The sequence below is a fragment of the Spinacia oleracea genome, chromosome 4, assembly GCF_020520425.1.
Source record: "Spinacia oleracea cultivar Varoflay chromosome 4, BTI_SOV_V1, whole genome shotgun sequence".
NCBI lineage: Eukaryota > Viridiplantae > Streptophyta > Magnoliopsida > Caryophyllales > Amaranthaceae > Spinacia > Spinacia oleracea.
Genome location: NC_079490.1, coordinates 45,147,616 through 45,219,704, shown reverse-complemented (window position 1 = coordinate 45,219,704; position 72,089 = coordinate 45,147,616). Strand labels below are relative to the sequence as shown.

General features: G+C 38.0%; 1 protein-coding gene across 3 annotated transcripts; it reads right to left on the bottom strand.

The window, feature by feature from the left end:
• Positions 1 to 43,346: 43,346 nt before the first annotated feature.
• On the bottom strand, positions 43,347 to 61,050 carry LOC110784042 (TOM1-like protein 5). Of its 3 annotated transcripts, none has more exons than XM_056843152.1 (11): positions 60,817 to 61,050; positions 58,400 to 58,466; positions 57,534 to 57,658; positions 53,631 to 53,709; positions 49,603 to 49,701; positions 49,388 to 49,501; positions 47,250 to 47,410; positions 46,884 to 46,959; positions 45,395 to 45,480; positions 44,112 to 44,423; positions 43,347 to 44,036 (listed from the first exon to the last, which is right to left on the bottom strand). In XM_056843152.1, the coding sequence occupies exons 3-11, from the start codon at positions 57,638 to 57,640 to the stop codon at positions 43,712 to 43,714; spliced, it is 1,359 nt and encodes a 452-aa protein (XP_056699130.1). In that variant the 5' UTR covers positions 57,641 to 57,658; positions 58,400 to 58,466; positions 60,817 to 61,050; the 3' UTR covers positions 43,347 to 43,711. The 3 variants fall into 3 exon arrangements, with proteins under 3 accessions (XP_056699130.1, XP_056699129.1, XP_056699131.1); XM_056843151.1 differs by having other exon boundaries at positions 58,400 to 58,461; positions 60,817 to 61,049; XM_056843153.1 differs by lacking the exon at positions 53,631 to 53,709 and having other exon boundaries at positions 60,817 to 61,049.
• Between the last annotated feature and the right edge of the window lie 11,039 nt (positions 61,051 to 72,089).

The window sequence follows — 72,089 nt, the reverse complement described above, 5'->3', positions numbered from 1 at the left end:
AAGATTGACCAACTAGAATCGCCCTTAAGGTACTCAGAAAATTCGGCACTTTTGGGGCAAGATGGGTGTTTGAATTTTCTCTCAAAAACTCACTTTTGAATACTTTGAAACTTGTGTATAAATTATGACCCCTAGGCCTTTATTTATAGAGTTATGGAAAAGGAATCGTAATCCTAGTAGGATGCGAATTAATTGGAATTAGAATTCTACATGAATTCTACTTAATCAATTTATCCAATAGGAATAGACATTTAATCATACACTGACTCTTGCAGATTCAGGAATCTCGCATGAGCTCAAACTCACACACACACGGCAGCCACAAGGGCTGCCCACGCATGCGAGCAGCAGCCCATGCAGCGCGGCCCACGCATGCGCGGCCTTGTGCGCGCTGGGCTGTGGCGTGCGTGCTTGCTGGGCGACGGCCTGGCTTCGTGCTGGGCCTTCGTCCGGCAGGCCTCGTCCGATGCTAATTCGTACGATACGCTTCCGATTAAATTTCCATTTTCGGAATCTATTTCCGATACGAACAATATTTAATATTTCCGATTCCGGAATTAATTTCCGTTTCGAACAAATATTTAATATTTCCGTTTCCGGAATTATTTTCCGATTCCGGTAATATTTCCGATTCTGACAATATTTCCGTTTCCGGCAATATTTCCGATTCTGGTAATATTTCCATTTCCAATAATATTTTCCGATACGTACCATGTTTCCGTTTCCGGCAACATCTACGACTTGGATAATATTCATATTTCCGATACGATCCATATTTCCGTTTCCGGCAATATCATCGTTTCCGGAGTATTCATTTCTTGCCTGTGACGATCTTAGCTCCCACTGAAACCAAGATCCGTCGGTTCCGAATATTCATAGATGGAGTATTTAATGCCTTTAAATACTTGATCCGTTTACGTACTATTTGTGTGACCCTACGGGTTCAGTCAAGAGTAAGCTGTGGATTAATATCATTAATTCCACTTGAACTGAAGCGGCCTCTAGCTAGGCATTCAGCTCACTTGATCTCACTGAATTATTAACTTGTTAATTAATACTGAACCGCATTTATTAGACTTAACATAGAATGCATACTTGGACCAAGGGCATTATTTCCTTCAAAACTGATGTTTGCAAAAATATTGATTGAGGTGCAAATTGATCAACAGTTCCCTACTGTGATCCACTTCATGAACGAAAAAGGTGCCAGAGTTGACCAGAAAGTCAACTATGAATGGATTCCTATCACCTGTAAGGGATGCAAGGGAATGGGACATGAAATGGCTAACTGCACCAGATTGGCTGCAGGGAAAACCAAGAAAATGTGGGTGGCAAAAACCCAACAATCCAACACTGTGAAACCTATGGTAGCTGCATCTGTTGGAACAACATCCACCTCAACTGGCTTCACTCAAGCCACTAAATTCAGTAGGGAGATGGGGCAACAATTGAGACCTGTGGTTACTAACAATTCATTCCAAGCTTTAACTGTATCTGATGATGGTGCTGAGGGTACAGAGGATAACTGTACTAGGATGAGTGGTAATGTCAGCAAGGTGGGGCATGGAGAGGCAGTATTAGGCAGGGGGGTGACATCCCCTATGCCTAATGGATAGAATCCTTTGCTGGAATGTGAGGGGACTAAATAAGCATGCAAAACAAGTAGAGGTGAGACAGATGATTCAATCTCACCACATTGGCTTATTTGGTCTCCTGGAGACTAGGGTGAAAGCTGCAAAGATGGGTACACTCTACCTCAATGTGTGTCCAACTTGGTGCTTCACCACTAATCTAGCTTGCCATAAGAATGGGAGGATTGTGATTGCTTGGAACCCTGCTGCTTTTACTTTGCACATTGTTCATATGAGCTCTCAAGTAATTCATTGCTTTGTTACCCCCAGGTTGTCAGGGGTTGGCTTTTATTGTACCTTTGTGTATGGCATGAACTCTCCAGCAGAGAGAGAGGAACTTTGGACAACTTTGACTGACATAGCCAATTGTAATAATTCAGCTTGGCTGATAATGGGGGACTTTAATGCAATAATGAATATGGAGGACAGGATTGGTTCCCCAATTAGGATGCATGATGTGTTGCCTATGAGACAATGCATGGCTAGCTGCAAGCTCACAGAGGTGAAAACTGTTGGCAGGCATTTTGCATGGAACAACAAACAGGAAGGATGTGATAGAGTGTTCACCAGAATTGATAGGGTTCTTTCCAATTCTCTATGGAGTGACAGATTTGAAACTGCAGAAGCTATGTATTTACCTGAAGGAACTTATGATCATAGTCCTATGATTCTTCATACCACCAGTCACCATTGTCAGAAGCAACCTTTTAGGTTCTACAACATGTGGACCAGTTCTTCAGATTTTCTACCCCTGGTTACCAGACAATGGCAAAAATATGTTTATGGCTGCCATATGTTTAGAGTCACTCAGAAGCTCAAGTGGATAAAGAGTGAGCTTAAAACCCTAAACAGCTAAGGCTATAGTGATGTGGAAACTGTGAAAATCACTAAGCAAAAACAGCTTGCTGAAATTCAGGATAAGCTTCACCAAGATCCCTATAATGCCACTCTTGCTGCTGAAGAAAAAGCCATTGCTGAAGCTTACAGGGAAGCCAAAGATAATCTCAACTCTTTCTTATACCAAACTGCCAAACTGAAATGGCTAGAAAAGGGGGATGAGAATTCAAAACTGTTCTTTCAGAGTATAAAGCAAAGAAGAAAACACAATGCCATTTACTCTATTCAAAACCTCAATGCGGAGTGGTTCACATCTCCAGATCAGATTCAGGAAGCTTTCTTGGAGTTCTATGGTAATTTATTTTGTTCTCATACTGAAAATAGGACTAGTGTGGATCCTGTGTTAATGGATCATGGACCTAGGCTAACTGATGACCACAGATCCAAGTTGGCTTGTGATTTCAGTATGACTGATCTGAAAAGGGTACTTGATGACATCCCTAACAACAAGGCACCTGGATTAGATGGATTCAATAGCCATTTTTTCAAAACCACCTGGGAGATAGTCAAGGGGGATATGTTTGCTGCTGTTTCTGAATTTTTTAGAACAGGAAAAATGCTAAAAGAGATCAATGTTACATCCATTACTTTGGTTCCCAAAGTAAGTGTTCCTGCCACAGTTGGAGATTTTAGACCCATAGCATGCTATTCTGTTCTATATAAGTGTATCTCTAAGTTGCTGTGTGAAAAGCTAAGCTGTGTGCTTCCAGACATCATCTCTCAAAATCAGGGGGCTTTTGTTGCTGGGAGGTCCATTCTCCATAATGTTCTTATTTGTCAAGACATTGTCAAAATGTATAGAAAAGGCCAGCCTCAACCCAATTGTCTTCTGAAACTTGATTTGCAGAAAGCATATGATAGAGTGGAGTGGGAGTTTATTAAGGAGGTGATGCAGGATTTGGGGTTCCCTCCCTTCTTCATTGGTTTGATCATGACTTGTTTATCCACTACTCAGTACTCAGTTATGATTAATGGTGTTCCATCTAGACTTATCCACCCAAGAAGGGGTTTGAGACAAGGGGATCCTCTCTCTCCCCTTCTCTTTACCCTATGCATGGAGTATTTCTCCAGAACCATGAAAGCTGTGGGAGAGTGCCCAGGTTTTAAATTCCATTCTAGATGCAGGTACTTGAGGTTAATCATTTATGCTTTGCAGATGATCTGCTGATGTTCTGTAAAGGGGAACAAAGGGTCATTAGCATGATGATGGAGGGATTTAAGGTCTTATCTAATACCACTGGCCTGAAGGTCAATGCTTCTAAATCTTCCCTTTATTGTTGTGGCATGAATGATCATCAGATTGAAGCCATCACAAATTTAACTGGGTTTGTTCAGGGGAGTTTACCTTTCAAATACTTGGGTGTGCCTGTGAGCCCTTGGAAATTGAAAACCTGTGATTGTGAGCAATTAGTGGATAAGATGACAGCAAGAGTTAGGCACTGGAGTTCTAGAAACTTGTCCTTTGCTGGTAGAGTTCAGTTGGTTAATTCAGTGTTGATGAGTATCTGTGTTTACTGGTGCCAGATGTTCTTACTTCCCAAGAATGTTCTAAAAAAGATTAACTCCATTTGTAGAGCCTTCCTCTAGTATGGAACTTATGATGATGCAAGATCTGGGCCTGTTGCTTGGGATCACCTTTGTCTCCCTAAACCACATGGTGGGCTGGGGTTTAGAAACCTTTTGCTATGGAATCAGGCTGCTGTTGGAAAGCAAGTTTGGGCCATTGCTCAAAAACAGGATAATTTATGGGTGAAATGGATTCATGCAGTTTACATCAAGGAGAAAAATTGGGAAAGTTTTACTGCTCCTACTGCTGCCAGTTGGGTGGTAAAGTTTGTGTGCAAAGTGAAGGATTATGTTACTCAACAGCTGCAGTCACCTCAGTGGTATTCCACTAGTAATTACTCCATTAAAGACACTTACAATCAAATTGCAACTGCTGGTGATAGAGTAACTTGGCAGAAATATGTCTGGAATAGGTTGACTATTCCAAAGCACAGATTTATCCTTTGGCTCACAATGCTTGACAGATTGAAAACTAAAGAGAGACTTCACAAGGTGGGGATTGTTCCTGATGACCTGTGTCCTGTCTGTTTCACTCATACAGAAAAGATTGACCACCTTTTCTTTACCTGTGAGTTCAGCAAGCAATGCAAGCAGCTGGTTCTGGATTGGCTTGGGATCAATCTAAAAAGATTCACTGTAATCAGCCTCCTCAAAGGGGTTCAAAGATACAATAGAGGAAAATGCAAAAAGGCACTTCTGTTTACTGCCATAGCCAGTTTAGTGTACAATGTATGGAAAGCCAGAAATGCAGCTGTTTGGGCTGCTAAAGTGCCTACTATCCACTCTACAGTTGCTAACATCAAGGCAGAAGTCAAAGGAAGGGTTTATAACCTGCTTAGTAAGAAGTCTAGGCCTAGTGATCTCAATTGGTTCAACAGTTTGTAAAGGAGAGCTTGTTGCTCATGCTGTGTGTTTTTTAGGCTAGGTGTTCTTAGCCTTTCTGTTCTTTGACCTTGTGGCTGGTTTGCCAAAGGTTAAGGGTGTAATACTGTTTTTGTGCTAATCAATATATCCTAATTTGCCTGCCAAAAAAAAAAAAAAAAGATTAAAAAAATAATAAAAATAGGATAAAACGACTCAAATAATTGCCTAATCACTACCCTATGAGCGACATAAATGTCACTCATCAGTATGATCAGTTCAAGCTGAACTACAACATGAATAGTTTGGACAAATCGCTTATTGAGCTTCACGGTATGCTGAAAACCACTGAAAAGACGCTCAAGAATGATAAGCAAGATGTGCTTATGGTGCGAGGGGGAAAAGTAAAGAAATCTGGTAAGAAGAGGAATGCTAAGAAGGGTGGCAAGAAGGCCAGCCCTCCTAAGAAAAATGGCGCCAGTTCTGCAAAGAAGAAAGTGAGGCAACCCACTTCTGAATCCGAATTCCTCTACTGTAAGTAGAAGGGGCATTGGAAGAGAGATTGCTTGAAACTAAAGGTAGATCAGAAGAATAGAACAGTCGTTCCACCTTCAGGTATTTTTGTTATAAACTGTAAACTTGCTAATTCAACTTCTTGGGTATTAGATACTGGATGTGGCTCACACTTATGTTCCAATCCACAGGGAGTAAGAAGAAGTAGAAAGCTTAGCAAGGGAGAATTCGACATACGAGTGGAAATGGAGCAAGGATTGCTGCATTAGCTGTAGGCACTTGTCATTTGTCGTTTCCCTCTGGGCTAGTTTTGGAACTGGAAGAGTGTTTCCATGTTCCAAGCATTACTAAAAACATTATTTCTGTTTCTTTCTTGGATGCTAAGGGCTTTAATTTTGAAATAAAAGACAATAGTTGCTCGTTTTATTTTAAAGAAATGTTTTATGGATCTGCAAAATTAGTCAATGGACTTTATGTGCTAGATCACGACAAATAATTTATAACATAAATACTAAAAGGGCCAAAACAAATGATTCAGATCTCACCTATCTGTGGCATTGTCCATTAGACCATATTAACATGAAACGCATGGAACAACTTCAGAAAGAAGGAATTCTAGAACCATTTGACTTAGAGGATTATGGCGAATGAGAATCATGCTTACTTGGCAAAATGACAAAGCAAACTTTCTCTACAGTTGGAGAAAGAGCAAGTGAACTATTGGGTTCAATCCATACCGATGTATGTGGACCAATGAGCTCAAATGCTAGAGGTGGTTTCAGCTACTTTATCATATTTACTGACGACTTCAGTAGGTATGGCTATATCTACCTAATGAAGCACAAGTCTGAATCCTTTGCCAAATTCAAGGAATTTCAGAGTGAAGTAGAGAATCAACTAGGCAAGAAGATTAAAGCATTGCGGTTTGACAAAGGCGATGAATATCTGAGCTATGAATTTGATGACCATCTGAAAGATTGTGGAATCTTGTCAGAATTGACTCCACCTGGAACACCACAATGGAATGGTGTGTCAGAACGGAGGAATAGAACCTTGCTAGACATGGTTCGTTCAATGATGGGTCAGGTCGAACTTCCAATAGAATTGGGACATGCAATAAATACAGCTGCACTCACACTAAATAGAGCTCCGTCACAAGCTGTCGAAAAGACTCCATATGAACTATGGACTAGAAAGCCTCCAAAAGTGTCTTTTCGTAAGATTTGGGGTTGTGAAGCATACGTTCAACGATTAATTTCATACAAACTTCAACCGAAATCTGACAAATGTATCCTTGTGGGCTATCCATAAGAAACAAAGGGGTATTACTTCTACAATACATATGAGAACAAGGTGTTTGTTGCTCGAGATGGTATCTTTTTGGAAAGAAATCACATTTCCAAAATGACAAGTGGGAGAAAAGTAGACCTCGAAGAACTTCGAGTCGGACAACAAACTCTAGAGAATAATCAAGATGATATTTAGGTTGAAACACAGAGATCTTTAGAAGCATCTGGTGAGGTTCAAGAACCAACTGGAATTGTTGCCCCGCGTAGATCGCAAAGGTACAGGTCTCAGCCAGAAAGATATGTAGGTATTTTAACGTATGAGAGCCATGAAATTCTATTGCTTGAAAGCGATGAACCTGCGACCTACAAAAAAGCTATGACGAGCCCTAGCTCCAAACAATGTCTAGAAGCCATGTAATCTGAATTAAACTCCATGTTTGAAAACCAAGTTTGGGATTTGGTCGATTTGCCAGATGGCTACCAAGCCATAGGAAGCAAATGGGTTTTCAAACTAAAAAAGGACAAGGATGGGAAACTAGACGTTTTCAAAGCTAGATTGGTTGCAAAAGGTTACAGGCAAGTCCACGGTGTGGATTACGATGAAACCTTTTCACCAGTTGCAATGCTAAAGTCTATTCGGATAATGTTAGCAATCGATGCATATTACGATTACGAAATACGGCAGATGGATGTCAAAACCGCTTTCTTAAATGGCGTTTTAACAAAAACTGTGTTTATGACACAGCCTGAGGGTTTTGAGGATCCAAAGAATGCTAAAAAGGTATGCAAGCTTAAGAAATCCATCTACGGATTGAAGCAAGCATCAAGGAGCTGGAATATACGTTTTGATGAAGCTGTGAGGGGGTCGAAAAAGCGCGAGGCTAATGCGTGACCTCGTCCCTCGTGGGTGTGACGATTCTTTTTATTCAATCAAGTGTAATTGGATTTCCTGTGAGTATACACCCAATTGACTAGTAATATAGGAGTCGCCATTCAATTTTTAACGACAATGAGAAAAACTGACAAAACCCGGTTATCGTGACATAAAGGGAGTGCAATTATGTTTGACCACGACGGCCGTAGGTTCCCTTGTGATCCCAGGTGTGGGGATCTCTCAATATACACCCGCAAGGTAGAGATTGGGGTTCGGGGGACTGTAACTACCGAGAGGAGTACTTCGCTCGTCGATAACTCCAGAGGCAGGATATCCTTACTAGCTCAGCATAAATAATTGAAGGGACATGCGTTAACTATTAAACTAATCTGAGTTGATTTTAGCAATATGCAACATATAATACTAATTCGATCGTGATTATCTGATTTAAATAGCATTAAGGGACCTAGCATGATAATCCGATTTCCCAAAAATATCATATTTGTTAGGCGTGATAGAACAATCAGATTTAGTTAGTTTAACGGTTCATAAAAAGGGCGAGGAAAGCAGTTAAATCATCGAAAAGGGACACATTACGACGCACCCTTGAGAAGTGCGTCACGGTTCTCAGAAAACTAACCACTTTGACTTTGCTATTTCTCCTTTTTATTTAACGAATCTCAATTATGGGACAGGATACGTTCTGTTCGATTTATGGATCGATTGCGACAGAACGCGTGAACAATTTCGCAGCGAGAGGCTTAGGCTAAGGGTTGGAGTCAATACTCAGAATATAATTGTGTGTTGTTGTGTGTTCTTCACGTCGGTCTTAGGGGTCTATTTATAGGAAAAAGTGGTGTAGAAAGATAGTTTTTCAGGAATTTGAATACGAAACGGATTAGGAAAAGAATCCGTCCCAGGTATTTTCGGCGCCCAGCTCTGGGCGCTGGAATTTTCGGTGCCCATGGCTGGGCGTTGAAAATAGGGTCTGGCAGAATTCTTTGTCAGATTGGACTCTAGAGTACGGAGTTCATTAAGAGACTTAATCCGAGTTATTTGGTGCGTATCAATTTACGACAGAATGCGTCTGGGCCCTTTACGAACTCTAGGTTCGTTATGAGTTTAATTAATACGTTAACTCTTTTATCGAACTGCGATAGGAATAGAATTCCTTTCACAATTTCTATCTCTTTTAGGATTTATGTTGGAGTGCAACACCTAATTCTGACAGGTTTCTATCTTTTTATTCTTACTACTTTTAGCAACTACCCTTTACGGCAGTTACTATTTTTAGCAGGTTTCCATAAATAGCAGGTTTCGGGTGAAATGAAAAGGGTGATTGAGATTCGTTATTTTATAGGAGATGCGTTGTCAAGTGGAGATTTATGTTTTCATCATCGAACCTTTCCCTTTCGGGAATGGGGACAAAAGTAGGTGTCTACAGTTAGCCCCCACTTTGACTGAGTCTTGGAATAAGACGATGGTCAAAGTATTAGACGGAGTGCGTCGCACAAGCCATGGTGACCTGTTTTGGCGAGGGTCTCACGAGCCCCCGAGTGATAACATTTGACTTAAGGATCATCACTTGAAGTGTCGACATATCCCTCACGTGTCATTGGGATTTGTCAACTGATAGTATAGAAACTTCCTCACTTTGTCATTGGAAGGATCTAAAGGTGCGTAGAAACTCCCTCACTTTGTCATTGGGAGTAGCTACAGATGTTTTCGAAATCAAAGCTATAAAGTGTAATTGGGCCTGGCCAAGCCTAATCACGAGGTAAAAAATGTTTTTAAAGATTCTCATTTTCAAGGCTAGTTAAACGAGAAAACCCCCTTGTTTTTATAGGACGTAAAACGAAGGAAAATCCAGCACCCTGGTTTTTATAGGACGTAAAACGAAGGAAAATCCAGCACCCTTGTTTTTATAGGACGTAAAACGAAGGAAAATCCAGCAAAAGTTATCGCTGCAGCAACTAAGTGTTAGGTTATGATACATATGACAATTCATAAATCATGCGGAAAAACCATTTAGCCAGGAATACATATTATTTACACATAATCATTTAGCATAAGTTAGATGCATACTCTTTGTTGCGTGCCCTCACTAGCTGCGCCCGAACCGAACAAGAACAAGTCTTTAGGACTCCAAGTGTCGTCCCTCTGTAGATAGTCCACAGCACGTCCGGATCCGCCTTAAGCTTGACCAACTAGAATCGCCCTTAAGGTACTTAGAATTTTCGGCACTTTATAGGCAATTGTATGACTGAATTTTGCTCTCAAAAACTCACTTTGAATACTTGAATGCTCGATTTAAATATGTGACCCTAGACACCTATTTATAGAGTTATGGAAAAGGATTTGGAATCCTATTAGGATACTAATTTATTTAATTATAATCCTACTAGGACTCTAATTAAATAAACTAAATCTTTTAGGATTAGATTTAATCATATGACAAATCCCGGTAGCTTTAGGATTCGAGTAGCACACAAACACACACGCACGCACAGCAGCCCACGAGGGGCGCCATGCGCGCGCGTGCAGCCCGCGAGCTCGCAGCCCACTGCCGCAAGCCCACACGCTGCCGTAACCTTGGCACGCGCTGGGCCTGCCTTGCGGTGGGCCTGGCGCAGCCTTGGCTGGTGCGTTTGTGGCGCACTGGCTTGCTGGGCGATGGCCCGGCTTCGTGCTGGGCCTTCGTCTGGCAGGCCTCGTCCGATGCTAATTCGTACGATACGCTTCCGATTAATTTTCCGATTCCGGAATTCATTTCCGATACGAACAATATTCAATATTTCCGATTCCGGAATCAATTTCCGTTTCGAACAAATATTTAATATTTCCGTTTCCGGAATGATTTTCCGACTCCGATAATATTTCCGATTCTGACAATATTTCCGTTTCCGGCAATATTTCCATTTCCGGCAATATTTCCATTTCCGATAATATTTTCCGATACGTACCATGTTTCCGTTTCCGGCAACATCTACGACTTGGATAATATTTATTTTTCCGATACGATCCATATTTCCGTTTCCGGCAATATCATCGTTTCCGAAGTATTCATTTCTTGCCTGTGACGATCTCAGCTCCCACTGAAACCAAGATCCGTCGATTCCGAATATCCATAGATGGAGTATTTAATGCCATTAAATACTTGATCCGTTTACGTACTATTTGTGTGACCCTACGGGTTCAGTCAAGAGTAAGCTGTGGATTAATATCATTAATTCCACTTGAACTGAAGCGGCCTCTAGCTAGGCATTCAGCTCACTTGATCTCACTGAATTATTAACTTGTTAATTAATACTGAACCGCATTTATTAGACTTAACATTGAATGCATACTTGGACCAAGGGCATTATTTCCTTCAGTCTCCCACTTGTCCTTAGGGACAAGTGTGCATTTCCTAATTCCTTTGTCGCTCGATGCTTGCTCTTGAACATAAGGTAAGAGTTGTCATCCTTATTATGTCCAGAGGTGTTTCTCGGTTTCAGAGTTCAACTGATCAAATAAACAGATAATCATAGCCTATGATTCATCCGAGCACGGCCATGCATTTCACAATTTCTAGCTCTCCGAGTGGCCTTGTACAACTTTTAAGCATCTCATCCCGATTTATGGGAGGACAATCCCAATCTTGCGATCTTGAGATTAGACTTCGTTTGATAGGTGATTACCTGAGCGTTGCCTTTATAGCCTCCTTTTACGGTGCGACGGTTGGTCAACGTCAAAGCAACCAGTTCTCAAACAAGTAATCTCAAATCACTCAGGTATTGAGGATTTAGTGTCTAATAATTTTAATGAAATTTACTTATGACAGATTTTCATCTCTTACAGTAAAGTTTCATAGGTCTTGTCCGATACTAGTCTTCCCAAAGTAAGTATCTATGCAAATGATTATGACATTGCCATGTCCACATAGTTCAAGAAACAGAACTACTAGTCATCTTGCATTCTAATCGTCTAAAGTTTTCTATGCGTCCAATTTTATAGAAAACTCCGACTAGGGACCATTTTCAACCTTTGACATTCAAGTTCACTTGATAGACATTTCTTAGTCACAGGACTGGTCCTGACAGTCTATCTTGAATATATCGTCAAATTGAAGGGACTCATCAGTTAATAAACCACAAATTAAATGGAAAAATGAATTCTTTTCATTTATTGTGAATGATTAACCAATAATGTTTTACAAAGATTTAAACTCTAAAACTTTAAAACATTAAACAGAGACATCAAAGCCATTCTCCAATATGCTTGATTCCCATAGCTGCAGTGTGCGAGTTGTGCTTCGCCTGCGGCAGAGGTTTAGTTAATGGATCTGATATGTTGTCATCAGTACCAATTTTGCTTATCTCGACTTCTTTTCTTTCAATGAACTCTCGTAGAAGGTGAAATCTACGAAGTACATGCTTGACTCTCTGGTGGTGTCCAGGCTCCTTTGCCTGTGCAATAGCTCCGTTATTGTCACAATACAGGGCTATTGGTCCTTTAATGGAGGGGACTACACCAAGTTCACCTATGAACTTCCTTAGCCATATAGCTTCCTTTGCTGCTTCATGTGCAGCAATGTACTCCGCTTCAGTTGTAGAATCCGCAATGGTGCTTTGCTTAGCACTTTTCCAGCTTACTGCTCCTCCGTTGAGGCAGAAGACAAACCCAGACTGTGATCTGAAATCATCTTTGTCGGTTTGGAAACTTGCGTCCGTATAGCCTTTAACAATTAATTCATTATCTCCACCATAGACCAGGAAGTCATCTTTGTGCCTTTTCAGGTACTTCAGAATGTTCTTGGCAGCAGTCCAATGCGCCTCCCCTGGGTCTGACTGGTATCTGCTCGTAGCACTGAGTGCATACGCAACATCCGGGCGTGTACATATCATAGCATACATTATTGAACCAATCAATGATGCATATGGAATCCCATTCATTCGTCTACGCTCATCAAGTGTTTTTGGGCACTGAGTCTTGCTTAGAGTTATTCCATGAGACATGGGTAGGTAGCCTCGCTTGGAGTCCGCCATCTTGAACCTATCAAGCACCTTATTGATATAAGTGCTTTGACTAAGTCCAATCATCCTTTTAGATCTATCTCTGTAAATCTTGATGCCCAATATGTACTGTGCTTCTCCTAGATCCTTCATCGAAAAACATTTCCCAAGCCAAATCTTGACAGAGTTCAACATAGGAATGTCATTTCCGATAAGTAATATGTCGTCGACATATAATACTAGGAAAGCAATTTTGCTCCCACTGACCTTCTTGTATACACAAGATTCGTCTGCGTTCTTGATGAAACCAAAGTCACTGACTGCTTCATCAAAACGTATATTCCAGCTCCTAGATGCCTGCTTCAATCCGTAGATTGACTTCTTTAGCTTGCATACCTTTTTAGCATTCTTTGGATCCTCAAAACCTTCAGGCTGTGTCATAAACACAGTTTCTGTTAAAACGCCGTTTAAGAAAGCAGTTTTGACTTCCATCTGCCATATTTCGTAATCGTAATATGCAGCGATTGCTAACATTATCCGAATAGACTTTAGCATTGCAACTGGTGAAAAGGTTTCATCGTAATCCACACCGTGGACTTGCCTGTAACCTTTTGCAACCAATCTAGCTTTGAAAACTTCAAGTTTCCCATCCTTGTCCTTTTTCAGTTTGAAAACCCATTTGCTTCCAATGGCTTGGTAGCCATCTGGCAAATCGACCAAATCCCATACTTGGTTTTCAGACATGGAGTCTAATTCAGATTGCATGGCTTCTTGCCATTGCTTGGAGCTAGGGTTCGTCATAGCTTGTTTGTAAGTCGCAGGTTCATCACTTTCAAGTAATAGAACGTCATAGCTCTCGTTCGTCAAAATACCTAAGTACCTTTCCGGTTGAGATCTATATCTTTGCATTCTACGCGGGGTAACGTTTCTAGTTTGACCATGATTCTCACCAGATTCTTCTAAAGATCTCTGAGTTTCATCCTGAATGTCATCTTGAGCATTCTCTAAAGTTTGTTGTTCGACTCGAATTTCTTCGAGGTCTACTTTTCTCCCACTTGTCATTTTGGAAATGTGATCTTTCTCCAAAAAGACACCATCTCAAGCAACAAACACCTTGTTCTCAGATGTATTGTAGAAGTAATACCCCTTTGTTTCTTTTGGATAGCCCACAAGGATACATTTGTCAGATTTTGGATGAAGTTTGTCTGAAATCAATCGTTTGACGTATACTTCACATCCCCAAATCTTCAGAAAAGACACATTTGGAGGCTTTCCAAACCATAATTCATATGGAGTCTTTTCGACAGCTTTAGACGGAGCTCTATTTATAGTGAGTGCAGTTGTATTTAGTGCATGTCCCCAAAATTCTAATGGAAGTTTGGCCTGACCCATCATTGACCTGACCATGTCTAGCAAGGTTCTGTTCCTCCGTTCCGACACACCGTTCCATTGTGGTTTTCCAGGAGGAGTCAATTCTGATAGAATTCCACATTCTTTCAGATGGTCATCAAATTCATAGCTCAGATATTCACCGCCTCTATCAGACCGCAGTGCCTTAATCTTCTTGCCTAATTGATTCTCTACTTCACTCTGAAATTCCTTGAATTTGTCAAAGGATTCAGACTTATGCTTCATTAGGTAGACATAACCATATCTACTGAAGTCATCAGTGAAAGTGATAAAGTAGCTGAAACCACCTCTAGCCTTTGTACTCATTGGTCCACATACATCTGTATGGATTAAACCCAATAGTTCATTTGCTCTTTCTCCAACTTTAGAGAAAGGTTGCTTTGTCATTTTGCCAAGTAAACATGATTCGCATTTACCATAATCCTCTAAGTCAAATGGTTCTAGAATTCCTTCCTTTTGAAGTCTTTCTAAGCGTTTCAAGTTTATATGGCCTAATCGACAATGCCACAGATAGGTGAGATCTGAATCATCCTTTTTGGCCTTTTTGGTATTTATGTTATATACTTGTTTGTCGTGATCTAATAAATAAAGTCCATTGACTAATCTAGCAGATCCATAAAACATCTCTTTAAAATAAAACGAACAACTATTGTCTTTTATTAAAAAGGAAAATCCCTTAGCATCTAAGCAAGAAACTGAAATGATGTTTTTCGTAAGACTTGGAACATGGAAACATTCTTCCAGTTCCAAAACTAGCCCGGAGGGCAACGACAAATAGTAAGTTCCTACAGCTAATGCAGTAATCCGTGCTCCATTTCCCACTCGTAGGTCGACTTCACCCTTGCTTAACTTTCTACTTCTTCTTAGTCCCTGTGGATTGGAACATAAGTGTGAGCCACAACCTGTATCTAATACCCAAGAAGTTGAATTAGCAAGTATACAGTCTATAACGAAAATACCTGAAGATGGAACGACTGTTCCGTTCTTCTGATCTTCCTTTAGCTTCAAGCAATCTCTCTTCCAATGCCCCTTCTTCTTGCAGTAGAAGCATTCGGATTCAGAAGTGGGTTGACTGACCTTCCTCTTTACAGATTTGGCGCCAGTTTGCTTAGTTGGGCTGGCCTTGTCGCCACCTTTCTTAGCATTCCTCTTCTTTCCAGATTTCTTGAACTTGCCCCCACGCACTATAAGCACATCCTGCTTATCACTTTTGAGCGTCTTTTCAGCGGTCTTCAGCATACCGTGAAGCTCAGTGAGCGTTTTGTCCAGACTATTCATACTGTAGTTCAGTTTGAACTGATCATACCCGCTATGAAGAGAATGGAGGATGGTGTCTATAGCCATTTCCTGAGAAAATTGCTGATCCAGCCGACTCATATTCTCAATGAGTCCAATCATTTTGAGAACATGTGGACTTACGGGCTCGCCTTTCTTAAGCTTGGTCTCAAGAATTTTCCTATGAGTCTCGAATCTTTCGACTCGAGCCAGATCTTGGAACATGTTCTTCAACTCACTGATGATTGTGAAAGCATCTGAGTTGATGAACGTTTTCTGCAGATCCGCACTCATGGTGGCGAGCATTAGACATTTCACATCCTTGTTGGCATCAATCCAACGATTGAGGGCTGCCTGAGTGACCCCGTCGCCTGCGGCTTCGGGCATCGCCTCATCTAGGACATACTCCTTTTCTTCCTGCATAAGAACTATTTGCAAGTTCCTTTGCCAGTCAAGGAAGTTTTTCCCGTTCAACTTCTACTTTTCGAGAATTGATCGAATGTTGAATGAATTGTTGTTTTCCATATTAAAAACTACAATTGAAAAGAATAAACAAATAAATAACCATTCACAGTTTCTCTTAATAAACTTAAATTCTAGCATACATGCATAATTCAATGTTTATTAAGCATTTTATTCAAGTTATGTGTTCCGGCAGGTGTGAATAAAATGATTCCAAGATCCTAAAATCATTGAAGAACTAAGCACAGTTTGTCGACTTAATCCTAAAACATCTTAGGTAAGCAAAAGCCTTTTGCTAATAGTCTAGAAACTATTCTTGGTTGATAGGTACGTCTAAGAACTTATTAGGTAAACCTATCGATTTTGCCACGACATAAAAGGACTCCTTACTTATATCGTTGAGTTTCACCAAAACTAACATGTACTCACAATTGTTTGTGTACCTTGCCCCTTTAGGACCAATAAGTAACACCTCGCGCGCTGAGCGAAAACTATTACTAGATTGATGTAAAGGATATCCAAGCAAGTGTATATTTTGGCATGGCACCTTTTAACTCAATTTTTAAGTTTGGAACTTAAGGCTCTTACTATGTTGGTTAGATTTTAAGTGAACTAAAATCCTTAATCATGCAACATAATCAAGCCACAATCTTATGCATAATTAAGACATATTTAAAGCAATAAATAACTTAAAACATGCATAAGATAAATGTGATCTAGTATGGCCCGACTTCATCTTGAAGCTTTGACTTCAAAGTCCGTCTTGAAAATCTCCGTGGGAGGCACCATTTTCTTCAAATAGGATAAGCTATAACTAATTACAACTATTTGATGGTACGCAGACCATATTTGAATTGAAAAATAACTTTGGTACTTTAGACCAATTACATTCAAATTAATGGTGCGCAGACCATATTTTCTATCCTATTTGGGCCATACTAGTCACTTCATAACCTGCAAAACAGTACATATACAATATATACCATTCACCCATTCATTATCATGAATGGCCCACATAGCTGGTTAGTAAAACACATTATGCATCACGTAAACATTTGCAGCAATTAATCAAGGGCACCAATAATCTACCAATTATTCAGTCCTTATTAATTCTAATCAAGTTGTTTTAACCTTAAGGATTTGTAGACCTAATCAAGAGTTTATGACTAAAAGGGCTCCCACTTAAACCAATAAATTCGTATGCTTTACTAATTTTAAACATAAAAATGTATTTCTAGTCTAACCGAAAACATACAAATTTAATTAAAATTTAAAGCTCATATGAATTTATAATTGAATCCAAAAAGTTTAATTTAATTTCAGTCGTATTTAAATTAATTCATGATTTTAATTTTAGTAAAATAATTAGAATAAATAAAATTTATTATAATTACAATATTCAAAATTAAAATCCAAGAAAATAATTTAAATTATTAATTTTAAAATTAATTAAAATTACGTAAACTGAAAATTTCAAATTAAACATTCAAAACGATCTAATCGCAACGCAAACACCCTACGCATCGCACGCCCATGGGCCGCACGCACACAGCCATCGCTGGCCACGTGCGCGCAGCCCATGCGCTCGTCGCATAGCTGCTGCATCTTCCATCGCAAGCCATCGCACAAGTGGTGCTCGCTGCGCGCGCGCCAGCGCTCGACGCACGCGAGCCATCGCTCGCTGTGCGCGCTCGCCAGCGCTTGCTGCGCGCGCTCCAGCGCTTGATGCACGCGAGCCATCGCTCGCTGTGCGCGAGCAATTGCGCGCGATCAACGCTGGGCGCAGCGCTCGTGGCACGCGAGCTTGCGCTCGCTGCGCGCGAGGCTGCGCGAGGCAGTGCGCGTTGTGGCGCAGCTCGCTTGCTGCCCACACGCGACTGCCATGCCTTGCCTTTCGCCCATGCCCATTCATCCATAGCTCGTGGCCCACGACACAAGGCAGGGCTGCTGCCTTGTGCTCGTGCACCATGCCCCTGCTCATTGCATTCGTGCCGCACGGGCGACGAGCTCCCTTGCTCGTCGTCGCATGCCCGCACTATACAACACCCCTTAAGGGTAACACGAAGCGTCCATTGCTTTGTGCGTGCAAGTTATATGAACGAATCGCATAAAAATTTAAAATTTATATTTAAAATTAATGATAAATTAATAAATAATATTAATTTCATAATTTTAGGGCGAAAAATCAAAAATTTATTATTCAATTGATTTCCGATTATTATGGATTCAAGCCTAGGTCATAAAAATTTAAAATTTATCATAAATTTACAATTTTTATGGTGGTTTTTAATCATAGGTTTCTAATTAAATATATAATTAATTATGAAAATCAAATTAATTCTAAATTATTCTAATTTTCAACAAATTAATCATAATTACAAATTAGATTGCATAATTAACAAGGCTAGGCATTCAAACTTGTTAAACATATACAGTAGGTCAATCAAAAATTCAAGATTTATCAACAAGAATCGCAAATATTTAATTTAACATCTTAAATTTACGAAATTTTGCATTCGAAAAACTAAAACCTTCGAAAAGTCATAGTTAGGCTTCGAATTTGAGAATTCTGGGTTCGGCAGAAAAATAAGTATTTTTGTCAAAATTTTAGAATGCCTTTTACATGCGGAATTGACACAAAAATCACTCAATTTGGATGAGTAACGAAGAAACTGCCGAAAAACTGCGTACGTATAATTAAATAAACGCAATTTGCAATTAATTAACAATTACGAAAATTAATCACCCCTTTTAATTCTTGCAAATTTGTAATATTTAACCATGTTCATGCAATTTAGATTATGAAAATAATAAGAGGCTCGTGATACCACTGTTAGGTTATGATACATATGACAATTCATAAATCATGCGGAAAAACCATTTAGCCAGGAATACATATTATTTACACATAATCATTTAGCATAGTTTAGATGCATACTCTTTGTTGCGTGCCCTCCCTAGCTGCGCCCGAACCGAACAAGAACAAGTCTTTAGGACTCCAAGTGTCGTCCCTCCGTAGATAGTCCACAGCACGTCCGGGTCCGCCTTAAGATTGACCAACTAGAATCGCCCTTAAGGTACTTAGAATTTTCGGCACTTTATAGGCAATTGTATGACTGAATTTTGCTCTCAAAAACTCACTTTGAATACTTGAATGCTCGATGTAAATATGTGACCCTAGGCACCTATTTATAGAGTTATGGAAAAGGATTTGGAATCCTATTAGGATACTAATTTATTTAATTATAATCCTACTAGGACTCTAATTAAATAAACTAAATCTTTTAGGATTAGATTTAATCATATGACAAATCCCGGTAGCTTTAGGATTCGAGTAGCACACAAACACACACGCACGCACAGCAGCCCACGAGGGGCGCCATGCGCGCGCGCGCAGCCCGCGAGCTCGCAGCCCACTGCCGCAAGCCCACACGCTGCCGTAACCTTGGCGCGCGCTGGGCCTGCCTTGCGGTGGGCCTGGCGCAGCCTTGGCTGGTGCGTTTGTGGCGCGCTGGCTTGCTGGGCGATGGCCCGGCTTCGTGCTGGGCCTTCGTCTGGCAGGCCTCGTCCGATGCTAATTCGTACGATACGCTTCCGATTAATTTTCCGATTCCGGAATTCATTTCCGATACGAACAATATTCAATATTTCCGATTCCGGAATCAATTTCCGTTTCGAACAAATATTTAATATTTCCGTTTCCGGAATTATTTTCCGACTCCGATAATATTTCCGATTCTGACAATATTTCCGTTTCCGGCAATATTTCCGATTCCGGCAATATTTCCATTTCCGATAATATTTTCCGATACGTACCATGTTTCCGTTTCCGACAACATCTACGACTTGGATAATATTTATTTTTCCGATACGATCCATATTTCCGTTTCCGGCAATATCATCGTTTCCGGAGTATTCATTTCTTGCCTGTGACGATCTCAGCTCCCACTGAAACCAAGATCCGTCGATTCCGAATATCCATAGATGGAGTATTTAATGCCATTAAATACTTGATCCGTTTACGTACTATTTGTGTGACCCTACGGGTTCAGTCAAGAGTAAGCTGTGGATTAATATCATTAATTCCACTTGAACTGAAGCGGCCTCTAGCTAGGCATTCAGCTCACTTGATCTCACTGAATTATTAACTTGTTAATTAATACTGAACCGCATTTATTAGACTTAACATTGAATGCATACTTGGACCAAGGGCATTATTTTCTTCACTAAGGACCTGCGCGGTTTAATGGCGCAGACCCCGCCGCCTAAAGATAGCGAGCCTGTCCGCTAAGGGTGGACACCCCGTCCGATAGAAGTGGACGAATCTGTTTTTGAAATTTGAAAATAAGGACCTACGTGGTTTGTGACGTAGACCCAACCGGCTAAAGATGGCGAACCTTGTCCGCTAAGGGTGGACACCCCGTCCGATAGAAGTGGACGAATCTATTTTGAAATTTGTTTTGCTTTTTTGAAAATAAGGACCTACGCGGTTTGTGACGTAGACCCCGCCGGCTGAAGATGGCGAGCCTGTTTTAATTTTGAAAACTTTATTTTTTCGAAAACTGAGGACCTGCGCGGCTAGTGACGCAGACCCCGCCCGCTGAGGGTGGGCGAGCCCTTTCCGCTAAGGATGGACGCCCCGCTCGCTGGAGGTGAGCGAACCTGAATTCGTCTTTTCGATTTGGGATTCGTGTGCCGCGATCTTGCCCGATTGAGGTGGGCAAGTCCCTATTTCATTTCTTTTCTTGTGATTTCTTTTGAGAATTTCTTTTTATTCATTCTTGTAGGAGCGAATTCTTTCGAGGGATGCTCGGATTTAGTTGTAACCTGAATGTGGGTTGGCAACGTGCTTAGACGGACCATTGTCTTGTGGTCATTTTCCTTCATGGTTTTGAGCTAGTCCTTACGGCTCAATTTTGCCACTACCTGGGTCCTTGATTGGGGGACCATGTATAAGTATCAACGACGACCTTTGTCTTGAGGCCGTAAATCGGTTCTGATTATCCAAACACGGGACTTTGTACAGCGTAGTCTGGGAATATTGTTTTAACTTTGCATACCTTTTTTTTTGAGATATATTTTTTCCTTTCGAGCCACCAAGTACTCGTGCTTGGCGGTCAGTTCTTGTCAAAGAGGTTCTTTGGGGATACGCATTTTGTAATGTCCATGATTGTTTTTGGGATCGTGCTCGTAAGTGCGAGCGATCTTCGTAGTGGTGTGCTACTCTTGACAAAGTCGTGAGGTGCAACTTTCAGTAAGGAAATTGGCAATTTTCGAGTCAAATGGATGCGGCAGGGCCCAATAGAAGTTAGGGCCTTTTTTTGAGCCTGGGTTCATTTTCGGCGCCCAGGCCTGGGCGTTGAAATAATTCACGCCCAGGCGGGGCGTTGAAAATGTTGTTTGGGCTGGTCTTTTGATGACACAGTTGGCCTCTTGTTCATTCGTTTATTTCACTTGGAAGTTCTATGTATTCTCTTTTCTTTTTTTTCTTTTTTTCTTTGTTTTTAGAACGTGATGATTTTCTTGAGAAGCCGTAGCCGATTGGTGGACTACGGTGCCTGTCGCTTCGGGGCGATTATTTTAAGGAACTGTTGCTCTTGAGGCGTACAGTTATTGCGATAGTTGGGCGAGTCTATATGGCCCGAGGAACATACCTTGAGGCGTAAGACTTTTACCGCTCTTGTTGTTGTATATTTTTCCTTTTGAACGCGTTCGTGAATGTTCGATACTTAGAATGATGATATGTATGTGCGAATGAGCGTTCATAGAATGGCCGTTGTGTGCGGTCCATTAATCAGTTTGCTTGAATCATCTTTTGAGCAATGACTGATTTTGAATAGTTTGCTTAAAAGCTTGATAGGGTTCAGGCCCATTCATGGAGTGGGCTCAAACATCTTGCCCTTTCGATTGTTCAAACATTCGCTTCGAGATTTTTTATTTTGCTATGGTCGTTTCGTAGCTTGGAGCCCCTAAGTATGCATGTTGGGATGCTTCCTTTTGGCGTACGATTTTGTAGGTTTTTTTTTTGAGAAAGATGCCTTGGGGTTCCGCTCGTGTAGGTGCGAGCTATCCCTTTCGTGGTAGGTAATATTTTGCTACCTTTAATCCTTAATGTAGAAGTCGTGGGGCTTGCATTTTGATAAGTAGTCTTTGCCTCTTTTACACATGCTCTTGGTCGTGCCTACATTAGTGCAACATGCCTTACTCTTCTTTTAGACTTGTACCGTGGGACGGTTGAACTTATGGTGCGACGTAGGCTTGTGTGGCCTAACGGCGTGTCTTAGAACATTCTTCCAGGTGTTGGGATATCATTTGCATTGGAGTATTTCATCATGCCTTGTTCAGGTGCTCGAATAAGTGTAGCACCTTCTGCGTGGGTTTGCACGGCTTATTACTTCGTTCGATGCGAGGATTCATAGGTGTTTCTTTCTTGTTTTTATATCAGGGCAAGATTTAGCAAGCAGAGATATTCAGCGCCCAGGCTGGGGCGTTAAAGATATCGGCGCCCAGCTCTGGGCGTTGAAAATGATTTCTGGGCAGAACTTTGACAGTTTTTTTTTGATTTTTTTTCTTTCTCTTTTTCTTTGGAACGATGTAGACTGTGTAACGGGCGCTTTATAGGGCGAGCGTTATGTGCAGTGGTTTGATCGGAGTTTTGGTGACTCGCGATTTTCAGTTACCCTTGTTAGTGGGGTGACTTTATATATTCTAAGTAGTGCTTTAGAATTTGGGAGGGGTTGTAGCCATTCTAAGGTTCGTTTTGCACGACTAAAGCTTAGGATTGAGCCCCTATGACATATGTATAGCATTAGCGTCGAGAATTTGCGATAAAATCGTCATTTCGAGCATTTTTAGAGTGTTTTTCTCAAGCCCCCAATTGTAGCTACGGGATTGGCTTGGTGCTATAATGCTTTGCATACGTTTTTATGCATTCATGGTGACACGGATCATGAATAGTTTGAACCAGACTCGTTTAGTGCGGGGTATGTTCGAGTAGTGATTTGCTACTTCTCTTGTAAATGTCGTATTGTGTGACATTGCCATGGTCAAGGTAGTCACATGTTGAAGTGTGCCTTGACTAAAAGCTAGGTGTCTTTCTTTACCCATAATCATATTTAAAAATCTTTTTGACTCACTTGCAACGTTGAGATGGACGCACACTAAGCTTAAACCAACGACACTTTATTTGTCCGAAGAAGTCTTGAAAAATCATTTGAAAATTATTTAAAATCCGAGTCCTACTGCGTACAATCCGAGGTGTCCTATGTAGGTTGACTTATAGAAGGGTTCGTACAGGATTACATGAGTGAATCAAAATACTGTTACGATTTTTGGAATGCTGTCTAAGGATTTGCCGGAAGCCGGGGTGCAGGCGTCAAGATATACTTGTGCCCGTTTGGCATATACTTTAGGCTTTTAAGGCCATCTTTTCCAGAATTGCGGGAATATAAACCGTTTTCAAATTGACTTAGATTTACTTGGTGTATGTCTGCATAAAAGGTCAAGGTATACTTAGTTCTTTCCCTAGCTCTTTCATTTCAATTTTTAGCCCTCAATTGCTATTATGTCTTCCCATTAAGGATGCTTTCAGATTTCGATTTTAGATGTCCGTGTCATATGTCTGAGTAGGGTGAGCCTTGGTTAAGTGCCAAGTCTATTCACAATGTCTGTTTCTTTTTTTTTCAAAGGGGATTAGCAAGCATTTGAATTACCATGAACGGGTGCCCTGAGTTCGAAGAAACGATGGGGCGATGCCGTAGAACAATTCTCTTTATTGCAAGCTTACTGCCTTTACTACTTGTTGGCGATTATGACTGTGTCTAGTGGTGAAAGAAGGCCTTTAAGCGAACGACTATGTCTAGTGGTGAAAGAAAGTCTTTAAGTGAGTTAGTTCGCTTTAGGGAGGGTCAAGTCGAGTACTTTAGAGGTCATGGACGCTTGCGCTAGCCCCCATTCAATTGAGGCAGAGCGATCTTTTGAGTCTTGGCTAAGTGCCTAGTGCTCCTTCTGGCAAGGGTACGTGCCCTTATTATTTCGATGTGTGCTCATTAATTTTGGCATCTTGGTGACTTGGATTCTTCCTTTTTAAATTTTTTTTCTTTCGACTTGGGTTGCAAGTAATTAAATTTCAATAAGGGACTTCTATTTTTTATTCTTATTTTTCTATAGGCTTTAATATTTTTGCAAATTGGTTGGACCGAATCATGGATTGCCTACGTATCCGCCTTAAATAGATTTAATTTGGAATCAGGTCTTGCGTAGTTCTTAGCCTAGAAAATGGTTTCATAGAATGCCGATTTTAAACAAGTATGTTCAGAGGTGGAAACATATTATTTAAAACGGTAGAATAAGTGAAGTTTATTATTATTTAAATCTGCTGCCAAAAATTTGTTTTATATTTTTTTTTTGAGTACATGTATTTTTTGGTGGTACGTATATCTGAATACGTGTTGTACCCCTCCAAGTGTTTGTTATTTTTCCGTGCATGTGCGGATAAAATGACGAGCACTTCTGGACAAAATTTTAGCAAGCAGAGAGATTAAGCGCCCAGGCTGGGGCGTCAAAATTTTCGGCGCCCAGGTGGGGAGCTGGAAATGTTTCCTGGGCGGATCTTTTTTGGTGCGCTAAATGCTTCTTTTCCCTTTTTAGACTAACTTTAGAGGCGCTTTGCAAAGTTTCTTTTTTACATTTTTTTTATTTTTACGTTGAGCATAGAATGTACTCTTCATTTGTCTCTTTTTTATTTGTGACTCGAGGCGGCTTGAAAGATGGGTTGAATGAGATAGGATAAATTGTATAGGTATTAGTCGAGCATGAGGATTACATCAACCAAGGCCAATGAATAGCATGGGGACGGCTCAAGGTTATATCAACAGGACATATCCAAACCAGTTATATGGTCATTATGCTAATGGTGGTGTAAGAGCAGGTTTGGACTTTGGAAATGATGAGCATGACGCACGTGTCAATGGCCGTGCGTGGTTTGCGGTTGATAACAAGTTCAAAAACAAGAGTTGAGGTAATGGTTTCTTGGGTTATGGCAATGAGAACATGGATGGGTTAAATGACCTGCACAGGGACCCCATAGCGAAGGTGTCTAAGAGCATAAGGATTGGAAAGGGTAGACATCGTAGAATTTTATGATTTGGATTGGTTGACTCAATTCTTTTCCTTCGTTTACTTGGGTAGATTTCGCACTTTGGGAGGTACGGGCTAAGTATTTCATGGCTCTTTTCGCTCTCCCTTTTCTCTTTCTCTTTTTTCTTTTTTGCTTGGGATTTCTCCCCAACATAAATCCTTCAAAATCTTTTTTATTTGGGCTAAAAGGTAGATGGTTGTGGTCTTTGAGTCACGAGGCGAGACTGAGTGAGCCTCGTTTGGTAGGCCTATAGTGGACCTTTAACTTTAGTAGGCCTAGGGTGGACCTTTAGCTTTTAGTGGGCCTAGGGTGGACCTTTAAATTGTCTTACTTTGCAAGCGTATTTAGTCGTTTCTTAAAATGTGCAAATAGCGTAGATTCAAAATGTTGTTTTTACCTTATTGAAATTTAACGAAAGAATTACATCGAAAATAATTTTTTTGCTTCTTTTCAGATTCTAATTTTCGGGATTTAATTGGAAGTTGTGATTTAGACTCGAACTTTCATTAATCTTTCTGATTATAACCCGTGTATGAATATAAGGAGGTGGCCTAGACTCAAAATAATGACATGGCGTAAGCCTATAATACTTGACCAAGCGACTCTCAGACTTAGGCTAATTGGACCATAACTTTCGTTGGTTGACACTTTAGATTTTAACCCTTGGGTGTTCATTTGTCATGCGCCATTTTGCTTAATGTTGGCAAGGTAGTTAATTGGGGAGATCGAATTTTTATTTTTGCAAGACTAGAATCATTAGTGCGGCTTCTCTCTTAGTGTGTATTGCTTTACCCCAATGGTAGCCTTATGGTATGTCGATTTGGATATTTTCATGGTTGGTCATGTTGCATTCATGGAAAATATTTTAGTCCGTACTTAGGAGTATTTAAAGGGGCGAGTGGCTCGAGAGGACTGTGATAGTCGTGACCCAATGTGATCTTGAGCCTTGAGGCCATTAATTTTTTTGCTAATGGTATTGACACCTTAGGTTCACTTTGGGGGTTGTGCGACTATGGGGGAATGATTTCCAGAATGTGACCGTTTCCATTTTGCAAATACTATAATATATTCTTTTTATTGGTGAGAGAGAGTATTGAGGCCGTGGATTCCTAGCAAGGGATGACAATTACATATGGGTGCTTATTGATTTAAATGTTAGGAAGGGAGACTCAATATGGTTTAACCTTTTAGCTTGCAGAACGACACCAAGTATTAGGACCGATTCTATGGATAAGACAACTAAGACTTAGGATTTGGATTGTACTTCGGCATAACCTAGTCTAGACTCGGATTTATTTTTTTTATTCGAACATTATTTTTCCTTGAAGACTCCATTCGAACATTTTTCTTTAAATACTTTGCCCATGTGACATTCATAATTATTAGCATGTTCGGTTTTGATGCCGAGCATTGTCGTCGTAGGAGGCCTAACAACGACACAAAGAGTTATTTTTATTTTTTATAAGTCGCTTCTAGAATCGAGTGCTATTTCATACGCCCTTGCAGCAATTTTTACGAAAAGTTTTTTTTGCTACCTATTTTCTTCATGCGTGGGCACCGAGGCTGCTGTGCCTGACCAAAAGGCCAGGCAGCAACTTCAGCGCCCAACGAAGGGCGTGAGAAATATCGGCGCCCAGCAAGGGGCGCTGAAAATGCGTCCCTGGCTGGTTCTCGTTTTCTGCTTTCGTCTACTTTTGTTTTTGCGACTTTAATTTTGCGTGCTTGCTTTATAACGTCCTTTACACGTTGTGCAGCGTTTGTGGGATTCGTTACAGGCCATCCCGAGCGTCGCTTATTTTTGTGGCGATTGTTCGGGTTTGCGGAACACGTATTTCGGTATAACTCTTTGGCAAATTGGTTTATGAATGTTTGGGCAATTTTTAAGGTCGTTGGTTTTTCTAGGATAGTTTGTCACACACAATCACATATTTCGCTACACATAACTACATTACAAACATGGATTTGAAAATTAAATATGTCACGTAGTTTATGATAGGCCTCTATGGGTAGTTTATTTGCGCCTGGCTTGGTACCGCTTCTATCGTAGATCCAACACATGCCCCGGTCGAGGTAGTGTCTTCAACAGACGAATTTCGCCCAAGAGGCCAAACCGCAAGTGCAAGCCAAGGGGGCATGCAGGCGAGAGGGACCTAATGAGCGAGCGATTGGGTTCGGGATAGGTGTACTACCTGCACAAGTACCGAGTGGCACTACTACAAAACAACCTATTTGGAGACGCTTGAGCCTCGACGCCAAGAGGGGGGCGTTGGGAGGCAAAAACAATTCCGTGTTTAGGCGACGACTTATGGCGTCGTGCATATTGCCGACAGCTTTTTGTCGACGCCATTGGCTGTCGAGATATTTGGCTATGCGTTTAGGCGTCGGCAAAACATGTGCCTTGCACGTGTTTCCAATTTCAAACCCGCGCTTCAAATTTGGTGAAAATTAGATTGAGCGCTATTAATTAAAAAAAAAAGAAAATTCACGAAAAATAAGCGCTAAAACTCCCTAAAACTCAAAACCGTATACACGCACGTACGTATTCTATCTCTCCCTAATTAATTAACCCTAATTAATTAGGTGACCAGCAAAAAAAACCGCGTCGTCGTCATTCTCCGATCCTCAGCCCTCTGCAAATTCGAAGCCGCTTTACTCTGCCATTGATTTTTCAGCAAGGTTTGTCAATTTTATACTTTCTTCTTCTTCTTCGACTTCTTAGTTTTTCCGAAACTCGCGTTCGATTTATATGCTATTCGTTTTCTTCAATTTGAAACCGTTCTATGCTTGAGTAGTTTCTTCTTGGTTTTTCTTCTTGATCTGAATTTTTAATTCTCCTCCTTCTTCTTATCATAATCCAACAAGTCACAGTGGAAAATCGCATCGGGTGCTGATAATTCGAAGGGATTTACGTACGGCTCAATTGTGTGCTGAAATTTCTAAGGTATTTATTGCACGTGTTCTGTTTTCTCAATCGCATCCATTCCCAATTCTTATTGATATTTTCAGTTTGTTGTATCTGACATTAGAATCCTGTGACTTATGTAAAACGGAATTGCAAAGATTTCTCGTGGAATTTCTTGATTTTATTTGTTGGTGTTGTGGATTATTTATTGCTTGATTTTATTTGGCCCCTCTATTTGTTGGTGTTGTGGATTATTATGTATCACTATCACATCAAAGCAGAATATATGTGTTCTTTTGAATGGTTGCATAAACTGATAATATAGAACAAGTTGGTAGCTGTGTAGTTAGTTATTGATTCCGAAAGGATTTGAAGGTATATTTAGTTGTTTTCCATGAAGTAGTCTGCTATTTAGTTGTTTGATGATTTTTGTTTGTATTGATTAGATATTTCGGTTTGAAAGGAAAACAACGATTTGTTTGGGAGATTAAGTAATTCTAAGAAAACAATTGAGCTTAATGTTTTCGTAGCTGAATGTGTGAGGTTTGTTAAATGACTTATTGGGCTATATTCAACTTTGTAGACCTTCTCTGTAAAAGAAAATATCAATTTTAATGTTTCAAAAGGGGAAAAATTTTTTGGAGTATCAATTTTTGACCTTCTCTGTAAAAGAAAATATCAATTTTAATGTTTCCGAAAAGACCTTACACTTTTTTATTGGCTGTTAGCGTTTTAAGGTTGTTCTTAGTACTTTTTTGTGGGAGTAGATTTGCTTTTGACATGAACAATGGAGAGTATTATTTGAAAGCGTAGTTGGAGTTATCTGCTGAATATTATTTTAATATTAGGTGACTTTCGAGCAGATTATGCAAAGCGAGGTGTAGTATGTTTTGAAAGTGTTTATAAGAGAGATTACTAAAAGCGTTCATAGGACATAACCTTTTGTTATTATCTGCAAGTCTGAAAAAACGTGTAAAAACCTGTGAATTCTTTCCTTTTATTGCGAGCTTACTAACTTCCAACAATATAATCCGGTTGAAAGGCTTTTTTTCCCTACAACGGTCCTTTTTTATTATGTTTTGTTTTTTAATTTTTTTTGTAGACATGGATACTAGTTGGATTGATTTACGAAAAGGGACTGCCGGTTATTATAATGGTTGCATGAAATTTTTAGAGGTTGCTAAGGAGACTCTTTTAGAGGGAATGACTCGATGCCCATGTAATAAATGCAAGTTGAATAACTCATATCCCTTAGAAGAGGTAGGAGGACACATTTTATTTTACGGTTTTTATAAGAACTATAGACAATGGGTTTTCCATTGTAAAGATGAAGAGAGTAATACCATAGAGATCCCTAGTGATCAAGCAAAGGTAGTAGGTCGAGATGATATTGATGGGTTATTAGCAGCAGCTTTTAGGGTTGACAATACTGCACAACCCACCAACGAATCCCAAGACCCATCATTAAGTGAAGCAAATTTTGAAGATGAAGATCCGTATAACATGCATGAAGAGTTAAATTTTGATCCTGAGGAAGATGATGAGTTTCCATCAACCAACACCAATGAAGAAGAGGCAAAATATAAACGACTAAGGGAAGCTTCTGATGAGGGTTTATACGAGGGGTGTACTACTTTCTCAAAATTGTCATTTCTATTGCACTTGTTTCACCTCAAGTGTATGTTTCATTGGTCAGCTGCGTCATTTAATAAGTTGCTTGAGCTTCTATTAGACGCATTTCCTATTATTATGGAGTTTCCGTCATCGTATTATGAAGGCATGAAGATAATAAAGGATTTGGGATTGAGTTACGAGAAAATCCATGCATGTCCAAATGATTGCATTTTATATTGGGGTGAATTTGCAGAAAAAAATGAGTGTCATATCTGTCACACATCAAGGTGGAGAAATGTGAACGGAAATGAGGGTGATACAAGTGAGAATGTTATAAAAACACGTAAGAAGGGCGTTCCAGCTAAAGTAATGCGGTATTTTCCTCTCATCCCTAGACTAAAGAGGCTTTACATGTCATCTAAAACAGCAGAGGACATGAGATGGCATTTTGACCGCAAGGATGAAAAGATCATAAGTCACCCGGCAGATGGTGAAGCTTGGAAAAAATTTGATCAAAGATATGAGGAATTTGCCAAAGACCCTCGTAGTGTAAGATTGGGTCTAGCAAGTGATGGTTTTAATCCATATCGTTTGATGAATACTAGTTACAGTACATGGCCAGTGATCCTAATTCCTTATAATTTGCCACCATGGCTTTGTATGAAGTCAACGTCATTCATTTTGCCTTTGATCATCCCTGGTAAGTCTGGTCCCGGTATGGATATTGATGTGTACTTGCAACCACTAATCCATGAGCTAAAATTGTTGTGGGAAGGTGTAGATGCCTTTGATGCTCATAGCGGAAAAAGTACCGTAAAATCAGTGGTTGCACCTCCATGTTCGAGTACTTCAAAAAGTGCACTGCAAACCGATGACATACTTGGAGCTATATGGAAAAAGCCACCTACTGGATCAACATCAAGTTCACTTATGGAAGCAACTAGAGATTCATTTCAACCCAAGATTTCATCCAAGACTTCACCTGAAGTTCCAACTAGTATCCCACCTTCTAACACAACCAAATCACAGAAATACCCTACATCAAAATCACAAAAATATCATGCTACTTCCTCTGGTCGTGTCCCACCTAATATCTCGCCTGCTAGTCATATCTCACCTTATATGCCACCCAATATGACACCTATTATCCCACCTAGTCATATTAAAACATCTTCAAGAGTTTCTCAGACCAATCAACAGCAGAACAATAGTGAAGAACCAAAAGAGAACTCAACAAAATCGAAGTCCCTAAGGGTGAAGTCATATCCGGATTGGCCTGTAACTATAGATTTTGATGACAAGGAGGAGGTTTTGACCATTGGTAAGTCACTAGCAATATCCTTGATATTTATCCATTTTCACAACTATTATCTGACTTATCTCACTCTCTCATATTCAAACTGAGAATACGTTGTATTGCGATCCTTGCTATTTATCTATTTTCACAACTGTTATCTGACTGAAAGTGTGTGCAGTACAGCAGTCCACACTTCTTTAGCATAGTCACAACTGATGAGTAATCATAGAGGCTGCAATTACCAACCTCTTCCAGTACAGAGGCTGCAAGTACCAACTGCAATTTATCCATTTTCACAACTGTTGCATCTGCCTTAATCTTCATTCATGTGCATCAGTTCTGAAATGCATTAATCTTCGTTTGAAATCATTTGCATCAGCATTAATCTTCGTTCATATTATAATATCATGAAACGGAGAATACGTTTTATTATGACGTAAAAATGCAAATATGATACAACCCCACCAAAACTAAACCGAATGCTTCCAAAAGAATCACCAGTATACCTGTTATGTTATATTCTGCCCTTATGTTGCTGAATATACGTCTTGTTCTTGTAATCTTCTATATATATATATATATACACATACATAGTATATATGTTACTTATTCTTTTTTTTTATGCAGATGCTAAGGGAAATGTTAAACTGGTGAGTGGTTCTATTCAAACCATCGACCTCTGGAGTAACAATGGCGTGCAGTACTATGTTGAATTCAATGACCTTTACCAACCGCTTAGGAAAGGTGGACAAATGTTGGTCAGATTCATTGGTAGTATTGTAAAGGTAGAGACCTACTGTCCACTTGGAGAAGGGGATTGGTCTGATATCGACAAAGATTCAAAAGCTAAGATGGTAGAAGAAATAAGAGTAAGTTCAAGTCTTTATTCGCTTTTCTAGAAGTTTATTTTATTTCAATAGCATAAAAATTCTGATTTTGTAAATGCTTTTCTCGAAGGAACGCTTTGTTATTCCCGCTCATCCGGAATATAACAAACAAATCCTCAAGCGCGCCAATAAAAGTTGGAGGCAGTATAAACACTCTCTTAAGGTGAGATACTACAAACCAGATGAGAAAACACTTGCTGAGATGTGCGATATTGTGCCAAGACATGGAATTACCAGTACTCAATGGAGAAAGTTGGTTAAGTACTGGGCTTCGGATGAAGGGCAAGTAAGTACCATGAATTGATCTGCTTAAGTATATGTCCTGACAGTTGGTTGAGCTTAAGTGCTAGTTTTTTTCACTTTTTTGGGATACTGAATTTAAAATCAGTCATAGTTACACTAAGCATGTTTGTTTTGAAATCCAACAAGTATACTGCTTGTATATTCTTGTTTTTAGTTCTCTCTTGGCATGTTGAAAACTTGGTTCCTTGTGCTACTCTTATTTTGAAAGTACTTGGTAAACTGAACTTTTGAGTGGTTTATTAAGTATACCTGTTATATTGTCAGTTGTCAATGTCCTTGAAGCCATTCTCTTTTTATGTTAATGGAGCTTCTCTTAATTGCTTCTTTCAATCATTGATCATGTATTGCTTGGTAAAACATAACCTTGTTTAAATGGAAAGATTTATTTCCAACTTTGTTTACTGGTTACTTTTCGGGAGTTCGATTAAGAGAGAACATATTTTGTAGCACCATTGCCTCCAAACCTGACTACGTCTGCTTTTTTATTCTGTATTTGTATGCAGTGGAGCTAGCTGTTTTTTCTTTTCACTTAGTCTGCGTCTTTTACTTCTTATGTATTTTCAACAGTAGCCAAATTAGCTATTCAAATACATATACACAATTTCTTTCTGTATCGGGGCCTAGCTGCCATTAATTTAGTTTGATCAATATATGGAACTCCGGACAAAAAATCAACAAGTAACAAAAACAGTGGCAAATAACATATTATTGACAGAGAAATTACTTTGGTAGTATAGTTGATATACCTGATAGACAACGATTGAACCATACAATCCAACAAAAACACTTGAGAAGATAGCCAATATCATACTGTACAGAGTGAGAAGATTTCAATGGTAACAGAACAAATTTGAAACCCAACAAAATACAAGCACTACAGATCCTGGAACTTGATTATTTCTTAATATATCTCTTTGAATATGACTGCAGAGAGCATCAGAATGTGGAAAAGCTGCACGGGCATCTCAAAATCAATTTCATAGATCGGGTTCTGACAGCTATGCGAACCAACAAGCTGATTATGTATGAATGGACTTATATGCTTTTGCTTCTCACATATTTTGTGTTGGTTAAATATATGCATCACATCTTTTCAGATTTTCTTTAATACTTTTTACATTGCTATTCATATATAGGAAGATGAGCATGGAAAAAAATGAGCTTATTAGCCCTTTGGGTAAAGTCTCATCGCGGCAAGGACGGGACCTTTCTTCCAGGCACAGTCACTGAAGATTTTGTGGTATAAACATTCAAATTTAATAGATTAATTAAGCTACTTTTGTTATGAAAAAGATAGGTGATTGATAAACCAATATGGGTCTGCTTCTTAATTTGTTTATACTGTTATCCTAAATTGTTGTATAGGATGATGCAAAGGCTAAGATGGAAACGTTGAGGACAGTAGATCCTTCTAAATCTGAACAAGAACTTGAAAATGCAGCTTTTGAGGACACTATGCATGGTGGAAAGATTCCCGAACGCCCTGTAGGGTACGGACTTGGAGTTCGAAAGAGCGACGTTTATGGGGTGCATGGTGTGCTAAGGAAGAAAGGGTATGGGAAAGTTCGAGAGAGGACCGTGGTGATGGAAATTGTGAAAGAAGAAGTGTCAGCTCTCAGCAAGAAAAATGAAAAGCTTGAGAAGGAAAATGAAAAGCTGCAAGCCCAAGTGAAAGAGAATAATTTTCTGCTTACAACTTTTATTGGACAATTTTCTCAATTCGTAGGTCAAGTTCGTACAGGAACTGCTTCTACAGAAGCTCTAAGTTTAGCACAGCAAGTCTTGGGCATGGCACACCAAAGGGTATATATTCTAATCTCTTATCATTTGAACTCTTTTAACATGTTATATGTTGCTTGGCAAGACAATTATTTGGATGCACAAACATTCAGTCATGCACAAAATTTGTCCCTGCGCGCATTCATTCAGTCATGAAGTTGGCTGCATCCATCTGCATTTGTCCTGCATCATAAAGATATATTGTTATTTGTATCCAGAGTACATTCAGTCACAAGAAAGTTTGATGTTGTCTCGACGCCTTGTGCATATATGTACCTGCTGTGCAAGCTGCCAGGGCTTACTGCAGGTCTGCAGTTCTGCCTGTAGTGCAGTTGTTGCATTGTGTCTGCTTATTTGCTGCATTGTATCTTTGTTGTTGCTGTGCTCTACTACTAACAAAATTCTTGCTCTGCTGACTGCTTAATCCACATTGCTGCTTGCTTATCTGCTGCATTGTGTCTGCTTATCTGCTGCATTGTAAGCTTAAATAGTCTGAAAACATCAGCATATCTCAAAATACCTATAAATATTGATCTAAAAAAACAGAATTTAACAAATGCATTCCAGATCTTCAACTTCCCCGGCCTCTAACTTAGGAGACTCAGTAACAATTGAAATTATCTTTTAATCATTAACAATCTCAAGTTTCCTAGATACCAGTAGTCGTCATAACCGTCATCAGATGCATTGTGTTCTGAACTTCCATCATCTGCAGCCTTGTATTCTTCATCCCCTGCTGCGTGTTCTGCTGCGTGCTCTACTAATGTGCTCTGCTGCGTGCTCTCCTGCTGTACTCTGTTGTGTCCACTGCAGTTTAACTGCCTTTGTGTTGTTTGGCTAGTGTTTTGCGTTTTCTTATGTGTAATAAAAACACGGAGTATGTCTTATTACCAAATAAATAAATAAATAATATGTTTATAGTTAATAATTATGTTGTAACTTTATTTGGGGCGGAGGGGCCTCATATGAGCTTTGGTATATTTTATTTTTACTTATTATTATTCTTTATTTTGTTTTGAAGGTTGTCCAACGTGATAAAGGAGCAACAAAAGAATGAACCAGCCTGAGACACTTGAGCTTCATATTAGCTACTACGAACAATCGTCTGTATAGCTAGCTAGTTATTTTAGTCTTTATTATCTACTGTACTATGAACCATCGTCTAGGAACAATCCTAGTTAGTTATTTTAGGCTTTTTTTTCCTTTTAATTACCATGAATTTTAGTTTTTCTAGACTTAATTAGTAATATCAATGTACGTACTATGGATTTGTAACGTACTTATTTATACATTCTAGATATAGTATGGATTTTAATATTAACTACGTACTTAATTAGCTTATTATATTGGTGATTAATAAAATTTTATTATTTGCCAAAAAAATATGTTACGTACATTGTTCGATGAAGTGAAGATCAATATATATATATATATATATATATATATATATATATATATATATATATATATATATATATATATATATATATATATATGTACAGGTGAAAAAAGCTTACAAAAAAATTGTGGACACGTTATGATGTCGTTGTGATTGTTTTACATTATTTATGTTTTAAATTTCCCGCCATAACTCTTTGTGATGTCGCAGAAAAGCGTCAAGAACAATGTGGATGACAAATGATGTCTAGAATAAGGACCCAAAAGGGCGTCGACAAATTTTTTCAATCTAGGTTTAATTTATGTTTCTCGACGCCTAAAAAACCATTACAACGATTTAAGGCGTCGAGAATCACGACGCACCTCTCATTTTCTGGACACCTAAAGGCGTCGCCATTATCGACGCTGCACTACACAGTAGACGTTGTAAGGCGTAGCAATTCTGGACGCCTTACTCATGACCTGGACAGCGGAGAGCGTCCCCATTCTCGACGCCATAAGGTGTCGCCAATTCTCGACTAACGATTCCTCGACGCGGATGGCAGGCGTCGAGGCCTTTTATCTCGACGCCTTTAGGCGTCGCTAATCAGCTCAAAAGGCGTTGCCATAACACGGAAATTCTAGTAGTGTGGGCAACATGCGCGGCGTATGCACCCCCTATTGGTGAAAAAAGGTATCCTTAGTCCCAACTCCCGAGGGAGCCGAGATTCGTTATGCTGTTCTGCCCGTTCACATTAATATGCTGATTTTCAGGTCGTCCCAACTTGATGGGGAAATAAACGCGGGGTAGGATCGTTTCACCCTTCGGCTATTTTGATTACCTACAAGCACGAGTATTTCCTTCACTATCCCCAGTGGAGTCGCCACTGTGAGGGGGTCGAAAAAGCGCGAGGCTAATGCGTGACCTCGTCCCTCGTGGGTGTGACGATTCTTTTTATTCAATCAAGTGTAATTGGATTTCCTGTGAGTGTACACCCAATTGACTAGTAATATAGGAGTCGCCATTCAGTTTTTAACGACAATGAGAAAAACTGACAAAACCCGGTTATCGTGACATAAAGGGAGTGCAATTATGTTTGACCACGACGGCCGTAGGTTCCCTTGTGATCCCTGGTGTGGGGATCTCTCAATACACACCCGCAAGGTAGAGATTGAGGGTTCGGGGGACTGTAACTACCGAGAGGAGTACTTCGCTCGTCGATAACTCCAGAGGCAGGATATCCTTACTAGCTCAGCATAAATAATTGAAGGGACATGCGTTAACTATTAAACTAATCTGAGTTGATTTTAGCAATATGCAACATATAATACTAATTCGATCGTGATTATCTGATTTAAATAGCATTAAGGGACCTAGCATGATAATCCGATTTCCCAAAAATATCATATTTGTTAGGCGTGATAGAACAATCAGATTTAGTTAGTTTAACGGTTCATAAAAAGGGCGAGGAAAGCAGTTAAATCATCGAAAAGGGACACATTACGACGCACCCTTGAGAGGTGCGTCACGGTTCTCAGAAAACTAACCACTTTGACTTTGCTATTTCTCCTTTTTATTTAACGAATCTCAATTATGGGACAGGATACGTTCTGTTCGATTTATGGATCGATTGCGACAGAACGCGTGAACAATTTCGCAGCGAGAGGCTTAGGCTAAGGGTTGGAGTCAATACTCAGAATATAATTGTGTGTTGTTGTGTGTTCTTCACGTCGGTCTTAGGGGTCTATTTATAGGAAAAAGTGGCGTAGAAAGATAGTTTTTCAGGAATTTGAATACAAAACGGATTAGGAAAAGAATCCGTCCCAGGTATTTTCGGCGCCCAGCTCTGGGCGCTGGAATTTTTGGCGCCCAGGGCTGGGCGTTGAAAATAGGGTCTGGCAGAATTCTTTGTCAGATTGGACTCTAGAGTACGGAGTTCATTAAGAGACTTAATCCGAGTTATTTGGTGCGTATCAATTTACGACGGAATGCGTCTGGGCCCTTTACGAACTCTAGGTTCGTTATGAGTTTAATTAATACGTTAACTCTTTTATCGAACTGCGATAGGAATAGAATTCCTTTCACAATTTCTATCTCTTTTAGGATTTATGTTGGAGTGCAACACCTAATTCTGACAGGTTTCTATCTTTTTATTCTTACTACTTTTAGCAACTACCCTTTACGGCAGTTACTATTTTTAGCAGGTTTCCATAAATAGCAGGTTTCTATAAATAGCAGGTTTCGGGTGAAATGAAAAGGTTGATTGAGATTCGTTATTTTATAGGAGATGCGTTGTCAAGTGGAGATTTACGTTTTCATCATCGAACCTTTCCCTTTCGGGAATGGGGACAAAAGTAGGTGTCTCAGTGGTTTTGGATTCATCAAGAACGCAGATGAATCTTGTGTATACAAGAAGGTCAGTGGGAGCAAGATTGCTTTCCTAGTATTATATGTCGGTGACATATTACTTATCGGAAATTACATACCCATGTTGAACTCTGTAAAGAATTGGCTTGGGAATTTTTTTTTCGATGAAGGATCTAGGAGAAGCACAGTACATACTGGGCATCAAGATCTACAGAGATAGATCCAAGAAGATGATTGGGCTAAGTCAAAGTACTTATATCAATAAGGTACTTGATAAGTTCAATATAGCTGCTCCAAAAGAGGTCACCTACCCATGTCTCATGGAATGACTCTTAACAAGACTCAGTGTCCAAAAACACTAGATGAGCGAAGACGAATGAGTGGGATACCATATGCATCATTTATTGGTTCAATAATGTATGCTATGATATGTACACGCGCGGATGTTTCGCATGCACTCAGTGCTACGAGTAGATACCAGGCAGACGCAGGAGAGGCACATTGGACTGCTGCCAAGAACATTCTAAAGTACCCGAAAAGGCACAAAGATGATTTCATGGTCTATGGTGGAGATGATGAATTGATTATTAAAGGCTATACGAACGCAAGCTTACAAACCGACAAAGATGATTTCAGATTACAGTCTGGGTTTGTCTTCTGCCTCAACGGAGGAGCAGTAAGCGGGAAAAGTGCCAAGCAAAACACTATTGCGGATTCTACAACTGAAGCGGAGTACATTGCTGCACATGAAGCAGCAAAGGAAGCTATTTGGCTAAGGAAGTTCATTTGTGAGCTTGGTGTAGTCCCCTCCATTAAAGGACCATTAGCTCTATATTGTGACAAAAATGGAGCTATTGCACAGGCAAAGGAGCCTAGACACCACCAAAGAGTCAAACATGTACTTCGTAGATTTCACCTTCTACGAGAGTTCATGGAAAAAAAAAAGTCAAGATAAGCAGGATTGAAACTGATGACAATATCTCAGATCCATTGACAAAACCCCTGCCACAAGCGAAGCACAACTCGTACAAAGCAGCTATGGGAATCAAGCATATTGCAGAATGGCTTTGATGTCCTCTAATGTTTTAAAGTTTTAAGTTTTGATTACTTTTTAAAACATTATGGTTAACCATTCATAGAAAGGAATTAAGCTTCATTCTTCCATTTAATTTTTATGGTTTTATTAAATGATGAGTCATTTTAATTTGACAATATATTCAAGATAGACTGTCAGGACCAGTCATGTGACTAAGAAATGTCTATCAAGTGAACTTTAATGTCAAAAGTTGAAAATGGTCCCTGGTCGGGAGTTTTCTATAAAGGTGGACGCATAGAAAACGTTAGACGACTAGAATGCTAGATGACTAGTAGTCCTGTTTCTTGAACTATGAGGACATGGCAATGTCATAATCATTTGCATAGATACTTACTTGACAAGACTAGTATCGGACAAGACCTATGAAACTTTACTGTAACGGATGAAAAACTGTCATAAGTAAATTTCATTATCTTATTAGACACTAATCCTCAATACTTGAGTGATTTGAACTTATTTGTTTGAGAACTGGTTGCTTTGACGTTGTCAACCGTCGCACAGTAAAAAGAGACCATAACGGCAGCGCTCGGGTAATCACCTATCAAACGAAGTCTAAACTCAAGATCACAAGATTGGGATTGTCCTCCCATAATCCGGGAAGAGATGCCAAAAGTTGTATAAGGCCACTCGGAGAGCTAGAAACTGTAAAATGCATGGTCGTGCTCAGATGAATCATAGGCTATGATTATCTGTTTATTTGACCAGTTGAACTCTGACATTGAGAAATACCTCTGAACGTAATAAGGATGAACAGTCTTACCTTATGTTCATGAGCAGGCATCGAACGACAAAGGAATTAGGAAATGTACACTTGTCCCTAAGGACAAGTGGGAGACTGAAGGAAATAATTCCCTTGGTCCAAGTTTGCATTTAATGCTAAGTCTAGTAAATGCGGTTCAGTATTAATTAAGCAAGTTAATTATTCAGTGAGATCAAGTGATCTGAATGCCTAGCTAGAGGCCTCTCAGTTCAAGTGGAATTAATATAATTAATGCCACAACTTACTCTTGACTGAACCCGTAGGTTCACACAAATATATAGTACGTTAACAGATCAAGTATTTAGTTGAATATTATATTCAATAGATACTCTAATTGGATATTCGGAAATGATGGATGTTGGTTTCAGTGGGAGCTAAGCAAGCTGTCAAAAAGCAAAGAAAGAATATTTGCCGGAAATGAAGATATTACCGGAAATGGAAATATGGTTCATAACGGAAATATTAATATTATCGAAGTCGAAGATATTGCCGGAAACGGAAATATGGTTCGTATCGGAAATATTAATCGGAAATAGAAGTATTGCCGGAATCGGAAATATTACCGGAAACGAAAAAATTTCGGAATCGGAAATATTGTCGAACTCGGAAATATATCGGAAACGTAAATATTGTTCGAATCATGAATAAATTTCGGAATCGGAAAAACGAATCGGAAGCACGGAACGAGCGACAGACCGTTGCACGAAGCAACGGCCCATCGCTCGTGGGCCGTGGCACAGCGCGCCAGCCACAAGGGCCAGCGCTACTGGCCAGCGCCATAGGCCAAGGCACACCGCGTACAGCCACAAGGGCCAGCGCAGCTGGCCAGCGCCATGGGCCAGCGCTGCTGCGCCTAGCACGCGGTCCAGCGTTGATGTGCCTGCTGCCTTGGGCCAGCGCGCATGGCTTCGTGCAAAAGGCAAGTTGGTCGGCTTGCTTGCTATGCAAGCAAAGCATCCGGCCAGTCCTAGGAGTTTTAGGATTTTGGATTTTTGGTATATTTTCCTAAATCGTGCCAGGGTTTTGGTACCTATGGTTTTTCCTATTTCCTATATATACATGGCCTATGGACATGTACAATACACATCAATTGAAACACAATTCAATTCTCTTTGCTCATCACATTAAAGTGAGATCCCGAAATTCATAAACCTTATATTATATACCCTAGTTGGTACGATCTAAGGCGGATCCGAACGTGTTGTGGACTTTCTACGGAGGGACGACGTTTGGCGTTCTAACTTGTTCTTGTTCGGTTCGGGAGCAGCTAGGGAAGACACGCATCACAAATTGTGTTCACTAAATTGTGTGCACTAAATTATGCTAAATAATAGAATTGCAAGGAGTAGGGGAAGACCTAAGAAAACTTGGAGGAAGGTGATTGGGCACGATATGAGCTTTCTTGGGATTGAGGAAAATATGGCGTTGGATAGGACAAAGTGGAGGGAGAAAATATATATTGATGACTTCATTTGACTTATACAGCTTTCATGTTTCTGTTTTTTTCTATTTTCTATTTTTAATTTATTTTTATTCCTATTTTTATTTTTTATTTTATTTTTAAAATTCTTTTGAATTTTTTTAAATTTTTACATGCTATTTTGAAATGTACTTATTTTACTTATTCATTTATTTTAAACTTTACTTATTTTTTTTATTATCTCTTACAATATTTCTTCTATAATATATATACATTTGTCTCCTATGTTACTTTCATTAATTCCAACTTCTCTTCCTTGCTTTTTTCTTGTTACTTCCTGCTCCTTGCTGGTTTGATTGGTGACAATAACGATTTCCTATGACGATTCATGTTAGCAGACCCCAAATCATTTTGCGACTAAGGCTTTGTTGTTGTTATTGTTGTTGTTGATTATGTGCATTTAATTTGGATTCTGGCATTTATGGTTTTTCCGCATGACATTAGATTCTTCATAACCTAACATCTGTAACTTTTATCGGACAACAAAAAAATCCTTCAAGGCTGGTATCACTGGAAAATTGCATCTCGCGGGAGTGGTGGCCGCTCAAACTAGGGTCCCTCACTTGTCTAATGCCTCTTCAACTTGCCCCTAAACGAAGCTAAGTTGTTAAAGGATCACTTGTTTGTCTTGCATGAGCTCGTCGACCGCATTTGATGCGGCAGCACACCTACATAAAAATAATACCTAACTTGTGCAACTAACTATGTAGTAGGGCAAGTAGGGTCGAATCCACGAGGAATACTCATAGAACTAAGTCGAGAATTAATCTAAATGCTAAGGAGAAAACAGTTTCGTGGTTGATTAAAGACTAATTATATCAAGGAAAACTAATGAATGAGACTAAGAAACAATTGGTTAAAGGTCTAGGGATATGAGACTTCCCACTAGCATGTATTGGGTGAATTACTTCCCCTACTACAACACCGATACAATGAAATGCTTAAGAGAATAGATGCACCCTATATAGTATTGGAGCCCTCTTCCGAGCGGAATCACCGACTTCCTCTCCCTTACTATCACTAGGCCTAGATCAAGAAAAGAAAAAGAGAGCATTTATAGCCAAATTGGATGGAAAATCCTTTGGAATAACAATAATTTAGGGCTTCTCTAATGAGAAGTAAATACCTCTCTCGAATAATGCTTTCTTAATAGTTAAACCTAAACAGAAAGATTCTCTCATTTGGACACATATACTAAGTCGACGAGAAATACTACATAAAGGAATCCGCTAGAAAGTAGGCAATGACTCTTCTTTCAATTTTTGCTGGATAACTGGATAGCCTAGTCAAACCTTATTGACATCTTGAACAAACATACAAACACGATCAATATTCATGCCACAATTCAGATTTTATACTTCCCTCAAAGCATGCATTGGAACTTGGGGAAATTATCCCCTATAGTTCAACAACACATTGCGTTACGTATCAAAGCTATTCCTATTCCTTCTAATGACACACCTGATGAACCAATATGGGGATGAGTTCTCGGTCAAGTGGCCACATGGCTAGCACATGACCTTTCACAAACTTCTATGAAGTGGAACTATAACTGGATCAAATTGAAAATCTTTTTATGGCAAACGTGCCACAAAAGCATCCCAACAAGAAAAATCCTATTTTCTAGAAAGATTTTACCAACAGCTTCTTGCCCAAGATGCAACTTAGAAGATGAATCTATTAATCATCTCTTATTAACTTGTCCTTCTTTCAAACAAGTTTAGACCCATAGACTCAATAAACAATTGTTAAATTGTACAATACCAAATGATGATTTCTTCAAAACTCTAGAAGACCTTAGGCGCCACCCCATCACGCTCACCAAATTTCTTTTGTCTTTGTTGGTCTATTTGGAAAGAGATGAATGACTGTAACTTCTCTCAATCCTCTTTTCCGAATTGTAGGTACTTTTTCGAAGCTTCTAATGCACAAAAAGAATAGGAGTTTCGGCTCCTTATTGACACCCAATAACTTAGATATACCCTTTTTCCACATTCTCATCATATCTCTCCTCCAACCACTTCCCCATCTCTCTTGGTGAAGTGGTTTCCGCCACCCGATGGCGCCTTCAAAGTCAATTTCGACGGTTTGTACAAATCTAACTCCGCAGCAGCAGACAACATCATCAGAGACAACACTGATAATACTACATCCACGATTGCTTTCAACCTAGGCACGACTCAGGTTTTATGGCAAATGCTATGACACTTCATAAAGGTCTTCAAGAGACAACTCGGCTACAAATTCAAAATATCTATATTGAAGGTCAATCTTCTAGTGATAAATTTATAATGCAGTAAAATGTATCTGAAACGTTCCTTGGAAACTTCATACCATTGCCAAGGACATCAGAATCCCTCTTCAACACTTTTCTACAGTTCATATTCAACACATCTATAAAGAAGCAAATAGAGCAGCAGATTAAATAGCTAATGTAGGACATCTTGTTACAGATTAGATGCATATTGTCCCTTGTAACAGTCAAGGGTTAAATTCAATTGTACAATAGTGACGACTTAGAAGTTCCCTTTGAGTGCGAAGGGCCTCCTAATCTAATTTCTTCTTATCTGTAAAAAAAAAGTATATTCTTATAATAAATAAAATAACTGTTACATTCATTCAGGTATAGATATACATATCGAACATGAAGAAACAACTCATTTACAAACACATCCTAAAAATGCTTTACTACAGGAAACCTGATACCTAAACCGACAAAAGCAAGTATACAGAAATCATCGCCACCAACAGACCCTGTATGTCCACATATATAGCTTCATACATATACACCTGTATGTCCACACATAGCTTCAGACGCACTCAACCAAACCCAGAACAACAATGAAAGATCTCTTTCCTTCCATATGAGATAACATCAATATTCAACTGTAAAAGCCGCATAACATATAATAAATATACTCAAAGAGTGGGCTACTATCACTCACTAGAGCCTATGCTCCCATTGTATGAGCTATTACTAGCATTGCGACTGTGTAATGAAAGACCCCTCATATGGCCTGATAAAGAAGCGCCATCTCCCTTCTTCTCCTGGAAGAATTTTTCCCTCTCAACATGTTTTGCAGGTGGGGGAGGGATCAAAGGAGGCACCGTCAGCTCACGGGATGGTGATTCGAGAGTTAAAGGTCTTATAAGAGGACGATGCAAAGTTTCAGTTGGCATGGAAATTCCCTGCAATCCCAAGGGCCTCCCTTGTGCACTTTCTTCATCTTCAGGCCTGACAAGTGCTTTTCCTTTCCGAATCCTGAGTTTAAGTCCAAGGGTCAACACAAATTCCAAGACCAAAGGAAATTTATATAGAGACTACATAGGCACGCACCTACGAGAAAGCTGAGCTGCCTCCTCTTCTTCATCTGTTTCTTCATGGTCTGTACGATTGATATGATTTAGCTGACCAGCATGATTTTTATGATTTGATGCCCAAGAGCCCCCCCTAGCCATATTATGGTTTGGTACACAAACGGCACTATCCATGTGATTATTATCGTTCAACGATAGAGTGAGTTGCTTAGGAGTTGCAGGAGCTTTAGCTGTTGATGCAGGCTCTTCTGAAAGCAGAGCTGCATGCTTTGCCAAAATCCTGCCGAGCTGTTCGTTCAACTCTATAGCCTGAGAGACCAATTTCTCATCTCTGTTTATAAAAATGAAACGTTGAAATCATGAGCTGGATATTCGATGTAAAAGAACTGTTGTAGTTCTCTAATTAAAACAGTTTTTTCGTACTAAATTTTTTCATACTACCTCTGTCCCAAAATAATTTATTTATTACGGTTACAGGTATTATTATTTTTTGGATGCACCCAAAAAAAGTTCTTCCTTCAAGTATCGTACAAAAATTTCCTTCAATGACAGGTTCTTTGGATAAGCAGATAATCTTACAAAGTGGCAACAGTGTAATGAAGGTGTATTAATTTCATAACCACCGTTAATACCCATCCTCAAAGTAAAGAAATTATTTGGAACATAAGGACTATTAAAAGAACAAGAAGAGGGAAGAATAGAAGCTGTGCATAATTGTATATCATACAACAGAAATATAAAATGAACCTTATATAGGACATCATCTAAAGATTATTAATCATATAAATATTCTGTATAATATTTTCCATATTCATTATCTTTGATCAATTGTTTTAATATGGCTACTTACAATATTTACCTAAACTTTAATTTTATTTTTTGAACAAATAGATAATCCGTAACAGAATTTTAATCCTGGACGCACACGGGGACCAAACCGGTGTCTTCAAAGCAGCCTAATAAATTAGTTGTATGTGTGGCGCTGGGAGGTGTTTTATCTTGTAATGCAACACCATCGTCCACAAAAGGGTTCATTTTAGTTTTGAGACCATTAAAAAAATAAACGGATGATTTGTGATCTGTGAATATAATATTTATAATTGCAGACTTCCCGGTTTCCAGTGCATGCGAAAAGAGATCATGGAGTCTACAGTCTGTCTATAGTCCTACTTCTAACTTCATTTTCACAATTCACATTGGTATTTGATTTTGTCTCAATGAGAAGATGTCCTAGTAAAGAGCACATACAAGTATACAATTAAAAAAAAAAACTAGGAATAAGCAGTACTTCTTTATTTTTACCTGGATGAAATCACAAGGTGCATTACTCTGTCTTTTTGAAATGAACATTGCTCCACAAGATCAAGAGTGAACTCATCCTTTGCGGCCTAAAAGAGAAATGAGTGCGTACATACACAGTTAAACTAATTTCAAGCAGCATTTACACGAAAGTTAATCAGCAGCACCATTACCCAGATGATAAAGTTGTGAGTATCAATTGATAAAAATGAGTTGTAAATGACATAAGAAGCATTCCAAGACATGTAGACATCAGACAATCAACCCTCTAGCTTCTTTCAACTTTAATTATTTATCTATTATTTTGAGGATATACAGGATAATAAAATTTTCCTGATGACAACAGGTCAAACAAAAGGCTTGCATGCAAAAGGTGTACATATTTGTACATCGGGTAGTTTTGGTAACTTTTAACATCTTTTGATGAACTTTTATATTATAATTTTTTTTATTGATAAACATTTTAAAGGGTTACATAGTTACTTTTCTATGTTATTAGTGATTTTGAAGATATAATTTTTATTAAAGCAGAAAATTTTAGCACTAAGAAATAGATAACATTTACTCCCTCCGTATATAAATAGGAGTCACATATGGCCGGATACGGGTATAAGGAAGAATAGTTGAATGAAATAAAATAATAAAGCAAGTGGGATTGGGGTAAATATTTTAATCAAGTAAAACAAGTAGGGACCATTAATTCTGGAGGGTGGGGGGTTTCTGAAATTAATTGCTTAACTTGGTGGTGGGTCATAGGGTAAATTAGATATATTATTTAATTAGATGGTGGGGTAGAAAAATTACTAAAAATGGAAGTGTGACTCCTAATAAAATACGGCCAGAAATGGTAATGTGACTCCTAATAAAATACGGAGGGAGTACATTATACCGTGATAACTTTTAAACGTTTTGACCTAACTTTTATTTCGATGTACAATTTTTATTGTACACCGCCTTTAAATAAAATAAAAATTTGTGCATGTCAAAATTGTCAAGCTCAAGAAGCAGCAACCGATGCAAGAAGTAGAACGGGACAGATGGTAGCATGAAGAACAACTATCAGGAATACAGAGACTTGTCAATTGTCTTTTACCTTCTACATTAGACTAAAACGGCAAAGAAGATGCAAACTCGTTTTACAAGCTACACAGGTACAACATTTTGTAAGAGTATGTCAATCCCCCCCTGTTCAGGGATGCCAGACCTTAAGCAAAAGAGCACTAAGCAAAACAGTGTTTCAGATCGAGGCCACCTTGGCTTAGGCTAGGTCAAACCAAGATCAAGCCAAGCTTAGATTGAGGGCTCGTCGAGCCAGCTCCCGAAGTTACAGCCCTACACAACAATACCCAAGGAGCTAAGACATATTTTACTATTTCCTATTGCCGACAGAGAGGAAAACTTTCCTTGTATGGTAGTATTCAAAATGCATATAAATCCTCTGCAGTATTTGCATGAAAGTGTATCCACCGAAAGACTATGAGTTCAGAAGTACCTCGGGATTTTGAGCATTGACTGCATCCAAAACTTCTCTTAGAACTTCCATTGCTGCTTTAGCTTTCTCAATTATACTGTATAAGCACAAATTTAGAAATTAATGAATTTCATGCACCAGATTGCTAGTGCACTACTCCGTAATATATGAATATTATGCCTATTACAGAAACAAGATCATCTACAGCGTTGAGATAACCAACAGTTCAGCATGGCAAGGTTACTATGAGGAAAACAAAAAAAGCGTATTGTTTGAGGCATATTAAATGATTTAGATTTTAGTTATTCTGTTAGATGCTTGACAACTACTTCAACACAACTCAAAATGATGATAAGAGTAGTTACCAAGACAGGAGTGATAAACTACCTGGACCCAGGAGCAGGCTGAGATTCTTCCCTTTTAGTGGTCCTTTCGCTTGCCGAGGCAATGCTTCCGATAGTCAAATTGCTATTGTTTGCACCAGAGGAGTTATGGTCAGACGAGACTGGATGGGGCCTTACAGTTCCAGGAAACTTTACTCCTGCACTCTGAATAAAAAGAAGCGGTCAGTGCATTTTAAATTTTAAGAAATCATCAAATACACTACCCACGAACAATATAAAAACTATTAATCCGGAAAAAGCAAAAAGAAATAGGGGAGCAAGAAATAAGTACAAAGTTACAAACATGGGTGGCAATGGGACGGACAGAAAAAATATAACATATAAAAACACCTATTACACGAGCAAATTCAAGATGTGAAACTCAGTCACTTTCCTTTTTCCGTTTTTTTTTTTTTTTTTTTTCAAAACTTTTGGGAGCGGGTGAGGCGGAAATTGAGAGGGACATAAATCTCATATTATCTTCCATGAAGTGTAACAACGTTTCTGTACCTTCTTTTACCCTTGAGTTTACTAAGAGGAAAATAATACAAAATAGTTATTGATAACCTAATTAGAAGCAAGTTCAAGTTCAAAAGACTTCCAATATTTAACATATCACCACTGTTCCTAGTGACCTCTACAAGCTACCCCACATCTCGACTCTTGATGAAAGGATGAATTTTCTCCTCAATAATTTTACTTTTATCAAAATATGACACAAGTATAATGAAAAGCGTCTCTAACAGTTTTAGCCTTGCCCTTTCCCTTACGAAAATCCCTTGGAAAATCTGCACCAAAGGTAAGGCATATACCAACTTTCTCCTACCCATCCAAGCTTCCAAAAACGTATTTCCACCACTACATGTTGGAATGTGCCAAAACGTTGGAAATTGTTAACTTCACTCTAAATTTTCTCATGCTATCCTCCCTAAAAAAGTCTTCATCTAATAGATTCATGCCAATTGCAAAAAAAAGTAGTGGGATGATGATGTATTCAGGATATAAAGTAGCTACTCGACTTGATATAAAAGAAAGAGTCTTAGAGAGAGAAGGAACAAAAAGAGAAATGAGATACACGAGGAGAAATAAGTCAAACACAAAAGAGTAGTTAACATGTAAAAGAAAATAGCTTCCATTGTCCGTTAATAGAGACAACTGTTTCGACTTTTAAATGCCAATGTCATAGAGATTCTGAGAAAAGAAGCTAAAATGTAATCTTCAATCACAAGATCTAAAGGATCTCATCAATTATTCATTGTAGGGTCACAAATTGTAGCAGTTTCGGATTAGTGCCCTAAAGACCATATTTTCCAAAGACGAGTTTGAGCAATAAAATCTGTTCTGGTTTGCTACAAACTTGGCTCCAGTTTCAGGGGATCAGGTTTGGAAACGACCAAAGTGAAATTCCTCGTCATCTAGAATAAATGATCATCAATGTCAAAAGAATAAGAAGACAGAAACTGACCATTTTCTGTAGCTGGTCTAGAAATGGGAGGAGAGAGCAATAACAAACAATTAGAAATCTTAATGGTTCGCCTCCAAAACATATGTGTTGCCTCATACAGCTCAGGAGACAGGGAAACTTAAAAGAGAAGAGGTGATCGAGCAGGCTTCAGGTCAGGACGGTATGAGCAATAAGTTACATGATCATGGTCTTTTCTTAAAGGTTAGTTAATCACCACTAGGAGGATAGGTGAAAATAAAAGGCATTGAGTTCCAGTGTAACCAAGGGCTACTCAAAGTTTCAAACCCCAAGTCGGAACATGCACATATTTATCTATAAAATCTTGTTAAAACACGAAGCATTGCTCAGCCAGGGTCTTCTATCTTCTAAATATTTGTCACAAAACATCTGAAATAATCTTCAACAATGCTCTCGGGACGGGGGGAGGGGGGGGGGGGGTGATATGCAGCTTGAAACCGATTCACTTTTCAGGAAAATAAAAAAAGCCAAAATGGCTGCACCCCTCGCATACTGCACATTATTCATTAACAGGTTTCACAACCATTTCTGTTAAGGCTAAGATGAGATCTGATAAAATAAGAACCACCGTCCATCAATATGAATAAAGCTCAAAACAACTCTTATTATACAAGACTCAAAAGCCCACAAGCTGGAAGTTCATGCATGACATAACCTACCACCAACTCATAATAAGCATTATAGTATTGTGGAAACTTTCCGGTTGCTCCACCAACTGATGTCTGTGTGGCATCTAGAAGAAGGAATATCCTTTCTCGCACAGGTAAATCAGACTGCACAATGGGAGGCAAGAAAGTCAGATCAAGTATAAACAGGCAATCAAAGTTGTTGCTTCCATCAGCCCATCTGGGTGAGAAAACAAATTACAGAGTACCTTTTTCTTCACAATTTTGACCAGAATAGGAAGAATGCCTGCTTCAATCACCAGCTTATGGACAGCCTCACCAATATTGTTCATCAACATCTCTAGCAGCTGAAAGTTTCGAAAACAAACTCAGGGGTGGAGATTGGGGATTGGGGGGGGGGGGGGGGGGGCTCTAGCCCCTACAAGATAAAAGGAAATCAACACATTTAGTTTACCATCCTTGAGTTGGGAGTAGCTTCGTTATTTTTTAAATGCAAGCGTGTAACATTTAAATTAAAAAGTTAAGAATACAAAGATAGTTCATGGAGTACTGTCCTCCAAAAGTACATCCGAAACAAACCCGGGAGGGTTAATTAGTTTGGAGTAGTTGGTAGCACTAAAAATGACAAGTTTTCAGCCTTGTATGGTCTCAGGTTCGAATATTGGCAGCAGCAAGTTTCTTAAAAATACTACCTCTGTTTCATCAAGTTCTTTCACTTAGAAAAAGAGTTAAGAACAAAGTTGGGGTCCAACCTTTTATATTTTTTCACCGTTTAGGACCTGCATCTTTTTTGGTCACCTTTTAGGATCTACTATTCATTTTCCGGCCAAATTTAACCAAAGCATAAAAAAAGGTTAGTCCCCTTGATTAATAGTTTAGGTCCTTGAGTTAAAAATCCACTTGGCATAGGTACAATGGTTGGATTGGTTTTTAAAGTGTGTCCAATAGGCAATGAATAAAAGGAAATTAAACTGAAAAGGAAATTTAGGGGAGGAATTTTAATTAATTAGCACTTTTAACAAACAAAGGGGAAGGGAAAATTCATCCGAAATGGAATGTTGAACCAAAAGGTTAGGCAAAAACCGTAACCTTGAAGATCGAAGAATTAGTAGGAAAAGGTACCACATGCAGATATATACCAAATTTGATGTAAGGATATTAGAAACATAAGAATCTAATGGTGTTTCTTCTTCCTCAACCATGATGATATGATACCAAAGTGGAGCCTTTTAACAGAATTAAGCAAATATATTTGAAATTGGAACTTCAATTTCAGAAATCTTAAATGGAAAAAAAAAGCTTTCAAAACTAATCACCCTTCACATAAGATCATGAAGTTGGTAAGTTAACCTATGCAGCAGCGTCACCAATATTTAACACTCGAGGCATATTTAACACCAATATTTAACCCTTCACCAAACTAATCACCCTTCACCAATATTTAACACCAATATCTTGTCTGACTTAGAACTGCAAAGTACACTCAACAATCGAGGCATTGGATTACTCTTAATTCCCATATTTAATTGGGTTTTATCTCAATTCTAACTAGTTTTTGATTGGCACAATACCTTAATAGGCTCAATTAAGATAATAAACTTTAGACATTTAATTTTGATGATATTTTAACAATCGAAAGATAAGTATACTTAATTGATAAAAGAAAATCTGGAAATGAAGAATGATTTGAAGTGATAATTAATTTGGCGGGTTGGTAGGGGAAGAAATAATATATGGATCGTGGTCTTCAATTCTTTGGCATTAATAAGAAGAAGAAGAAGATGATTTGGAGCTGGGTTAATATTTACTAATAAGAGAAGTTATGAGTTAGCACGAAGAAGATTGTTTATTGCACTAACAAGAATATTTAATGTATGGCATTAACAAGAATATTTACTACAACAACAAAGCATTACTCCCAAAATGATTTGAGATCGGCTAACATGAATCGAAATAGGAGATCGTCAATGTGACCAATCAAACAAGACAGGAACGAGAAGTTAAAAGAATAAACAAGGAAGAGGGGGAAAGGGAAAGTAATGAAAGTAAAATAAGAGCTAAAATATACAGAAAAAATATTATAAGGGATAGTAAAAATAAGCAAAATTTAAAAAGAGAAAATTAAAAATAAATACAATAAGTATTTTGAAAATAGCATATAAAAGTGAGCCTTTAAAAAAATTTAAAAAAAAAACAAAAACAAAACCGTCCACTAAAGGTTTGCAAAACGCAAGAAGTAAACTAAGAGAGTCAAAATGGAAGATGTATAAGGCAAATAACGTCATCAACGTATATTCTCTCCCTCCACTATGTCCTATCCAACGCCATATTTTCCGCAATCCCAAGTAGGCTCATATCGTGCTCAATCAACTTCCTCCAAGTTTTCTTAGGTCTTCCCCTACCCCTTGCAATCCTATCACTTTGCCACCCTTCTAGCCTCCTAACCGGGACATCTCTTGATCTTCTTCTTACATGTCATCTTAAACGATTTCCCATCATCTTAAACTCAATCGGTGCAACCCCTACTTTCTTCCTAATAATCTCATTCCTCAATCGATCCTTTATTGTATGCCCACACATCCAACGTAACATGCGCATCTCCGCCACATTCATCTTATGCACGTGACAATGTTTCACTGCACAGGATTCTGTGCCGTATAACAACACCGGTCGAATTGCCATGCGGTAGAATTTTCCCTTCAATCTTTGGGGCATGCCTGGATCACATACGAACCCCATTGCACTTGTCCACTTCAACCAACCTGCTTTGATTCTATGAACCACATCCTCATCCAATTCCCCATCCTTGTGGATAATAGATCCTAAATAGCGGAATATCTCAGAACTCCCTCAAACATGTCCTTGATGATATCAATATACTTCCTCGGAATTCCTTTCCTACTTAATGCCCGCCAAAGAATTTCCCTCGGTACCATGTCATACGCCTTCTCCAAATCAATGAAAACCATATGTAAATCCTTCTTCTTATCTCGATAATTCTCCATTAGTTGTCTTATAAGATGAATGGCCTCCATAGTCGATCTCCCGGGCATAAACCCAAGCTGGTTCTCTGAAATCTTCACACATCTCCTCAACCTTTGCTCAATAATTCTCTCCCAAAGTTTCATAGTATGACTCATTAGTTTGATTCCTCGAATCTTGGACGTCACCCTTGTTCTTGTACAAGGGGATGATAGTACTTTTCCTCCACTCCAATAGCATCCTATTATTTCCCCAAATCTTGTTACCCATACAACCCCTCACTCTCCAAAGCATCTCCAGACTTCAATAGGTATGCCATCGGGCCCAACTGCCCTCTTGCATCCCATTTTTTTCAATGCCACTTCGACTTCTCTCTTTTGAATTCTTCGCATAAAGTCTAGGTTAACCATATCCCAAGGGATATTTGTATCTCCAATATCGCTCCCTTGATCCCCGTTGAACAAGTTATCAAAGTAGAACCTCTATCTATCCTTTATTTTCTTATCTCCCACCAAAACAAGAATATTTACTAATAAGAGAAAATGTATTTAGATAAAGTGATAGTTAGCACTAATAAGAGAAAATGTATGAGTTGAATATTTACTTATTTGATAAATCTATTGCAACTAACATACTTTTTTTTAACTTATAAAGTTCATGTAGTTAACGGTGAGTTTATGTGTGGTTAAGTTGCCGGATTTTTAGGTTCAGGTCCCAAAAGGTGAAAAAAAAAAACGTGTAGGTCCTAAAGGGTGAAGAATTCAAAAGGATAGACCCAAAATGTTAGCTTAACCTCCTTTGAAAAATGTGTCTAAAAGTAAAAACTGACCATAAACTCCCATTATTAATATGTATCAAAACATTATCACGTGAGATATTGTTAGATTCGTCTCAAAATTTATTTTCCAAAATCCAAATATCAACTTTCTTATTTTTTTGCCATACGTAATTGGTTTTATTAACGGTCAAATATTGCATTAGAGTCCATGCAAATAGTAAGTATAAAGAACTTCATGAAACAAAGGTAGTATAATTTTTCTCCATTTTACTACCAGATTTTCAGTATTTTGTTATACAACTTTACTCCGATTCAATCCCTAAAACTCAACTGCCCGTTATTGAACAAAATAATGATCAAACCATTTTATTACGGACTGCTCCGTTTTCATAAGAATAATTGGAAGAGACATCAAACTTCTTAAATGATACATAACCACCAAAAAAATTAATACAGTGTCCAAAAATGTAAGGAAATGCAATAATGAACCCTGAATGGCTATTCAGCTCTACCTACCATAACAGCATACAGTTGAGCATTTGGACTTTTACTACCCAAGCGCTTTTTTATCGACTTCATCACATCCTTTGCCTGCCTACACAGAATAATTACCAAGACATTTCAAAAGATAGAAGGAAAAGAAACCCACCAAAGAGGAGGCTGCACTTAAAACCTCGAAAATTTTGTAACACACAGATTTACTGTATTCAGCCAACATATTTTCTTTCATCAAGCTAAAGAATCTGTAGCACAGCTGACAAAGTGATAAGTAAACCGAACCTAAACTTAAGTCAATCAGTCACATGCCTGCAAAACCCAATCCTACCTCATCATAGACAGGACTCACAGGAGCCTCATGCAATAGACTAAATTAACACCATGCAAGAAAATAAATAAATTGATTATTCAATAAAAAGGATGTTACTTTGCTTATCAACTAGTTTCTAAAACCGCCTACTGCTGGTAAAGCTAATAGCCTAACGAATACTTCCCCCCAACAATCCTTTCCATAGGTGCCTTTATTTTGTAAATCAATCTTCACATAGAAAAAGAGAGGAGAGAACACGTTATTGTGACATTTCATTTTGTCCTGTAATCCAAAATTAAAAAGTGCCACAGACCCTTCCAACTCTGAAAGGCGGGGATTAATTGCTATCAAGACTATCAGACAATGCTACGGTCATTTGCATACAACAAAAAAAGGCTTTTCCAATTAATCAAGGTAATAAAGCAGCTTCAATGCTTTTGAAATCAAGTGATTCTAGTGTTCATGCACATGATGCATGCGTACATTTTTATTGTGAGGATTCACCAAGGTAGATGGAAGGTTTTTTCTTATTTTTGGAAATTATCTTTTCCAAATAGGAATATTTGATTCTAATAATTCTACCTTTTCGGACGGTTTACTAATAATACTCCCACATTTGAGATTCTTTTATAAATAATCCTAACTTTTCGGATTCACTTTAAATGGTCCCTACAAGTAATCTACCTGCTGTAGCAGGTTATTAGTCAACGTGTCGTTCTCGAATTGGTCTAATGTTTTTTTTCATTTCCTTTTTCCTTCCTTCCTCTACAACCAGCAAAAATCCCCCTCTCATGCTCTCCTCCTTTATCCTTCCGCCCCCGCAGGCAACCCCCCCCACCCCACCCACCACTTTCTCTCCTTCGACAACCCACCTCTTCCGCCGAGCACCGCCCAACATAGACGAACCCAGCCACGACCTACACTGTCTTCGACCACCTGTGAGACCCCTTCCCAGCTCTGCCTACTTGTTTCATGTTCAAGTACCTTCTTCTTCCAAAATTTCATTCATTTATTCTTTTTTACTACTATATAATACGAGCAATGCTAATACAAATAATTCTCAATTCAATTAAATCATCCTTTAAAAATTCCCCCATCTTCCCCCCTTCTGGTGGATTTTAATAAGACTAATGTATTAAGCATGTGACTAAATACTCCATTTGAGTTATCAATTTATAAATGGTTTCCAATATTCATTTTTTTTATGAGTATGAAGTGTAAAATTGTGAATTTAATTTGATAATTTGCTCCTTTTTGTTACTACATCATCGGAATATATGATTCATGTCTCCCTCCGTCTGAATTGTTGCTCATTTTCATAAGAACTCATTTTTTATAAGAAAAAACTCGCTCACAAAGTTTAAAGCTAGAATACGATTACTATTCATGGATATTTCTCTCGCTAAAGAATATGAATCGGAAAATGGATGGTAGTTTGTGGTATCGTATTCATCGAAAAACGGCTGCCGGTTTCGAATGGATGGTATTTGATATTTTGATTCATCAATCACGATCCATGTACCTCTTTCTCTCTCCTCTGTGAAATTGACATCACAAGCCAACACCCACTCGCAACCACCCAGAACTCCGACACTCAACCGCTTCACCCAACACAACCCCTCTCTTTCCTCAATTTGGTTGTCTTCTCCTTCTTCGTTCCCTTATCTGGTGATGAACTAGGAGTAATGAAAAGGGGAACAAACAAATTACCTGCTATGCAAGTTAATGGTCATAAGGGACCAGTATAAGAAAATATCCTTAAAAGATTTGATTATTAAAAAGAAACTAATATGTGGGATTAATTAAAGCGAACATCCCAAAGGTTGGATTATAGAATTAATCTTTCCTTCCAAATATATCAAGAGCTTTTTGTATTTTTACAAATTAGACACGAGAGTAAGGGTATAATAGGAAATCTAAAAGGGGACACCAAGTCCTCAAGAGTTAGCTTACTTATATGGCATAATCTACATGAATGGCAAAAGTATGTTATATGATTAAACACATACAGGAAAATCAAAATAAGATTCAGGATTAATGTTCCTTAATGTAAGTACGTAACGCACAGAGGTAGTATAAGTAATTCATAACCAAAGACATTAAGGGTAGTATAGGCATGGTGAAAAAACTAGCCCGAGTTAACTCGTATCGCCCGAGTTAACAAGGTTTTGGAGGCTGGCGATACGAGATATCCCGAGTTGTAAAGGTGTTTTTAAAAACGGCGAGATCTCGACCGGTTCAACCGATCCGAACGAATTTTGTCCGCATTAAACGTTATAAACCTCACATCTACTCGGTTTTCAGCCGAATTCCCCATGTTTTCGACAAAAAGAAAGGGAAAAAGGAAAGAAATGAAGAAACTCCATTGAAATAGAGTAGAGAACTCCATTTTCAAATCTAAAACAAGAGAGGAGAGAGAAGGTAGACAAATGAATTCATTTTAATTATGTCACGTGTACGGTTTAGGGGAGGGGGACTAGGGTAGGTAGTGAATGGGGCTGACATGGGGCTTATTTTTAGATTTCAAATTCCTACGCGACAACCGCGACACGGTCCGCGACTAACGCATCATTTCCGTTACCGAGACTCCGCGACCGATCCCGCGACCGTGACCGATACCGCATTTTTTATCTATGAGTATAGGTATTTTATAGGGGGGACACCAACTAGTCAAAGACCTCAGGTGTTCCCTTAAATATTAGAGATAGGATTATGTTAAAGTCTAGAAAATATATTCATAGACAAAAAAAACATCAACCTGGGAATCACATAACCTTATTAAAATGTCTGATATGAAGCGTTCCCTCGTTTACTTAATGTAATGTACACAAACAATACTGGGCTAAATGCTAAGCGGACGGGATACTAAACGTTTGAGTGAGCAACCAATCCATATGTTCGCTTACTTCGGTATTTAACCAGTGGTGTCTGTAGGAGGACGCTTAACTGTTTTTCTATTCGCAAGGAGTCTCGTAGCAGTTAATTTCTATATGTCCCAATCTTATAACGTCATTTCCATACACTAGAAGGTATTCTAGGTCATAAAATCTTTCCAAGAAAATAAATATCCATTTGTGCCCTAAGCTTTTTACACAGGCAATCTAGTGATAGTACCCAACATTAGCAAGCTCATATATGTTGCTGCGATTCTATGATGCTATGCACCATGATTCTATGTCTAAGTCTAACTGCAAGTTGAATGGGTTCCTTGGCTAGGGCATATTCTAGAAAGATGCTCAAAGGTATTCTAGGTCATAAAACCTTACACGAGTTAGAAACAAAAAAAATATTTTCAAAGTTTCTTCTTCCTCTCTTTGATCTCTCTAGCTTCTACCTAGCCTCTACTGTTCTCATCAAAACCAATCAATCTACATAACTCCATTGATAACATCCTTATCCTAGCTCAAACTCAAAAGTCAAGACAAACATAAGTGGCCCCCTGCTGAAGGACCTACGCAGGTTTAAAATCTCAGTTGCAGCAAAGTCTGAAAGTAACTTAAACCCACCTTATAAGTTCAATAAAAGATTTCATACAGAAGAGTAAGAAATAATTTTAAAATCAAAGCTGCATGTCAATAACAGAACATGGAGGACAATTATACAAGATATACCTCTGATCATGAGCAACTATTTCACAAATCTCGATGTTTTTTGCCCAGTCAACCTCAGTTAGTTTGTCACTTGTTGCAATATTCACAAGCTCGGAGGCCATTGTCATCTCCACAAAGTTTTGAGTCTGCAAAATGATGGAGAACACAACTTTCAGATTTTTCCTATTCCAGTTAACAGAGCATATTTCATAAAAAGGGACCAACATGTAAATCAAATTTGAAAAAACAAAACAAAGATATGACCATCATGGATTTACAAAACATTTCAAATTTTAAAAACCCAAATAAAGAATAACTTCCATTCAGAAAAGTTACAAGTCCACCATACCATCGCAACATCTGCCGAACTCTAGACATGACTCACATGAGTCATGATACTGGATCGCACAGAATGACCATGGTGGATAATAATCAGATTAGAAAATTGTATCTATGTTTTCCCACAATTTAATTTCATGTGCAATTCAATAAAGCAAAGAAAAAGACAGAACCAACCATGATGCCATACAAAAGAGCAGATTTAGTGATAGTTTCAGAATGCAAACACAAAACAATAAAGTGGATTTTACAGTTCAACCTAAATCCAGCTTACCAAACCTAATTTATGATCACACACTTTACATCAACTAAATCTAGTGATAATCAACTACATGCATTTAATAACAATGGACAATGATGTAAGTAGGGTCAGTTCTCAGTAAACATGAAGTACTTACTTATACTCATCAAAAAAAAGGATGATACTTAACAAGAGTGAACGAACAGGAAGTTGGAGCCACAATACCCGTTTATGGATGAAACTAACAATAGTGAAGTAATTCTAGAGTAGAAATGTCATATTGCAGGAGAGTATAAAAATGATTTACCTGTAGACAAGCTTTGCAAGTTTGCAGCCTCCAGAGCACTCAGAAACATACGCCTGTCCCAACTACTCTGGTAAAAGATTAAAATAAAAAAGATGACAACCAACAATAGCTAGCCAATCCAATCAGTGTTTCCTTTATAAAGTAAAGAGCTAAAACAAAAAAAATAATGTTCGGTAGCTTGGTTATCAAAGTGAATAGACCTAAATACTTACCCACAAGAAAAAAGGTAAAGATAAAAACTCAGATTTAACGACCAATAAAATATAATACTCCGTAGTCAAATTGACCGTATCCCTTCAGTTAGCTAACTATATTTCAGGAGACGAACAGTTTTGATGCCCTTCCAAATGAATTAAAAAGCATATGAAAAATATACAGTGTGTGCTTCGACCCCTCTTTATGCATTACAAGTTTGTATTAGAGCAGGGAAAGGTCTAAACGTATCTCCACGTCTGGAAAGGTCTTAAATTATGAGATACCATTAGCATTAAGCAAAAAAAAAAGGTATGCCATCATAAACCATGTAAAGTCAAACAAAACCCTTCAAGTACATGTCTTAATTGGTTGTGGCCTTCTGCTTAACTCCTCCGTCCACCAGTGTTTGTAGCTCACCACAGATGAGACCACGACAAAGCTGCCTAACACCCCCCCCCCCCCTCCCAGAACTAGGGCACCACAAGGAGATTATTTACATCCAAATGTCCTGTTGCCAGTCTTCATGAAAAAACACTTATTTATAGTTCACTAGACAGAGATGGTGAAGTTGGTAAGACCTGAAATAATAAAGGAGACAGTGTGAAAGGGGGAAGCTATCTTCTAGTTATATTGGTAAATCTTGAAACTTAAAAAACGGTCCCTGGGTGTGTCCTAGTTAAATCACGTACAAAATCAAGCATGATTTCATCCCTAAACTATCCGGCAAGTGGAGGGTTAACCTGCAAACTTAAAATCTAATCATTTTCTCTCATCTTCCCAAATGTGAGACCAATGTATAAAAAGGATGAAGGCGCAACAAGGCGATTTGTAGCGCCTCATTGAAGTGAGGCGCCCTAATAAAAAGTAAAAAAAAAAAGTGAAAAAATGGTGTGCGCCTCAAGGTGCGCCTTATCAAAATCGCCTCGCCCAGACAATAAAAGGCGATGGCTCCAAACGCCTTGCACCTTAGAGCCTAGGCGCGCCTTTTTATACACTGTGTGAGACATCTGTCATGTCATCATATGAGATTTCAACAATACCATTCAAATGTGAGTTCCCTCTAGTTTCCAAATTGGAAAGGTCAAAATCCTCAACAGAGCTAATAGCGGCAAAATCCTCTAAAGTTGTATGATTGATGGCCCAGTTCCTCATACAATAATCCTTCGTTTGATATGGCACTGTAAATCTAAATTGTGGAATTGGAGCAAACCGCTCCCACAGAGTATAAGGTTTCATGACAAAACAATTGACAGCAGCAGGAGTAACCCACTAGGTTTATAAAAATAAACATTCTTTCTCCTCTCGTATGATGCAAGACAACTCATATATAGGCCTAACATACAAGGCAATGAAAGAAGGGGAAGAAGAGGAAAACAAGTTACTGGGAGAAATAAACTTATACATCTGCACAACAAATACTAATATGAAAAAACACTGATTTCCACTAATCTCTTACGAAGTACTCTGTCGTAAACTTCTATTTCTAATGCTCAAAACCCAAATGATGCTTCTCACTCCCCAACTAATCAAACTGGGAACAATACACTCTCCAATCTCCATGACGGCGACAACCCACTTTTAAGTAGAACCTCAAAACATCACTTCTCATTATCATTGGTGGCGTTGTTGTTAATGCATATTGTATCAAGATTACTCTACAATTAGCTAAAATATTCTACAGCACCCATGTTACAAAACACCAACCAATTCACCTACATTACCTTATTTTATCAAAACAGAAATATCAGATCATCAAATTCCTCTTGATTTCCCAAATACCCACTTGCATAAAACCCCAAATTAAGCAAACAAAAACAACAAAGTACACTTACTAAAAACCATACAAGCATTCAATATACTACACTCCTTCCAATAAACCCATTGCTGAAACTGCAAGTAAAGCCAATTAAAATCACTTTATTCCATTTACCTTATAAGTTATAATACACTAATTCCTCAACCAAATAATGATTTATTTATTTTTTTATAAAAAGGCAAATGATATATTCGAAGCTACAAAGTACAAATACTTCGTATTCAGCATTATCTTTTAAAAAATAAGAAGAAAAAACACCGATTGAAGCGTGATTTTGTAGTAAATTTCCAAACTCAATACTTAAAAATTATATTTTATTCAGTATTTATCAAATCCGTAAATTAAAAAAAAAAAAAAGTAAATGATGAAACAAAAAACTAAACTTAATACTAAAATGAAAACTTACAAGGGAAAAAAGGAATGGCGGAGATCAGACGCCAAAGGAAGAGGTGAATCATTCTAGTTTGAGGAAGCTTTATTAAATTTCAGCAACTTTATTCTGATTTTTTTAATTTAAACTTTTTTTGCAGTTGAGAGGGTTTAAGATCATACAGGATGAGAAATAGAAAAGTATGAGAAAGAATATTTTGTGGCAAATAACAGTAAAAATCCAGCACCGCCACGAGGACGACAGCGCGTTAACCAATTCTGTTTTTCTTTCCCATTCTCTTATGGTGTGTTCACCATCTATAGCAAAAATATACTTTATGCACCCGAATGCACAATGTTCGCTATGCACCCTATTTTTAAATGAACCTATTGTTCATACTCAAATAATATAAATTATTCAAAATGAACATATAGCTCAAATCTAAAGAACATATCGTTCAAATATTCCACTTTTACATGTATATTAGAATCATTCTCCATGTACATTAGATACTCGATAAATATTCATCAGGGTGCACAATGAGCACCGTGAACCCGAGTATATAATCTAAATTGTGGTATCCATATAATGTCGATTTATAATTTGCCTCTCTTATAATCTTTTTAAAAATATTATTATTCTAAACTTACTTTTCGTTTTTAAGTGAAAATATGCACAAATATATTATTAGTTAAAAATTAAAGATTTATATAAGTATGTAAAAACAAATTAACTTGTTCTTACCAATGAGATCTTTGCCTAGTAGTTAAAACTGAAGGTATGTGTACAATAGATCTCATATTAGAATCTCCTTGCCCCCATTTGTAATTTGTAATTTGTATTGGCCATTACATTTGCACCCAAAAAAATATTCTTTTTCCCTCAAACTAAAAAACTGACCACATGATGCTGACAAGTGTCGCTCTTTTATTTTTTATCTTGTAATATACAAAAGTATATATATATATACTTCGTATTACGCATAAATTAAATAATAGATAAATTATTGTGATATTTGACTGCGTTTCGTGGTAACAATATCTTGTCAATGTAGAAAATCTCATGGTATATTCTCACACATTTATACAAAGAAATTATGAATATTTATGCATATTTTAAAAATAAGAACTAGTGTGTGGCCCGGGCAATGCCCCGATTGCTACATTGAATAATTAAAATTTTAGATTTTTCTTGAACTCAATATTTGACCAAATATATTCATGTATCCCTTAAAGTGAAAAAGATCCATTAAGTTCGTCAACTACACAGTAATTTTTCAATTAGATCATCTTACAGTTTGTATTATGTTTTCTATTGAAACTAAGTGCTTCAAATTAATAAACACCAAATTAGATATTTTTTTTTTTTTAAAGGTAAGAAAAAGGAACTTAGGTACCCCTTCGCACAAGGGTGTAGCCTAAGTAGTCACTCTGTACAATTTCGTCTAACTTGGGGCTGGAGTTCGGGGAAATACACATAGGATTACAAATAAGATGACCTACATTAGCAATCCAATCTGCTGCTCTGTTTGCTTCTCTGTATATGTGATTGATGTGAGCTGAGTCAAAACGCTGAAGTAGAATCTTGCTGTCATGAATAATGTTTTGCAGTTTCCAAGGGGGCTTCCAAGTACCTTTTAAAGAGTTAATCACTAGAAGATTATCTCCTTCGATGTGAATATCCTTTATACCTAGTCTTATTGCTTCTTGGATTCCTTTGTGAAGGGCCAGGGCTTCAGCCATATAGACTTGAGAGTTGCCGAAATTGAAAGCCTTAGCCTCGATAGCAGTCCCGGTGCTGCTTCTGATAATGATTCCTCCTGCTGCTGACGAAGATTTGCGAGAACCATCGAAGTTTAGTTTGAAGGCGCCTGTGGGAGGCGGAAACCACCTCACAAGGATGGTAGTAGAAGTGGATGATTGGATAGGAGTAGTTGAATGAGTGGTGAAATGGGTACCTCTAAGTTGATGAGAGTCAATAAGGAGTCTGAGTTCCCATTCTTTAAAGGTATTGAGGGCTCTGAAGAAACAGCGGCAAGTAGAGACCTTAGTGTTGGAGAAAACTAAGGCATTACGTTCCTTCCAAATAATCCAGCATAGGTTGATGAATTTGCGAAGAGCAACCTGGTTTCGTCTGAGGTAGTCTAGGGTTTTGAAAAAATCGGTCATAGGGAAGGTGAAATCTAGCCAGTTTTTAGTGAGTCTGTGAGTCCAAACATTTTTTGAGTGTTCACAATGGAGGAATAGATGATCTAAGTTTTCGCTAGCTTGATTACATCTTGGGCAGCAATTTGTAGGAATGATTTTTCTATGGAAAAGCGTTTCTTTGGTTGGGAGACTTTTATGACAGATTTGCCAAAGGAAAACTTTCAGTTTCGGAGCTAAATTAAGCTTCCATATCCATCTAAACTTCCATTTGTCGTCAGTTTTGGGGAGGTCGTGAGCAAGCCAGGTTGCAGATTTAACTGAAAAGTCCCCAGAATTTGTGCAGCCCCAGATGGGAATGTCCTGTAGGTTGTTTACAGGAATAGGAATTCCTCTAATCAATTGGACCAAATTAGATATATATGCAGCTATGCAGGGCATTCTATAGTTGATGCTTAATTATTATGAGACTTATGACATCATGCATGTTTCTTCATGTTTGTCCTAATACTTTAATTGTTATTATTATTTTTCCAAAATAATCCTTAGAAAACAAAAAGTCACATAAAATTTAGTTGTTTTAAATTTCATGTTGACATTTATTTATAAATTAATGTGAAAAGATAAACCACAATTGGTGGTTGGTTAAGATGGTAATGAGAGTTATCATCTACACCTGAGGTCATGTATTTGAACCTCATTGTATTGATTTTTGGTTGTCCAGGACATGAAATAACACTTGGTGAGTGGATGGCATGGCGTAAAGGAGAGATACGAAGTGACATATATACATTTTTCACAACGCATTTTAATATATTAGTATAGATTATAAATAAATATCGTATTATTGTTACTGGTCATATTGTTACAACGTAGTAATTTGGTTAGAGGGAATGATTTGAGAAATAATACATAATAATTCATTCACTTCATTTTAGATATTGAATAAAGATATACTACCGAGACAAGCAATTAAATCTTAATGCCAGCTTACAATAAAATAAAATTAGTCTACCTTCCCTATATAATATAATCAAGAAATGAAAGCACTTTTTTTTTCTACCAAAATAAATAAAAATATACACTATCTCCATTCCTATATGTTCTTTACGATTATTATTTTCACGCAAATTAAGGTAAAGGAAATGGTGGGCAAGTGGGGTAGTTATTTGGAAGTAGTTGAAAATGACATCTTGTTTAAGTGTGAAAGTAGATGAATAAAAAAAATCTGAATATAGGGTATTGTAGACACCTAAATTGTGTCTCCCCTAACGGGATGATGACGATACTATTATCCTAGAGGGGTGGTTGATGCAACTCCGTGCGGAAGTCCCAATTGCTAAAATGCATTTTGAAGGAAATGATGCCCTTGGTCCAAATATGCATATAATGTTAAGTCTAATCAATGCGGTTCAGTATTAATTAACAAGTTAATAAATTCAGTGAGATCAAGTGAGCTGAATGTCTAGCTAGAGGTCGCTTCAGTTCAAGTGGAATTAATGATATTAATCCACAGCTTACTCTTGACTGAACCCGTAGGGTCACACAATAGTACGTAAACGGATCAAGTATTTAATGGCATTAAATACTCCATCTATGGATATTCGGAATCGACGGATCTTGATTTCAGTGGGAGCTAAGATCGTAAAAGGCAAGTAAATGAATACTCCGGAAACGATGATATTGCCGGAAACGGAAATATGGATCGTATCGGAAATATAAATATTATCCAAGTCGTAGATGTTGCCGGAAACGGAAACATGGTACGTATCGGAAAATATTATCGGAAATGGAAATATTGCCGGAATCGGAAATATTACCGGAAACGGAAATATTGTCAGAATCAGAAATATTATCGGAATCGGAAAATAATTCCGGAAACGGAAATATTAAATATTTGTTCGAAACGGAAATTTATTCCGGAATCGGAAATATTAAATATTGTTCGTATCGGAAATAAATTCCGGAATCGGGAATTTAATCGGAAGCGTATCGTACGAATTAGCATCAGACGAGGCCTACCAGACGAAGGCCCAGCACGAAGCCGGACCATCGCCCAACAAACCATACGCATCAATTACACACAGCCAAGCCCCGCCAGGCCCAGCGCAAGGCCAGGCCAGGCCCAGCAAGGCCTTGGCGGGCGCGGAGCAATATGGGCTGCGACATTTGGGCTGCGAGCGAGTGCAGCTCGCGTGGGCCGCAAGGCTTGCGCGGATGGTGCTCGTGTTCGTGCTCGTGTACGGTTGTGTGCAATACAAATCCTAAAGCTATTAGAATTTGTTCCATGATTAAATCCTAATCCTAGTAGATAGATTTTATTTAATAAGAGTCCTAACAGGATTCTAATTAAACTAAATTGGTATTCTAATAGGATTCTAAGTCCTTTTCCATAACTCTATAAATATGTTCCTAGGGTCACAAATTTATTGACGTAAGATTCAAGTATTCAAAGGTAAGATTTTCAAGCAAAAAACAGCCACAAACACTTGCCCTATTAGCCGAAATTTATAGTACCTTAAGGGCGATTCTAGTTGGTCAAGCTTAAGGCGGATCCGGACGTGCTGTGGACTATCTACGGAGGGACGACACTTGGAGTCCTAAAGACTTGTTCTTGTTCGGTTCGGGCGCAGATAGGGAGGGAACGCTACAAAGTGTATGCATCTGAATTATGCTAAATGATTATGTGTAAATAATATGTTTCCTGACATTAAGATTTTCCGCATGATTTATGTTTTGTCATATGTATCATAACCTAACAGTGGTATCACGAGCCTCTTATTATTTTCATAATCTAAATTGCATAACATGGTTAAATTTTACAAATTTGCAAAGAATTAAAAGGGGTGATTAATTTTCGTAATTGTTAATTAATTGCAAATTGCGTTTATTTAATTATATGTACGCAGTTTTTCGGCAGTTTCTTCATTACTCATCCAAATAGAGTGATTTTTGTGTCAATTCCGCATGTATAAGGCATTCTAAAATTTTGACAAAATTAGTATGACAAATAATGACTTTTCAGAGGTTTTAGTTTTTCGAACGCAAAAGTTTGTAAATTTAAGATGTTAAAATTGAATATTTGCGATTCTTGTTGATAAATCTTGAATTTTTTATTGAGCTACAGTATATGTTTAACAAGTTTGCATGCCTAGCCTTGTTAATTATACAACCTAATTTGTAATTATGATTAATTTGTTGAAATTCGAATAATTTAGAATTGATTTGTTTTTCATAATTAATTAATAATTTAATTAGGCACCCATGATTAAAAACCACCATAAAAATTGTTAATTTATGTTAAATTTTAAATTTTTATGACCTATATTTGAATCCATGTTAATCGGAAATTAATTGATTAATAAATTTTCGATTTTTCGCCCTAAAATTATGAAATTAATATGATTTATTAATTTGTCATTAATTTTAAATTAAAAATTTTAATTTTTTATGAAAACGCCCATAAATGTTGCACGCACAAAGCAATGGAAGGTACGTGTTACCCTTAAGAGGTGTTGTATAGTGCGGGCACGCGACGACGAGCAAGGGAGCTCGTCGCCCGTGCGGTACAAATGCAACGAGCAACGAGTTGTGCGGCACGCAAGGCTCTACGCCTTGGCATGCGCGCAATACGATGGGCGAGGGCAGGGGCACACAACGCTGAGCACGATGCGTGTGGGCAGCATTGCGCTGCGCCACGACGCACCAAGCTCGCCAAGGGGCAGCAGCCACGACGCAACACGAAGCTGCGCGCAACGTAGCCCGTAAGGCTGAGTGTGTGCGTGGCATGGGGCGTGCGTGCGTATGGCTGTGCAGGCCGTGTGCAACGGTCAATGGCACGGGGCATGGGCCTCGTAGCTCGATGGGGCTTGGGCGCAAGCCCAAGTGCCTCGTCTTGCAAACTATTGATACGTTTCGTTTTAATTTTAAATTTTCAGTTCGGAAATAATTTTAATTAATTTTAAAATTGATAATTTAAATTGTTTTCTAGGATTTTAATTTTGAATATTATAATTATTATAAATTTTAATTTATACTAATTATTTTACTAAAATTAAACCTTGAATTAATTTAAATTCATTTAATTCAACTGGAAAATAAATTAAATAACTGGACTCGATTATAATTTTATATGAGATTAAAATTTTAATTAGATTTGTATGTTTCCGGTTAGACTAGAAATACATTTTTATGTTTAAAATTAGTAAAGCATATAAAGTTATTGGTTTAAGTGGGAGTATTTTTAGTCATAAACTCTTGATTAGGTCTACAAATCCTTTAAGGTTAAACAACTTGATTAGAATTAATAAGGACTGAATAATTGGTAGATTATTGGTGCCCTTGATTAATTGCTGCAAATATTTATGTGATGCATACAACGTGTAATACTAACCAGCTATGTGGGCCATTCATGATAATGAATGGGTGAATGGTATATATTGTATATGTACTGTTTTGCAGGTTATGAAGTGACTAGTATGGCCCAAATAGGATAGAAAATATGGTCTGCGTACCATTAATTTGAATGTAATTGGTTTAAAGCACCAAATTTGTTTTTCAATTCAAATATGGTCTGCGTACCACAAATAGTTGTAATTAGTTTAATTATAGCTTATCCTATTTGAAGAAAATGGCGCCTCCCACGGTAAAATTCAAGACGGAGTTTCCAATCCATTTTCAAGACGGACTTTGAAGTTGAAGCTTCAAGATGAAGTCGGGCCATACTAGATCACAATTATCTTATGCATGCTTTAAGTTATTTATTGCTTTTAAATATGTCTTAAATATGCATGAGATTGTGGCTTGATTATGTTGCATGATTAAGGATTTTAGTTCACTTAAAATCTAACCAACATAGTAAGAGCCTTAAGATCCAAACTTAAAAATTGAGTTAAAAGGTGCCATGCCAAAATAACACTTACTTGGATATCCTTTACATCGATCTTAGTAATAGTTTTCCGCCATAGCGAGGTGTTACTTATCGATACTAAAGGGGTAAGGTACACAAATAATTGTGAGTACATGTTAGTTCTGGTGAAACTCAACGATATAAGTAAGGAGTCCTTTTATGTCGTGACAAAATCGATAGGTTTACCTAATAAGTTCTTAGACGTACCTATCAACCAAGAGTAGTTTCTAGACTATTAGCAAAAGGCTTTTGCTTATCTAAAATGTTTTATAATTGAGTCAATATACATAATGTGCTTAATTCTTCAATGGTTTTAGGGTCTTGGAATCATTTTATTCACACCTGCCGGAACAATAAAATCGAATAAAATGCTAATAACTTGTTTAAATTGCATGATTGCTTTAATTTTCAAGTTATTACTCATGATAAATGTTTAGACTTTGCATGCTTTAATATATGTTTTAATTATTGTTTATAATTAAATATCTTGCACTGCAATAAATCCTTTTAGAAAGGTAACAGTAAATTTCCTCGATTGGTAGTGAATCCAAGAACGATTCACGGAAATGAGAGATATGAGCAATTTAAAATATACGTTTCTTTTAGCGACTTTTATGGTTGTTTTTGAGTATCAAAGTCGAATGGCAAACCGATTGGTGCTTGTGAATTCAAAATACAATGTAGTTTTGAGATCATAAAGCATTGAGTTTAAACGCTCAGCCTTACCAATGGTTAACAACCTAATATCTTTGTCCATTTAATTCTCGAATGAGTCTAGTCCCTAGACATTCAAATAGATCGATGCTTAGAAAACTTTAGAAGTTTCTGGTAAGATCATCTAGTTGAAACAAAATATTCAACATAAATTAAATGGTAAGAACCTTGTTGGAGTGACATTGGACATGTCTAACAAAGTATAAAAGTCAACATTAAAGAATTCAATTCTTAAGACTATAAGAAAGGGTACAAGAAATAGGAAAATAAGGAACAAATGAAAGGAATTTACGATTCCGTTTCTACCTATAAGTTTATGTTTAAAGAGAAGTGACCTAGCAATCAAACTTCCTTGGTATCATATACCGCTTGAGGTTCTTACTTCGGTAATAACTCAAACAATGGAAGCTAGGCTACACTAATGGCCTACAAGTGGGAAATGAAGCATGGAAATGCTACATTAGATGTAGGGTCATCTGGTTTGTTTTAAGTCCTTTCAAAGGCTGGAACTTAATGGCTATTTTGTTCCATAATCAGCATACCTAAATTTCTGTTTTCAAACACAGAAAGACTCACATTCAAGAAAAACAAAAACAATGTTTGTTTGTTTATTTGAATGAAATGGTCAATTACGGGTTGAGTCAATATGCTTGATTAAAACAAACAACTCTTTAACAATAAGAACTTTACTAGGCTCAAATCAACCCCTTGATTTGAGTTCCAATAATCTTTGGCATTGTTGCTTAGACCATATCAACAAGTTAACATTCAAAAGCTCTATTTTGATGGACTTTTGAAAGTTCATTGATTTCTAGATCAATTTAAGACAACTAGTCTTACTTGTTGAAAGTAACAAAAGATATGAACTATTGTTAGAACGCCTAGACAATAGAGTTCAAAGCTAAAGAAAGGTTTTATGACTTTATTATTTCACACAGATTTGAGTGAATATAGGTTTATTTACTCAATGTGATATAAGTTTGAATCTGTTTGGCTAGTTCAAAGATTCAGAAGTATAAATCCCACTTGGTAAGAAATCATAAAGATCTAGGATAGATCATGTTAATGATTGCTTGAGACCAAAAATGATCATCCATGATTGTGTGTTGTAATTTCACAATGTAGCTCCATGAGATATGACATATCTAAGTGGAATGATCGAAGTCAATTAGTACTTGATTCGATCAATGATGAATCATAAAGACTTTTCCTATCATTTCTAAAACAAAATGCTCAACTACCACCAAACTAAACCAAATTCGTCAAAGCTATTGAAAAGTAATTTCAGAATATCTTTTCATAATATATCTACAGAGTTCCTAAACTCAGTGGGAGCTTAGTGTTTGTTATTCAACAAACTAAGGCCCAAGTATAGATATATGTTTCATTGTGATTTATTCAAATGAGACACAAGGGTATTGTTTCTACCACGAATTTTTGAGAACATAATGTTTGTTTGCTCGAAATGATGTCCTTTTGGAGATTCGTTTCCAAAATGACAAGTGGGAGAAAATAGAACTCTAAAGTCTTCGAGGCGAACAACAAACATAAACGGACATTCCGGAGGCTTTTCGAAGTGCTTCAGAAAATCCGAACTTATTCTTTAAGGACTTTAGAAGTGGCTTTAAAGAATAGACATCTCTTAGAAGACTTTACAAGTGCTTCAAGGAGAACAGAATATTCAAAGGACTTTCAAGTGGCTATTGATATTCTATTGTTTGATGTTCTATACCCAAGTAGGCATAAAGATCAAATCACTGAAACTATGAGATTCTTCTATTAGATAGTAAAGAAACCTACAACTTGCAGTCAAACTATTATCATGTATATTAATGAGTTTGTGACCTGTAAGAAAGCTATGATGAAACCCAGATTCCCTAAAATGGTTAGAGGCCATATATAGACTCAAATGTTTTAAATGGTTAGAGGCCATAAAACATACTAAATGTTTTGATGACAAAATTGAAAGTTTGTTGATTTGCAAGAATAGTTTCACACTTATTGGTTGCAAGTTTGTTTTAATGATAAAAACCATCAAACATGGAATTGTGTTCACACACAAAGCTAGATTAGTTGCTAAAGGTTACAAGCAAATTCACGGCGTGGATTGTGTTGAAGCCTCATGCAAAATCGTAATGCTTAAGTCTATAATTCAAGCAATGATTGCATATTGGTACATATGGCAATTGGATGACAAAACGTATCCCTCAATCAAATGTTGGAAGAAAACTATGTACATGGCATGTCATAGGATTTGTGGATCCAAATAATGCTTGAAATGAATGCTAGCTTATGAAATCTAAGTACAGATTTAAGCAAGCAATTGGGAATTGGAATTGTATTTTAGTGAAGCTAATAAGTATTTTAGTTTCATAAAATGTACATGATTCTTATAGATATATAAGAAGTTTAGTGGGAATACATAAAAACTTAATTGGTCCTATGTGTATCACACACATATCTCTCTATTGTGAAATAACATTCAAATGCTAATGACTTAGGTTTGAAATTATTCATCAATGATGGACCAAGGCGAAACTTAGTAGATACTGGGTATTAAGATCTATTTACAAAGATCTTATGATATTGTTTTGGATTAAGTAATGGCATTTACTAAATCAAACACGAAAGACTCCATTGGAGATATTCGACCCATATGAATAAATCTAAGTAAATGATGTTTGAACTATGTATAAGCATTTACTAAGTTAAACATCAAAGAGTCTAAATGAGATTCTTAACCTATATTATATGTCAAAGAATTTAGCTGGAATTAGTATCTACTGAAACTAGATGAGCTAAAGTTACATGAATAGAATTCAATTGGGAATTATTCTGCAAAAGAATTTATCATGTATGATATAATATGAGGATCCCCAAAAACGTATCGTATGAATTTAGGCATGACGAACATATACCAGTATCTATTGATCTAAGTGAAGATCAACTAGATTGAGATCAAGAAAAACTTATGGTACTTGAAAAGGTACATAGGAATAGTTCTTGATTCAAGGAAATAAAGATATGCTAAATATTGATGCTACACGCATAAACACTGGCAAAGGATCAAGCAAGATTCCCTTGGAGTTAACCATTGGCAAGGACGAGCTATAGAGCATCGTGTTTTGAAAATGGCAACATGGGTTGGAGACCATGAGTTGTTGCGTGGGAAATTAAAATATTAATTTCTATGTTCCAAAGATACAGTTGGAAAGTCTTCCACATATCTGTGAACTGCTTGGATAAGTAAATCCAAACAAAGCATCACTAGCAACCTAAACAGTTGAAGTAAAAGTACTTATTGCCTAAGAAGCAATAAAACAGAGTTTTTTTATATTAATGAGTTCTTCATTGAACTTGGGAAGATCACATGTCTGTTGACTTAATGGTTCTTCATTGCAAAATGCGTAGAACCACTAATGTAGCAAGAAAGACTAGATCACAAAATAAACATACTCAAAAGATCTTATCATCATATCTCGAAGAACATTCGATGAAAAGGTTATTAAGATTGGCAAAGCATGATAACTAAACCTATGCAA

Coding starts and splice junctions, on each gene's coding strand:
- LOC110784042 (XM_056843152.1), bottom strand. CDS start 57,640: ATGACAATGGCCTCCGAGCTTGTGAATATTGCAACAAGTGACAAACTA. Junction 49,702..53,630: donor CTCAACTGTATGCTGTTATG/GTAGGTAGAGCT, acceptor CGAAACTTTCAG/CTGCTAGAGATGTTGATGAA. Junction 45,481..46,883: donor TCAATGCTCAAAATCCCGAG/GTACTTCTGAAC, acceptor TTTCTCTTTTAG/GCCGCAAAGGATGAGTTCAC.